At 32.9% G+C, this 72,089-nt stretch overlaps 5 protein-coding genes and 1 pseudogene across 25 annotated transcripts; 4 read left to right on the forward strand and 2 right to left on the reverse strand.

Annotated features, from left to right (window-relative positions):
• Positions 1 to 957: 957 nt before the first annotated feature.
• Positions 958 to 4,550, forward strand: LOC107606361 (WD repeat-containing protein ATCSA-1). Of its 2 annotated transcripts, none has more exons than XM_088493750.1 (9): positions 958 to 1,355; positions 1,438 to 1,858; positions 2,344 to 2,522; positions 2,699 to 2,942; positions 3,118 to 3,272; positions 3,371 to 3,460; positions 3,720 to 3,791; positions 3,894 to 4,113; positions 4,495 to 4,550. In XM_088493750.1, exons 1-8 carry the CDS (start codon positions 1,200 to 1,202, stop codon positions 3,933 to 3,935), a joined length of 1,359 nt encoding a protein of 452 aa, XP_088349876.1. In that variant the 5' UTR covers positions 958 to 1,199; the 3' UTR covers positions 3,936 to 4,113; positions 4,495 to 4,550. The 2 variants fall into 2 exon arrangements, with proteins under 2 accessions (XP_088349876.1, XP_088349877.1); XM_088493751.1 differs by having other exon boundaries at positions 962 to 1,355; positions 2,699 to 2,921.
• A 2,317-nt stretch (positions 4,551 to 6,867) lies between these two features.
• On the forward strand, positions 6,868 to 8,974 carry LOC107608518 (increased DNA methylation 1). Its single transcript, XM_016310287.3, has one exon. The coding sequence runs from the start codon at positions 6,937 to 6,939 to the stop codon at positions 8,812 to 8,814; it is 1,878 nt and encodes a 625-aa protein (XP_016165773.1). The 5' UTR covers positions 6,868 to 6,936; the 3' UTR covers positions 8,815 to 8,974.
• A 413-nt stretch (positions 8,975 to 9,387) lies between these two features.
• LOC148554377 (uncharacterized) lies at positions 9,388 to 21,739 on the forward strand. Of its 6 annotated transcripts, XM_088493696.1 has the most exons (19): positions 9,388 to 9,505; positions 10,358 to 10,440; positions 12,284 to 12,368; positions 12,447 to 12,543; positions 12,947 to 13,037; positions 13,222 to 13,368; positions 13,605 to 13,784; positions 13,884 to 13,946; positions 14,348 to 14,494; positions 14,589 to 14,663; positions 14,803 to 14,859; positions 14,935 to 15,063; positions 15,163 to 15,219; positions 15,374 to 15,433; positions 15,691 to 15,750; positions 15,854 to 16,292; positions 16,415 to 17,337; positions 17,467 to 18,684; positions 19,907 to 21,739. In XM_088493696.1, the coding sequence occupies exons 7-19, from the start codon at positions 13,607 to 13,609 to the stop codon at positions 21,580 to 21,582; spliced, it is 5,082 nt and encodes a 1,693-aa protein (XP_088349822.1). In that variant the 5' UTR covers positions 9,388 to 9,505; positions 10,358 to 10,440; positions 12,284 to 12,368; positions 12,447 to 12,543; positions 12,947 to 13,037; positions 13,222 to 13,368; positions 13,605 to 13,606; the 3' UTR covers positions 21,583 to 21,739. The 6 variants fall into 6 exon arrangements, with proteins under 6 accessions (XP_088349822.1, XP_088349825.1, XP_088349823.1 ...); XM_088493699.1 differs by lacking the exon at positions 15,374 to 15,433; XM_088493697.1 differs by lacking the exon at positions 12,947 to 13,037.
• A 6,648-nt stretch (positions 21,740 to 28,387) lies between these two features.
• Positions 28,388 to 35,816, reverse strand: LOC148554378 (pentatricopeptide repeat-containing protein At5g57250, mitochondrial-like). 15 transcript variants are annotated; one of them, XM_088494164.1, is made up of 5 exons: positions 32,364 to 35,816; positions 31,974 to 32,114; positions 31,476 to 31,564; positions 30,892 to 30,978; positions 28,388 to 30,327 (listed from the first exon to the last, which is right to left on the reverse strand). In XM_088494164.1, the coding sequence occupies exon 1, from the start codon at positions 35,682 to 35,684 to the stop codon at positions 32,460 to 32,462; it is 3,225 nt and encodes a 1,074-aa protein (XP_088350290.1). In that variant the 5' UTR covers positions 35,685 to 35,816; the 3' UTR covers positions 28,388 to 30,327; positions 30,892 to 30,978; positions 31,476 to 31,564; positions 31,974 to 32,114; positions 32,364 to 32,459. The 15 variants fall into 15 exon arrangements, with proteins under 15 accessions (XP_088350290.1, XP_088350287.1, XP_088350288.1 ...); XM_088494161.1 differs by having other exon boundaries at positions 28,388 to 30,431; XM_088494162.1 differs by having other exon boundaries at positions 30,892 to 30,984.
• On the forward strand, positions 28,907 to 30,288 carry LOC148554379 (aspartic proteinase CDR1-like; annotated as a pseudogene).
• Positions 35,817 to 39,863: 4,047 nt separating the features above from the next.
• Positions 39,864 to 43,794, reverse strand: SAT32 (interferon-related developmental regulator family protein / IFRD protein family). Its single transcript, XM_088494215.1, has 13 exons — positions 43,376 to 43,794; positions 43,087 to 43,255; positions 42,910 to 42,990; positions 42,578 to 42,672; positions 42,392 to 42,507; positions 42,187 to 42,297; positions 41,474 to 41,583; positions 41,020 to 41,314; positions 40,834 to 40,911; positions 40,687 to 40,737; positions 40,489 to 40,575; positions 40,285 to 40,362; positions 39,864 to 40,151 (listed from the first exon to the last, which is right to left on the reverse strand). The coding sequence occupies exons 1-13, from the start codon at positions 43,383 to 43,385 to the stop codon at positions 40,101 to 40,103; spliced, it is 1,332 nt and encodes a 443-aa protein (XP_088350341.1). The 5' UTR covers positions 43,386 to 43,794; the 3' UTR covers positions 39,864 to 40,100.
• Between the last annotated feature and the right edge of the window lie 28,295 nt (positions 43,795 to 72,089).

Here is a 72,089-nt window from a genome sequence, read left to right on the forward strand (position 1 = left end):
ATATCGGATATATCCGCATAATTAAACCTTCTCTTTTTAATCATATTTCTATGTTAAAAAATTCGATAAAAATATTTCTTTCATACTTTTAAACTTATTTATTCCTAAAATATTTTTAATCAAACTCTCTCTAAATAACAAAAATAAAATAATACAATATATGAATAAGAATTACTAACTAAAACATACAAATAAGTAAATATAATACCAAACATATATATATTTATTTATTTTTTAATTATTATAGTGTGGATCTGCGGATCCGCGGATCGGATACGCGGATGTAGAGCAGATATCCGCGATCCGATCCGCAAAGAGTGCGGATCGGATTGGATCCGATCCAATCAATTTGCGGATCGGATCGTATCCGCAATTTTCGGATCGGATGCGGATATTTACCGCGGATCTGCGGATACGATCCGATCCATGGACACCCTAGTTTTTTCTGTCTTGAAACTTTCCTAGAGTTTTAACTACAGGAAACAAAGCCGCATGTTTTTTTTGGGTAAAGTATATTTTTTGTCTTTGAAGTTTGGCAAAAGTTTTATAAATACTCTTAAGTTTTATTTTGTTTTAATTTTATTCCAAAAATTTTTTATTTGCATCAAATATACCCTTGGAGCCTAAATTTTCAAAAAATTTAAGACCAATATAACAACAATACATGAAAATTATACTTGATTTGATTGTGTTGAGGGGTTGTTCTTATGAAATTTTTGTTAAATCGATCTTAAATTTTTTGAAAAATTAGCCGTTAGGGATATATTTGATGCAAATCGAAAATTTTTGGGACAAAATTGAAACAAAATAAAACTTAGAGATATTTTTAAAACTTTTATCAAACTTCAAAGACAAAAAATATACTTTACCCCTTTTTTTTTAAAACAAAGAAACCACATAATGCTGGGCGGAAAATGATAATTTGGGCCATATTTAGGAGCGATGAGCCCAATAATATGGTAGAATGTGGAAATGGGATAAGGCCAGTGATAAGTGATAAGTAAGCTCGATATTTTAACGTTTGAGGACAGAAGAGGATTCCGTTGGGGAGATTCCGGAAGACAGAAAGGGAGGCACAAAAGTGGAAACTGAAGAAGCAGTAGCAGCAACAGAAAGTGGAAATTGTTGTTCTTCGGAAGAGAGGGTAAGGGGGAACAGAGAGAGAGGGGGAGGGTTATGCGTTCAAAGATGCTTAGGAAATGCATACGTGGAAGCAGATCAGAGACAGGGAATTTGGTAATTTGCGCCCACATCGTTTCTCCAATCGGATCAAGTCCCGCCGCGTCTCCGACCTCCAATTGTCAAACCACAAAGACTTTCTCTCTCCTCACAAGGGCGCCCTGAACTCCCTTCAGGTTTGTCACTATCATCCTCTGCTTCGCGCCTCTTATTCTAATCCTGCATCCGCATCCGCTTCCTCTTTGACCGTGAAATCAGGTTGATTTGACAGAGGGAAGATACTTGCTATCCGCTGCCGCAGATGCCTCCGTCGCCGTCTTCGACGTGCAGCGCCCCACCGAGTACGAAGCCGGTGGCCTCATATCCAAGCACCGGTGTCTGTTTCTCGTGGACAAGCAGCACCAGCTGGCGCACAAGTATGCTGTTTCCTCCGCCGTCTGGTACCCTGTGGACACTGGATTGTTCATCACTGGCTCCTTCGATCACCACATCAATGTCTGGGACACCAACACCACTCAGGTTGTGGTGAATTTCAAGATGCCTGGCAAGGTTTATCGGACTGCCATGTCCCCCTTGGCCACCTCTCACATGCTCGTCGCCGCCGCCACCGAGGATGTCCAAGTCCGCCTCTGTGACGTTGCTTCTGGTGCTTTTGCTCACACCTTGTCCGGCCACCGTGGTATGCATCTCAATCCCAATCATACTTTGTAATTTACATGTCTTTGGATGGCCCTGTTGTTTTTAATGGATATGGAAACTATTAAAATTGCCATGGGCTGGTGAAGTAGCTGAATCATGCATAATCTGTGTCTTCTCAATTTAATATGATTTTTACTTACAAACCGCACTGGCTTTTTTGTTTTTCTTATGGTAAATAATTATGGAAAAGTATAGGGGGCAGCAATTTTGTTAAATTCTGGCCAGCATGTAACCAGCAAAGAAAAGTGAGCCATTGGATGAAATCTCACACCCATCTCACACCATTAAAACCATCATTGATGGCTATTTGATGGCTACAAATCACAAAGTTGCTGGCCCCCTAGCATTAATATATAAGTGCTGCCGGAGCCGAATTATTTAACATAAATTCATGATGCATTCATTTGGTATGGTGCGTTTTGCGGGAAATTATATTGGGCTGAGACATGTTTTCCGTGGTAGCAGATGGAGTAATGAGTGTTGAATGGTCTACTTCAAGTGAATGGGTGTTGATGACTGGGGGATGCGATGGTGCGATACGTTTTTGGGATATTAGACGAGCCGGCTGTTTCCTTGTTTTAGATCAATCTCGGACTCAGCTTGGAAGACGCCCATCCGTACTTAAACGCTCCATGACGCACAAGGTGGTTCAATTTTCATTTGGTTTATTCCATAACTGCTAATAGCAAGTCTCAATGATTGTTCTTACAAGTCATGGCTATCTTAATTATGTAAACAAGATTGGTTCAAGTGATTTTTTGTGACACTCGATATCAATGATTGTTAATACTTAATAATCCCAAAGCCTTATTTCTAACAGGAGTCGACTTTTAAGTCTTCCTCGGCTGGCCAAACAACAAGTGCAAAAGTTCGCGTTTCACAAAAAAAGCTTCCTAATGGGAATGGGAGCAGACAGGTTGTGATTGGTAGAGTTCCATCCAAGGGATCAATAAAGCAGAGATTACATCCAGGAATGCTGTCCACTCAGGATCGCGCAACAGCTCATTATGGTGCTGTGACAGGGTTAAAAGTAACAGATGATGGCATGTATCTACTAAGCTCAGGTCTTTTCATTAGTTATTGTATTCCATAATTATAAGAAATCCCTATGCATTGCAATAATGGTTTTGTATGGGACTTTATGTTAAACTTGTCTTTTCTTCTTATTCTTCAAAATTTTGTTCGTATCTAAAATTCTAAATGTTGTCTTCCCTTTATTCCTATGCTATTGGAACACAGGGTCTGATTCAAGACTAAGGTTGTGGGATATTGAATCTGGCTGTGACACGCTAGTGAACTTTGAAACCGTACGCCTGCAAACAAATAAACCAATTCAATTAGCCACCTCTCAGGATTCAACCCGCGTTTTTGTTCCATGCATGAGAACTGTGAAGGTGCACTATTCCTTCATTTTATTATATACTATATTTTAACCATACATTAGATATACAAATAGAATGTGGATTACTGATCTCTTGTTTGTGCTATTCAGGCATTTGACATGTGGTCTGGGAGCACGTCTGCAACATTTCGTGGCCACTATGAATGCGTGAACTCTTGCTGGTTTAATGAACAAGATCAGGTATGTTGATGAGGTGGTTGTCCATTCTCTGTCGTTGAATATGATCCATATAAAAATTATACTAGTTATTCAGGAAATATCCAACCTTTGAAACCGGAATGACACAAGTTATAGATCTCAAGCTACTTGCACTTATAAGCAACTGCCAAAATGCATTATACTGTCTCAAAATCTATGGCATTGTAATTTATATGAATTATAATACTATTATCATAGTACCAAGCTCTATGTACTTTCTAACAGTTTATGGTTGTCGCAGGAATTATACACTGGTGGGAATGATAGACAAATTCTTGTGTGGTCACCTGCTAGGTTAATTTCAGATGAAATGGTAAGCACTCTGTACCGTTGTTGTTTAAGATTATCATACATGTATGCCAGGTCAAAGCATCTTTCGTTATGTCATGGTTTAACACCTTGTGTTGAACTGCAGGAAGAAGGAATTGCTGAAGATCAGGACAGCTGGAGTAACTGAGTTTTGACTCGATATATGTTCCATCCTTCCGGTGTTCTTCGTCTATGCATATGTTTGACACTAGATGTTTGTATGATTCGTAAATAAAGGCTTGTTCTGGTATTGAAGCTCATTTGAATCACTGCATTACAAGATGGCAAAATTGTATACTAGTAACCGCTTCTTGTGTATAGATATTGTGCATGTTTGGGCGCCATTATTTTGTTAAAAAAAGATCTTTTTTCAATGAAAAAAGATCTTTTTTTATTTTTTAACGTGTTTGGCAAATTTCTAGTAGTAAAAGTAAAAGCACTAGTAAAATAAAAAAAAGATCTTTTTTGAGAAGCTGTAATTTACATCTTTTTTTAAAAGATCTTTTTTCCTTAAAAAAAAGATGTTTTTCATGTAATAAATAAATAAAAAAGTACTTTTATATTGTTATACCCAAACATAATTGATTGATAAAAAGACCTTTTTACATGAGATATCCAAACATAAAATTACTTTTACTTCTCTATAAGATCTTTTAAAAAAAGATAACTCGAAAAAAGATCTTTTTTAAAAAGCTCACCCAAACAAGCCCATTGTATTTCTGTTTATTTTCTTTTAGATTTTAAGTAATTAGTTCGGAACTGATTCCTTTCCTTTTTTTTTTTTGACTTAAATAAGTTAAACAAAAATTACTTAAATAAGTTAAACAAAAAAAAAAAAAAAATAAAGAAACTGCTTAAATAAAGGGATAGTTTTGTTTAAGATTATTTTTAAACTTCTTCCAAGAAAATGAAGCTCCTTTTGATGAAGTTGTAACTTCACCATTATCTTTTACTTTCAAATTTTGAGATAGAGAGTATCCAAATTTATGTCTGTATATTTATGTGTGAAGACTCGAATCTGCGACCTCTTAGATGAGTATGAAAAGACTATGTCATTTGAGTTATAATTCATTGGCAATTAATTTTCCATGATTAACAAAAAAAAATATTTGAATTCCTCAGATGATAAAATATTTGAATTCTTTTCTGAATAACAGATTTTTAAAATCTTTCAAATTGCACAATAAAAATAAATAAATAAATGTGATATAAAAAAATTAAAATATTAGACTTATTTTAATAAATACTTATATATATAGTTTATCTATTTTATAATTTAGTTAAAAATAATTTTGTTTTATAAAATATTAAAATTAATAAAATAGTATGAAATCATTTGTTATTTGTATTATTTATTATTTCATAGTTAAATTTTATATAGAGAGGAGAATGTGTTTGTACTTTGTAGTAAGTTTTGAACTAGGATTTAAGAGTTTGTGAAAAATTTGCAACAAAAATAAAAATCAATTGAACAATTTGTACCAAATAAAATAAGTGGTCACAATTTGGTCTAATCCCGGCCAACTTTACCCAAATTTTCGGATATTCAAATTTGTAAGTCATTATCATCGTCTCCAAAGAGGATATAAGTCTCCAAACAGTATATAAAAATACACAAAACACAAAAAACAAGTATGGCTTCTTCAATATCGTTGCGTCAATGACAACTATTATCTCCAAAAATACACAGGTACACAAGAATAAACCATATTTAACAAATATTTTTTAATTATAAATTAAAAAAATCACTATTTCCCAAAAAAAAAATACAACTTATTCCTGTCTATTCGTGTGTACTCTCGTATACTTTGGAGACGATGATAATGATTGTCATTATTAACCTTATAGCTATTTTTTCCTCATCTATATCGAAGTTCGCTGGAGATAAGGGGAACCGGGGTGCGATAAACTTGTCCTAAATACAAAAAAAAAAAATCGTATTTAAAAAATTAAAATTAAAAAATTAGATTTGAAAAAATAATAATTTTTTAAATTTTATTTCAATAAAAAAATTCCCTCTCTTTCTTTCTCTTTCTCTAAGAAAAATAAAATAAAATCATCAGTAGAATCTTTTAAAAATCCATACCATTAAGAACCTGTAAACAATTTAAATTTAGGAATAATGTATATATTTTGGGTGAATATATACTCTAAAACATTGACAATAAATGTATATTTTAGTTATTGGTATATTAAAAATCACAATTAATGAGGATTTTGTTAACAAGTATTTAAGAGTATTATTAAAAGTGTAAAAAGTATAAGTTAAAAAAAATGTAGTTGCTCAAATTCTAAATTCTAAATTTGTTTATCTAGTATTTCTAAAAATAGAAAAAATTGATGAGTATAATATATTCAATGTATTTTTTTTAGATAGATACTCCCATAATAACATCTTTACATGAAAATAACATCGTGAACCATTAAATGAATTGATTTATTTAACTAAATATGTTTGATTAACTATCTAAAAGTTTACAATGTCATCTTTATATAAAGATGTTATCATATAAATATTCTCTTTTTTTTTATACCTACACATTTTTATTCATAAAAATTTAAATACTAACTTTAAGGCCTTCGTCATAAAAGATTTGCAAAAATCATTAGAATTACCCTATTCATGCTTGATTAGTTTCTTTATATATATATATAAAAAATTAATTGGAATAATATGTAACTATAGATGCATCCAATCAAATTATTGAATTAGAAAGATTTGGTAGAATGGAAAAAAATATATCAAGCTTTAATTTCTAAATTCCAAGTAGTCTTCATAAATATAATCTAAATCTGGAAGATTGGCTGATATTTTCAACTCATTTAAATGATTGATTTTTTTAGAGAATATATACGAAACTAATTTTCCATGATTAACAAAAAAAAAATATTTGAATTACTCAAACGATAAAATTTGAATTCTTTTGAGAATAACAGATTTTTAAAATCTTTCAAATTGCACAATAAAAATAAAAAAATAAATAAATGTGAAAATAAAGAAAACAGTCAAAACAAAACACTATTCAAAATTAGGAATTAGAAAGATTGTTTAAAAAAAAGTCTCCCCCAATTAAGAAGATTCTTGCTCTCTGTCAGTTACTCCGCCATGCTGATGATTCTTCTGATTTCGAATTGAAAAGCTTGGAACAATGTCACTGAGTGGTAAACCCTGTCCTGAGATCAGAATTGAAGGAGAGAATTGCCCTCGTGCCGTGGTGGAATGGTACCAATGTTCTGCGTCAAAGGATCAAAGACACGATTTTGACCTGAGCTTGAAGGCGAAGAAACACCTCGTTTCGTTGGGTTGGATCTTTTCTTATTGCGACAAGAAAACTCGCTGGGAACTTCGTTACAAATCCCCTTCTGGTAAGACCTACATTTCTCTCAGAACTGCATGCAAAGCCTGCATTGAAGAGGAAAAGAAAGATTCTTCTTCATCTAGTTCCAATTCATTGCAAGGATCACAGCAATCTCAATCCCAATCTCTACCTGCTGCATCACCGTCTTCTGATCAACAACCAACGAGTTCCAAGGTTACCGGTGGTAGGCCTCGGAGACGCAAGAAACCGAGTGACGATGAAGATTGGACTCTTTCGTCTCATCAAGTATCCAATTTAGTAAGTCCTCGTTCTAGTTCTCGTGGCGGTGGCGGTGGCGGTGGCGGTCGTCGTCGTGATTCTGGTGAAATTCCTAATGCCGCAAGAAAAGTAAGAAGGGAACGGAGTTCTTCTGATAATGGTAATTTGCCGGCGTTTCGGAATCCAAGAACGATTCTTTCTTGGCTGATTGACAACAATGTGGTGGCGCAGGAGGCGTGGGTTTTCTGCTGTGGAGGGAAAGATAATGAATTCGTGAAGAGAGGGAAGCTGCTTCGTTCTGGTATTGTCTGCCATTGTTGTGAATCTTTGCTTACACTCTCTCAATTCGAGGTTCATGCCGGTTGCAATGGTCAACCTCCCTCTGCTAGTATCTTCTTGGAACAAGATAAAAGGTCTTTGTTGGATTGCCAGAAACAAGCATTGATGATGATCGAGGCTAACAACAATGGGGATAATGATCATCATCATGAAAATGATTCCATTTGTTCAATTTGTCTCAAGGGGGGTTTCATTCTTCTCTGTGATCGCTGTCCGGCTTCATTCCATGCCGAATGTATTGGCCTTGATCATGTTCCCCCTGGTGATTGGTTCTGCCCTTCATGCTCTTGCAGAATTTGCAACCGTCCCAAATGCAGAGAAGATTCTTCTAGAGAGGAAAGTCATTTGGCTAACAATTTTATAGCTTGTTTTCAGTGTCAACGCAGATTCCACCTTGGATGTTTAGCTTCTAGAGGCTTTGCTTTTCTGAACATGGAAACTGATTGTAATAAGCTTTGGTTTTGCAATGAAGCTTGTCAGAAGATATTTTTTACACTGAATAACATGTTGGGAAAACCAATTCTTGTGGGTGATGGTAATCTAACTTGGACCTTGTTGACCAGCATCAAGAAAAGCACTAATGACAATGATGACAATGGAAGCATTACTGAAATGGAGAGCAAGCTAAATGTTGCACTTGGAGTAATTCATGAGTGTTTTGAGCCCATCATAGATCCTGTATTTGGAAGAGACATTGCTGCAGATATTATGTTCAGCAGATATTCATGGCTGCCACGTATGAACTTTACAGGGTTCTACACTGTGATTCTAGAGAGGAATGATGAGGTGATCTCTGTTGCAAACACAAGGATTTATGGCCAAAAGGTTGCAGAAGTGCCGCTTGTCGCCACGAGGGACCAGTATCGAAATCAGGGAATGTGTCGAATTCTGATGGGTCAGCTTCAGAAGCTGTTGGTTAAGTTGGGTGTTGAGAGGTTGCTATTGCCTGCTGCTCCTTATTTAATAGAAACTTGGACAAACTCATTTGGATTTGCAAAAATGACACACTCAGATCAGTATTACTATGTAGGTTATCCTCTTGCAAATTTTCCAGACACAACATTGTGCCACAAATCATTGAAGCAACCTTTGATGCTGTATGAGGTCTAAAACAATTGCATGGAGTTGGAAGTAGTGAACATGGTGTATGTTTAGTTTTGCTTGCTGCATTACTGAGATGTGTCTGTTATGCAATGTAAGTTAAAACAGTTTGTCACATACTTGCTGAAGGTTGTAGCAAGGTTATGTTAATTGCCAACTTTTTATATGTGATTTGCACTGTGTTTTGTCATTTCCATGTGCTATTATATATGCTAATTTTGCTTATTAGTAAACAAGTTACAACCTTAGGTTGATCGCATATTTGGGGTCTCTTTTTATCTTCTTTTTTCCTTTACTCTATCCAACACACATTAAGGGTTCATATTTTTTTTTGGACTAATTAAGGGTTCATATTTGGATTGACAATGCCCGAACTTTTTTTTTAATATTGGGCTTTAGTATGTGAACTCCAAAAAAAATGGCCCAACACACGTGCATTCCGTATTGTCAGTTTGGCAGTGCCGAATGTCTAGGGGCTCAACACGTGGCGTGCTCCTCTTTCCCCGACCCGTGACAAGCTTCCCTTTCCCTTTTCACTTCTCATGCATCACTTTATAGTTTTTATCTCCCATTTTCACACTTCTTCAAAGCACCAAACCCCACACCCCCCTCAGTATTACCTTCCAGGCTTCCACAGTCACGAGCTCATCACAAACTTCACTCTGAAAAAGAAGAATACAACCAGTATTTTACAATACAAGTAAGTAATTTAGTTAATATTATTATTAGTTAATTATTCAAATAATTTTGTATGCTGAAAGTATATAATTTATTGATATTGTTTTCTAGTTGATCAGTCTTAATAAGAGCAGTTGCTAGTTGTTAGTAACAGTTGTTTAGAGAAAAAGTTGTTTAGAGAAAAAGACAAATAGGTCCCTAACCTTTTGCTCTGCGGATATTTTTGTCTCTGACCATTAAAAAATACTTTTAAGTCCCTAACCTTCACAAAATTTGGACGGATCAGTTCCTCAGTCCAAATGTTTCCGTCAGAAACTGATCCATCCAAATTTTGTGAAGGTTAGGGATTTAAAAGTACTTTTCAATGGTCAGGAACAAAAGATCAGAGACCTATTTATCCTTTTCTCAAATAGTCTTGTTAGTTAGTGTTAGTGTTAATGTTAGTTGATTAGTATTAATTAATGAATTAACATGTAATTAATTATTTTAAATCCTATTTTAAAATAGAATTATTATTATTAGCTGTTGGTATAGTGGTACTATATATTTTTTAGTAGTAAAATTGTTAGCATATTTTGTTAGTAATTTTAATTTTACTTTAATTATTTTTAAAAACAGATTTATTATTTTCAGTAATTCTAGCTTTATTTAATTAATTTAATTATTTATTAAAAAAACAGGTTTAATTATTAATTGTTCGAATATAGTTTTAGTAATTTTTGTTTTATTTAAAAAATGTGTTGAGAAAACAAAATTAGTATTGATTATGGTTAGTATACAATTTTAGTAACTGTTAGTATATTTTTTTAGTTATTAATCTTTGCGATAAATATTTATCAAAAAAATTATTATTAATTGTTAGATTTTTTTGCAGTGTTAAAAAAAACAAAAATAGGAGATCCTAACATCACACGTTCTGAAGACTACATTATAGAGTATCTTGACAATCTTTTATATGTAAGTAATTTAGTAATTACCAATTAAGTAATTATGTTAGTTATTCAAATGAGTGATTAATTTTTTTAATTGTTAATTGTGTTTATTCAAATTTAGTAATTATTGTTAATCATATTTATAATTATTATTGTTGTTGACGTTGTCGTTGTTATTCTTAATTATTGGCTGTTATCATTATTATTTTCCTTTTTTTTTTTTTTGGCTTCTAAAAATTAGAACTTGCACACGAGATACTTAACTTAAATTTACTCTGAAGGGTGGAATAATAGTTAAAAAAGAGTAGCTTTTACCATATATCTCAGATTAATAGGATTATAGCTCATTGCTCCACCATAGATGCACTGGTTAAAATGTGGTGGCGTCTTAAAACGTACACTTTCTATCGTCCACATATTGAGTGCAGATTACATTAGAGGATGTCGTGATGATCCTTTTATATATAGGAATAATATATGTTTTTTTTTTTTTTTTTTTTTTTACCAAAGATATGAAGACTCGAACCCGCAACTTCTTAGATGAATATGGGGAGTTTATGCCATTTGAGCTATTACTCATTGGCTAGAAATAATATGTGTTATTAGCAAATATTAATGTTAAGTATATCAATAATTACTAAGTTATTGATAGGGTTCTACAAGTAATCAAGTTAATGAATTAATTATTAGTATTACTATTTAAGCTAGAAATTAAAGACATAATTTATCGTTTTAAGTAGTTATTTCCAAGTAAGAGTGACCGCAACTGGATATAAACTAAATTAAATAAATAAATTTTTGATTTCTTAATTATTTCCAAAATAATCTATATAATTCTTAAAACCAAAAATTATATCGTAGTAAATTTTGTGGTATAATATAATGATATAATGTGGTATAGTAAAAACTAATTCTGACAATATATTATATATATTAATTATAGTATTTACTTAAGTATAAATTTTTGATAAGGTATAGAAAGCAAATACTTTTTCTACATGATTTTGATATATTAAATAAAAAATGTAAATACAAAAATAATATATCGCCATTCAAACAAAGAATGACTCATATAAATTCTAATTCGCAAAATAATTATTTTCATCCAATAAATTTCTACAATTATTTATGTAAACTAAAGAGAATGAAATTATAAAAAAAGTAAAATAAATTCAAATATTTTTTGTAACAATTCTTTTTAGTAGCATTAAATATCATTTGACTTCAAAATTTATAATTTAATTTCTAAAGTTAAATAATCTAAAAAAGATATAATATATATGTTATTTGTTTCGTAACATGAAATATTTTATAATAGAATAATTATTTAATGAACAGGGTTAATGACAAAAAAAATAGGATAGTTTTTCGTATAAAATAATTTATAAATAAAATTAAATTCATTAATGAAAAAAATTCTACTAGAGGTTATTGATCAAGTTTATTATTAATATTAATTATAAGGTAATGTTAGTCAAGACTATTAAATGAATAGAGACATGTAAAAAAAATTTGAAAAATTAGAAATTTGATAAATTGAAGGAACATGGTTTATGAAAATAGAGTAATAGATGAGATGTTAATTTCTAATTGTCGAAAAACTTGTGCATCAATCTTTAAAATATATAAAATAAATGTGACTGGCAATAAAATAAACTGCCGTTAGCATAGGACATACAATTATATATTAACGGTGACTAATGAATTTTATTTAAGATCTTTATGAGGTTATGCACATTACGTCTAGCAAAATGAAAAAGAGCCTGTGCGGTCAACTAATCTAACTAAACTAATGGCTATTTAGGATTATCTGAACAATACACTTTTTGGGATTGTGGGTGAGAGATATTATTTTCCATATGCATCAGCTTAGGCTTTGAAGAGAATTAGTGAAAATGCAACCCGCACAATGGCAATACTGAGCTCACTCTTCTAAGACAAACGACGTATTAGGTATGTCATCTAAACACCACTACATCAATATTCAATATGCCACTAACAACATGTTAAGCAACAACCTGGGACATGTAGCTGTGCAAAGTTCACACAAATCAACACGAGATAAATTGCATACCTGTTTTCTCCGAACTTAGGATTGGATAGTCAGACAAATCAGGCCGATAAGAAGGTCAGGTCTTCCTTCTTCCAACCAGAAAGTTTCATAAACCATAGGTGGTAGAACACCTCTTATAGGTAGCGTTTATTTTGAGGTACTGGGATAGAGACTGAGAGACTGAGACTCAGTATTATGTTTGTTGGCTCAGAGACTGGTACTAAAATTTCTGTCTCCGTCCCTAAAATTTCAGTATTTCAGTACCTCCAAAAAGTGAGGACACAGGGGACTGAAATTTTTAGAGACAGAGACTGAAACTTTAATAACATTTTATACCTAAAATACGCTCATTTCAATTAATTAATTCCAATTTTACCTTTTGTAAAAATTAAATTAGAGTTTCATTCTTGTTTTAGTTTCTGTCTCCCACTTTACACCAAACAGAATACTGAGATTTGTTTCTGTCTCTGTCTCTTAGTCTCTGTCTCTCAGTCTCAGTCTTTCAGTCTCTGTCTCTCCACCAAACACTACTATAGAGATCCAAATCAACTCAAGCAGCAATCTTGAAGGTAAATATCCTGAGCAGTATGTAAAACTAAATGAATTTACTACTCACATTCATTAGTAGCACAAATTATTTACCCGCATTGAACATGAATTACATTTTCGAGTTAATACTAAGTGGATATAGCTCTTTAGTAATGCTAAATGTTATTAATAGAGATTGTTTCTTCACATTTGTAAAATTTGCAGTTCATAAAAGGGGAGGCTACTCTAAGAATAAGAGGAAGGTGGATGAAGACTGGACCGACAGATACACAAGTCTATCAAACAGAGAAGTGAGAAGTTCTGCATATGCTGGAACCAGCCTACATAATGTAGACGTTGACACTACATCAGGTGAAGAACGCTAAATAGTATATAATTGATGTATGTAGTTTTAGTAACTTACTACATTATGCTACCATGGAAGTCTAATTCAACAATATCATAAGTTGAATGGATGTATAGGCGAGATGGTCTTTGATTAGATATATTATTAGACAAATGAGCTGCCATTGTAGATTGATATTGAAAGCAGGTCATCAAGACTTTAGTTTTTCTCAACGTTAAGGTTCATATGATGACTAACACAGGTATGGAAGCAGCTGCTCGAAATATTTCATTGGAACAGCCACATAAGACTATGGAGAACAGCAAAAGTCTTGCTTTTAGACCAAGGGTTAACAATGCAGAGTCCATACACGAAAAGGGAAAGACCAAATTACAAACACAGGATGACCGTCCACTTTTGCTGAACAAAGAAATTTACAAGGGTAGTAGATCAAGCGATATTTATTTTGCTTTGGTTAATTATCAGTAAACAAATGTGAGTTTAGTCAATAACTAACTGTGAAACTTATTTGTTTTAATAGAGGACAAAAGGCATGCTAGGATGGAACGATCGTTGAAGATAGCTAAGAAGAGGAAGTCCTCAGGTGTTGTTTACCAACAATCAATACATCTTAGAATTTTAGAGGTTCCCATTTATTCTACTAAACTCGAATTGAAAAGTGAATAATTTTTTTAATGATAAATTCTACCATACATTATACATTTATCAAAGTCATTTATGACATTAACTAACTAAATTTCTTACATTTTTAACCATGGTGGAGAAGCTTATAAACATGCCATCCTATGCACAACAATTCACTCAACTCTTATGGTTGTTATCAATTTGTATAAGATTAATAGTACCTAATACAAGTGCTCTAACCGGTAGATTGAGTTATGAAATGGGATCCATACCATTTGGGAATTAATTTAACAATATATTGTGTTGATATGAGTGTTAATATATGCATAACTAATTTGAGAATAACTTGATTTTTGCCAGGTAATGCAAATTGTGCGGAAAAGTATCATAGAACATTGATATCAGATGATAAGGGAACGTTAATCAACCGAGAAAAATGTGATGGAAGATGTCAGAAATATGCAATGGCAGCAGGAAGCCAACAACCACTAATCCCACAAGCAAAAGGTAATTCAACAGTATTTTCAACTAATAATCAAAATATATATATAGCAAGCCATGTAGTTTGTGTAATCAAATTAATGACTTCCACCCGTGATAGCAAGACATGCTAGGATGGAAAGAGCACTCAAATTAGCTAACAAGAAGCTAAACAAAGTATCTCAGACTCAAATAGGTAAAGCCGAATTATTGATAGTAATCCCCATTATTACTTGATTCAATATTTGATTCACAAAATTAATATGATGTGTAGTTTATTATTACATCTAAGTGTATGCCCATTTCTAATGATAACTTAACCTATTTGGTAAAAGGAACAAATTATACAATTACATCCAGCAAATCTACCATGGATTGGACTCCAATGAAAGGTAAAACAGTCTATCCGAATATGAGTGATAAATTATTAGGACAAAAGTTGTTACAGTAGATACGGATAAATGCAGATTCAAGGGATGGTGCAAAACATGTCCTTATATGTGAACCAATCACAGATGCCAAAAATAATGTTCCAGCCACAATGGAAGGGAGAACTATTTCATATAATTCCGTGGACACCAATATGCCAATACAAGGTGAGCAACGGAAAACACTACACATTATGTTTTAGTGCTTGATTAAACAAGTTAAGTGAAGCATTCTTAATAGGTGTTTATTTATTAACATTATCACAGGTGCTGGTGATCACAGTATATTTAGTAGTGGTAGAGCATCACAGAGAACAAAATCAGGTACCATTTAAAGCTTAAGTTATGAAATTTTAATTACCAATCATTAGTTTAAAACATTTTGCATCGATTTAATTACTAGGAACAATTTTGTTAGCACATTGTTAATAAAATTGCTATAAATACTAAAATATGAACAATCTATCTATTCATGTAGGTAGAAAGGCAAACCAAAGGCGAAACAAAGACGTTAAAAACAATGAACCTACAAACAACAGTATGAGGCAATTTAAAGTCATTATTTTTATTTTTAAATTCAAATCATTATAGCACAAGGTCCAATGCACATGAAGGCATATGAAATAGACTTTGGTTGTTCGGTACTTTAAGGTTCATGGAGTTTAGGGTTATCATAAGGTTTACTTAAAAGGTTTTATTTAATCTAAGTACTTAATTTAGTAATTGAGTTTGTTATCATTGTTTAAATCAGACTGAATTATATAATTGATCCCTAAAAACTCTCGAATCATGCAGGTAAGAAGACATCCCAAAGGGCTAATAGACACGTAAATTCTGGTGAACAAACAAATATGGGTATATGCACATGGCAATTTATTTTCTTAAAAGGATGTTTGATCGAGGGTTAAAAAGCAGATAACATAATGATTTCTAACCTGTGATTTACTAGATTTTGCAGAGTATTTGCACATGGGATATGCAATGTATGAATGTGAACATTGTGCTGCTCTCTTTTGGTACGATGAGAGGTCAAATAAAAATTACAACACAGCGGATCCTAAGTTCAATTTATGTTGTAAAGGAGGGCAGGTGCAACTTCCACACCTACCAGAAGCCCCTAACGTGTTGTATGAGTTGTTGTTCAATAATACTCCCAAGAGCAAGCATTTTCGAGATAACATCAGATCATATAATAGCATGTTCCAGTTCACATCGATGGGTGCAAAGATAGATCGTGGTTTAAATACTTCCAGAGGTCCTCCTACATTTACACTTTTTGGGGAGAACTATCATTTAATGGGAAGTCTCATACCGCCAGAAGGAAACGTGGCAAAGTTTGCCCAATTGTATGTTTTTGATACACTAAATGAGATCAAAAACCGCTTGGCTGCTATCCGGTAAGTAGTAGGTGTATGATTTTATGTTGTACCATAAAACGCTTTCAAAATGTAGTACAAGTTTTGTTAGAGTATATTGCTATATTTAAATTATTATATATGTTGCTTTCATTGCTTTATAGGGGTGAAGATAAAAAAGAAATACATGAAGACATTGTGAGAGACTTAAAGAAGATGCTAGATGAGAGAAATGTATTGGTGAAGGCGTTTCGCATGGTTAAGGATTCGGTCGCTAAAGATTCAAATACCACAGTCAAGCTCAGATTAATCGGCAAAAGAGAAAAAGATGGTAGAAGATACAACTTGCCTTCAACAGATGAGGTCGCCGCATTAATTGTGGGTGACTTTGATATAGATAAGACTGATAGGGATATTGTCGTCGAGACTCAAAGTGGAAGATTACAAAGGATCAACCAACTCAACCCAGCTTACCTGGGATTACAATATCCTTTGTTATTTCCTTTTGGAGAGGATGGATACAAAGAAGATATACCTCTCAATAAACGTTATCAAAATGGTGGGAAAGGGCGCCAGGAGGTGTCAATGAGAGAATTCTTTGCATTTAGAATACAAGAAAGGTTATTTGATGGTTCCCCGTTGTTATATTCAAGGCGACTCTTCCAGCAATTTTTGGTTGATGGGTATTCGATGATTGAATCCTCTAGGTTAAACTATATAAGGCTTGAACAGGAGAAATTCAGATGTGAGATGTACAAAGGAATAAAAGAAGCAGTTTTGAGTGGGGAAACAACACCGTCATCGCGCGGCAAACGTATTGTATTGCCTTCATCATTTACAGGAGGGCCAAGGTACATGATTCAAAACTATCAGGATGCAATGGCAATTTGTAAGGCGGTGGGTTATCCAGACCTCTTTATTACATTCACATGCAATCCTAAGTGGCCTGAGGTGGAAGACTTCCTTAAGAATAGAGAATTAAATGCAGAAGATAGACCTGACATAGTTTGCAGAGCATTCAAGGCTAAACTGGATATATTGATTAAAGACATCCGAGCAAACAAAATTTTTGGCAAAGTTTGTGCAGGTAATGTTGATATTCGAAATTATAAGGTATTTAATTATACAAGTTGTGAAACAAATAATTACATGTTTTTTTGTTCGAGCCCCGAGATGTAATTGTGTGTATCTGATGGATAAATTATTATTCGCGCAGTTGTATACACCATCGAATTTCAAAAAAGAGGACTACCACATGCACATATACTATTGTTCTTACATAAGGATGACAAGTATCCAACTGCTGAGGACATTGATAAAATCATCTCAGCTGAGATACCGGATAAGGAGTTAGATCCTGAATACTATGAAGCTGTGGAGAAGCACATGATGCACGGTCCATGTGGGATGGCTAGGAAAGATTCACCATGTATGGAGAATGGTAAGTGTATACGTCGCTTCCCCAAGAGATTCGTTGAGTACTCAACTGTCGATGATGATGGGTATCCAGTCTACAGACGCAGGGAAGATGGAAGGACTATAAACAAGTCTGGAGTTGATCTTGATAATCGATATGTGGTTCCACATAACAGGCTACTATTGATGAGATATGGGGCTCACATAAATGTTGAGTGGTGTAACCAATCAAGATCAATTAAGTATTTGTTCAAGTACGTTAATAATGGCCATGATCGTGTAACAGCTTCGTTCTACAAGAGTGCCACAGAGAATGCTGACCTGGACGAACACGACGAAGTCAGCATGTACTATGATTGCAGGTACATATCTCCCTGTGAGGCCGCCTGGAGAATCTTTGGTTATAACATACATTATAGAGATCCATCAGTGGTAAGACTAGGGTTTCATTTACCCAATGAACAAAACGTGGTATTTAAAGACCATGAAAACCTTGATGATGTGCTGAGAGAAACATCCGTGAAGGAATCCATGTTCCTAGGATGGTTTCAAGCAAACAAGGATTATACAGAAGCAAGAACACTGACGTATGCAGAGCTCCCCACTAAGTTTGTATGGAAGGCAAAAGAAAGAGTATGGTTGCCCCGAAAAACACATTTTGTGATTGGAAGAATTTTCTATGTGCCTCTAGGATCAGGTGAAAGATATTATTTAAGGCTTCTACTCAATTTCGTCAAGGGACCAACTTCTTTTGAGGATATCAGGACTATAGATGATGTGGTCTATGCTACTTTCAAAGACGCCTGTTATGCACGTGGCCTTTTAGAAAATGAAAAGGAATATATTGAGGCGATCGAGGAAGCCAGCCATTGGGGTTCAGGAACATATTTGAGAAAACTCTTTGCGACACTTTTGTTTTCAAATTCGATGGATACACCAGAACATGTTTGGCAAAAGACATGGACTCTATTATGTGATGACATACTTCATAGGCAGCGAACACTTCTGGACAATTCAGGTAGCATGAAATTTATTTTACTCCAATTATGCATATTATACTCACTATGGGACTATTTTTTTAATACGTGAATATTTTTGTTACCTTGGCTATGTCACATTGGCATAATAAGTTATAACAAGTAGACCATTGATGTTAATATATTTACAGGGAGAAAAAAATTAACAATTTGTATAATAGGCTAGAACGAAGCATCGCATGACGTCCATATGTTGGGATAATTAGATGACGAAGATGTTAACTAAAGCCATATATGTAGTATTTTTTGCATGAGAAAAGTCATTTCGTTACATTATCATTAGAAAGATTTTTATGGTTTAAATTCACCAATGAAGTTTCTTTTATAATATTACAATTGTCAGTAGTGCCATTATATTAGTTAATTCAAATATCTAAATTGAAATGGTGCTTCATATTATTAAATATGTCAGCTAGGCATGATCTATGATTTGGCTTTTTTAAATAACTCGCATTTTTGACAAGTATATGTTGATTTTATGTCTTCTCTTAAGTGGTTAAACATCATAATAAACTAAAACACATGAATTTGTGTCAATATTTTATATAGGCAGTGGCGGAACTAGAATTTTATAATTAGAGATGACAAGTTCTTAAAACTCATGCTAAATCTACAATTTTTTTAGTTTTGGTTTTTTTTTTATAATTAACTTATTCTAAAAGCAATTTCTAAAATTATAATAATAAAAATTATAGATATTGTATTATGTTTTTAAAGCATTGAACAGACAAAAAATATGTATCTCTGCTAATTTATAATAAAATAAATTATTTAGTCAAATTCTAACTTAAAAAATATTATTGTGGACATAAAATGAAGAGAAGTACTTAATCTTATTATAACAGTTAACAAAACTAAAATAATATATTTTTAGTAATAAATATTCAATCATTATTAAAAAAATTAGTATACTCTATATAATTATTATACAAATAACAAAAATATGTTTAACAAACTCAAAAACCTAAAAATAAATAATTAATAACTGAATATTTTGATGTAATTAAAAAATCTAAAGGGGGACTACGGCCTACACTGGCCCTAGTTGGTTCCGCCACTGTATGTAGGGAAAGAATGCGTGTTTGATTTTAATATAACAAGAAAACAAATTGTCGATATACTGTTGAGTTATGACAAATTAGGATATTTCTAATGTGATCAACCACTTATTCGATCATGTTAATTTTTTCTGGCTTACCACAGATTTAGTCCTTACTGAAGATGAGTTGAAGGAGTTGACACTAATAGAAATTGAAAAAATTCTGAACAGCTATAACAAGAGTCTTAGGGATTTTCCACCGATGTCAATTCTGGATATGAGTCAACTTAATAATCAAGTGTATGTTGATGGGATGAATAGGCTAATTTGTGATGAGCTCCGATATGATAGAAGACAACTAGCTTTAGATCATGCTTCTTACATGCAACAACTAACTGACGAGCAAAGAGTTGTGTATGAGCAAGTCATACAAGCAGTTCAAAGCGGCAAAGGGGGCGTATTCTTTTTGTATGGTTACGGTGGAACAGGAAAAACTTTTGTTTGGAAGACATTAGCATCTGCACTGAGATCAAGATCACAAGTTGTACTAACTGTTGCATCAAGTGGGATTGCATCTCTTTTACTACCCGGTGGACGGACAGCACACTCACGATTTGCAATCCCACTCAATTTAGATGAATGCTCAACATGCAATATAAAACAGGGCAGCGCATTAGCTGATTTGTTAATAAAGACTAAGCTAATTATTTGGGATGAGGCTCCTATGGTGAATAGATTTTGTATTGAGGCACTTGACAGGACAATGCGTGATATATTAAGATTCAGCAATCCAAACAGCCTTGATCAGCCTTTTGGAGGGAAGACAGTGGTCTTCGGTGGTGACTTTCGACAAATTCTCCCAGTAATTCCTAAAGGGACTAGACAAGAAATTGTTAACGCCACTATAAACTCATCGTACATATGGGATAGTTGCAAGCTGTTGTCATTGACCAAAAACATGCGATTGAAAGCAGGTGACTCCCACACAAACTCATCCGAGTTAAAAGAGTTTGGTGACTGGATACTAGGTATTGGTGATGGTAGCCACGGAACACCAAGAGATTGTGGTGAGAGGATTGAAATCCCAGAAGACATCCTGGTTAAGGATTGGGATGACCCAATAGAGACGATCTGTAAGGTAACATATCCAGAACTATTTTGCGGGAAAAATATTGATGAACATATTGAAGATAGAGCGATACTAGCACCAACATTGCAAATAGTTGATGAGATAAACAACTACATGATGAGCTTAAATTCTACTGAAGCACAAACATATTACAGCTCAGACAAGGCATGCCCAACAGAATCCAACAATGACTTATTGGCATCCATACACACACCAGAATTCCTAAACACAATCAGATGTTCAGGAATTCCAAATCATGAGTTGACATTAAAGGTTGGAACCCCTATAATGTTACTGAGGAATATAGACCATTTTGCAGGATTGTGCAATGGTACCCGCCTGGTTGTCACTAGGCTTGGGAAACACATCATTGAAGCATGTAGCAAGGTTGGAAAGAACAAAGGTCAGAAGGTGTTTATTCCTAGGATGACTCTAAGCCCATCGGATCATCGAATTCCATTCAAGTTCCAACGGAGACAGTTTCCTATAATGGTGTCTTACGCAATGACTATAAATAAGAGCCAAGGACAATCATTGTCAAAGGTTGGTTTATTACTCAAAAAGCCTGTTTTTACTCACGGCCAGCTTTATGTCGCAGCATCTAGAGTAACAAATAGGCAAGGACTGAAGATACTATTGTGCCATGATGCTAATAACCGAACAGAGACAGACAATGTCGTATTCAAAGAAGTTTTTAGGAATGTTTGTTGAAGAGGGCATCTTACAACAAGAAAGTTGCTTAACTCCGTGTTAATTTTGCATTAAACTGAGGCGAAATCATCGCATCAAATAGGTACTCCTTTTGCTCTAGTGTAGACTATTTAATTATGCAACCTTTAGACACATTTATGATATTTAAGTAACTAACTCAGGCATGTATCACTTAAATCTTAATTTGATATGACAGAATTTACCTGGTAGAATGATTTCCCTTAAAATTTGGAATCTTTTAACATCCTATCCCAACTGACCTGAAAAAACTAATAATCATTAGCCAAAACCTAGCCATGAATTGTCTTAAAAAAATTTATTAGTTTACAACCATAGTCTTATTAATTAATAATCAATCTGAAGCAACAACATATCCTTTTATTAATCTTCTATCAGCAGGCGTGAAATTCAATAGTAGAATTTTGGATACAGAGGATTTTGCATTTCATCACAAAAAATGGCAAAGGAAAATGGAATAACATTATGCAGAATATAAACAAAGTTTGGACTATATTCAAAAATATATAAGTAAATAAATTGATACTCACCTTCAAAGGCCTCCTTATAGCGTAGTAGTGATTCTCTAGCAGCTCCACGTCTTAGATACGCCTTCACATTCTGCAGAAAACATAAAATGAGCTACACTTGACAAAACGGATACTTTTTATAGATGTATAAATATTAAGATTGTTAACACACAGCCCAACAGACGTGCATTAACAAGAAAAAGAATACAAGCAATTTCATAATCTCAAAGATCCCAGGAAACTATCGGAATATGGAAATGAACATTATGATCATTATGAAGAAAAACAATTAAGCAATGAAATTAGGTCCATTTGAACTTCTCTGGTAATTGCAAAAGACAGATGTGCATTAGGTAACAGGATGTTACCGGTAGTTCTGAACATGTTAGAGGGTACTGTAACACTTTAAATAGGTTATCAAAGTTTAGAAAACAAGATTTGTAAAAAATGCTACTGTAACATGGTTATCTTCTCACATTCTTATCAATCAAAATTGCATTATTGCACTATTCTTCTCCCAGCTGAAAACTGCATAATTTCATGTGAAACCGTTTAAATAAAGAAATGGACAAAATACCAATTGGCAAATAGGAGAAACCTCATACTAGGCTAACTTTAAGTAAGCAGCCGCTCGGTTACAGTAGTAAGTCGCATTCATGCCATTCAGTTTGATAGCCTCAGTGTAGTAATTAAGTGCCTTATTCCACTGGCTTCCTTTAAACGCTGCATTTCCCTGAAGAATACGCCTTTTATCAGCTTATATCATATTATCCACCTTGCACATATAATGCAAGCTGCTGCTCTTAAAGTAGCAAGATAGAACAAACCTTCTCCTTTAGAAGCTCAGAAGTTTCAATGTTGCCATCGGTATCTGGTAATGGCAAAGAATAGGAGGCAACACTAAATTGCTCTTGAAGAGTTCAATACATATCCAACACTGTATCAAGCAGAAATTTATCAGCCCCATGGAATGAGATGAATGAAACATAAACACAACCACCATTATGAGAACCTAATGGAACTGTAACCTGCAACAAAAAGTATAAAAGTTAGCAAGCAGCTCAAGCAACGTTTCAGAACAAATGAAACTGAGAAAAGGAACAAGATCACCTCTAGCACCTAAAGATAGTAAATTACTTGACAACATCCAGACACGCTAGCAATGCTCGACAATGCAAAAGTTCTGACATGAAACTCAGAAGACAGCCCTTACTTTGTATTAAGCTTTAATGGACAGTTTGCTACAGAAGGAATAACAAGTATTCCATCATCTTGAGGGACAACTAACCAAAATCAGGATGTGTTTAATTGGATGGGATGGAAAGTAGACTTGCCAAAATTTTTTGGTCATTTCGTTGTAAAAATCAGAGATCTAAGTAATTTTGGCATAAATAATGAAATCCATGACAAGTCATCCCACTTATTCGAAAAATTAAATAACAACAGCTTACGGCATTTTATTTTCTGTCTCCAATGATAGAATTAAGATTAACATCACTAAAACATTCAATATTGATAACACTAACTATAGAGCACAATGGATATAAATAAAGAATAAATACACATTTTATAGTACCTTTAGTAGACTTTGAAATGCAGCTCGCATCTCAGTCCGAACTTTATACAAGGTTTTTATATTATTATGAGTAGCATTAAACTATTAATAGCAGCAAAAACACGCTCAAGAACATCACGACCTAATTTGGCTTTGATGGATTTGACCCAATCTTCATGATTGGTTTTAAATTTATATCTGAAATCAGATGAAGAAACACATTTCTAGAATAAATACATGCCATAATATTCTTTGTTTCTTATAGACAGAATATAAAACAATATAAGCATGTAAATACATCACACATCATTTACACACCACAAAGCATTCTGCAGTTACGAAAGAAGTAACCATTCATTGCAAAGTACGGTTCTTTTGAAACTAAAGTTCAAAATTGTTTGAGAGAAATATCCCAGGCAAAGGCATCAATTAACAAACAAAAAAGTTTTTCTAATATCAAAATGAAGAATAGATAACCATATGGTACAACATTGTCTACTACAATAAACTAAATCACAAAGCATATAATAGAATACCCTTGGGTTGAAAGCATAACTGTAGAAAGAGCTTTCAATATAGATGCTGCATCTTCTTGGTCTGTTCATGCTGGATGAAGCTTTAGGCTGGGCACTTTAGAAGTAATGTCCAAAGGATGAAAATTTTTCAGCGCCAACAAGGTGTTAATCAGCACTTTAATACTCACCTTATCACACAACAAATACATTGTCATTTAAACAAGCGTTGGTTAAGGGAATAAGGAGAGCACATTGCAAATTACAATTAAATTTAGCCAAGATCTGAGATTTTTTATATGTGAAATACTTACTATGATAATTAATTAATACTTCAACCCCCGTCTTTTCATTGTTGAACTGGATACCAAACAGTAATTGCAGCACACCAAGTTCAGATAAATCGGGTTTAGCTTATTTTGGGGCAAAAATGGTTGTTGGCGCTGAGAATTTGAATTACTGATACTCTTTTTTGGGAAAGAAACATACTTTTTTTTTATTGCACCTAAATGCCTTCTCATTGGTTGGTATGGTTTAAATATCTTTCTCTCTCATTGGTTGGTGCACCTTAAAAGTCTTTCTCTTAAATTTTATGTTAATTACTAATGGAGAGGATATTTTTTTTTTAATTTAATTTGGTCTCCAATTATATAATTTGTTATATTGTAATGTTTTAGTATATTTTTTGTGTGCTTACGTAATCCAATCAATTTTATTTTGTAAGATTTAAAAACAAATAACAAAATAAAATATTAAATTATTCCATGTTAATTAATTAATTGTTAAATATCACGTAACAGCCATATGATTTTTCGTTAACAAAACAATCAACTTGTGCATTTTGTGGATTTAAAATAAAAAACACAAACTTTAAACAAAACAAATCTTAGAATTTAATATATTGACTTAAATTAGTTTAAAATTTTATTATGTCATCTTTACTTCATATTTTTTTTGTGATGATTTCATCCAATAATTATATGTCTCCTGATCGAATAAAGAAATTTTTGGTATATCCGTTGCTTACACTAAATTATTTTATCAGTTTGAAATAAGACAAATGATTATTATGAAAAGAGTAATTATCAGATTTTATGTTTGAATCATCAAATGGCCCGCGCGTAGTGCGAGTTATACACTAGTCTCAGATTAATAGGATTATAGCTCATTGCCCCATGATAGATGCACTGGTTGAAATGTGGCGTCGTAAGACGTACACTTTCCATCATCCACGTATTGAGTGCAGATTACATTAGAGGATGTCATGATGATCCTAGGACTCCAGTATCATGGCCAACCGGTGATTAGATCACCTGATAATAGTACAAGTGGACTAGAAAATAAGTGTCTAATGCAATTTAGCACATAATGTTACCATAAAGGGAGTGACATCAACTTGACATGGTTTCGCAGCCTAACGTGATAATTACCTTTGACTAATGGGGTTAGTAAGAAAATATATGTAAAATGTCACATAATGTTACTATTTGAAACAGCATTATTCTATGGAAAATCAAGAGTCATCGTGCACTGGAAATTTTTGTCATTGCTTCGATAGTTTTCTGGCATTAAAAAGTTCAATTGAGGTTTCGCATATTTTGTATATATGTACAGATTATTGTGTCGAGTATCATGATATGATTGCAAGGGCATAGATGATTTTCTAGTGCTGCTCCATATGTGGGCATGAGTATAAATGTCGTCAATAGGGTCTTTACTGTTAGATATTAATTTTCTGCTTGTATGTAGGTAAAATTTTAATTTGACGTGATTTTTAAATATTTTTTCTTTTTAATTACCTTCTGAAATTACAATTATGTGTTAGGTAGAATGATTATCAACCGAACAAAATTCAATACAGACATTGAACAATCCCTTATGTGAGGAGAAGGTTGGATGATCTTTCCTCGAATGAACTATGTGTTTTGTCATTTGTGTTTTTTACTCATACTGCAGTTGATTACTATTTATAACATTGTACTTTGATATATATTTTTTTTCTATGGGATGCATACAACTCACGCCCCTTCCACAATATATGATTCTTTACTAATTCTTTTAATTTGTGTATATCCTATTTTATTGTATAAATATTCTTAAATAATTATTTCATATATGTTTTTAAATAATTTTTGAACATGAATTATAGTTTTTGTATAAATATTTTTAATAATTATTAAAAATATAAATATATATAATTAATAAAAAAAGACCATGTTATTATAATATAATAGTATAATTATAAATAGACTAACTAAAATAGGAGTGTTATGCATTGAATAAAACAAATACCTATATTGTTATTATGTCATAATTAGGATACATTAATGGAATAATAGAAAGAGATAAATATTGAAGAAGCCATGTATATGCTCGTTTATCAACAAATATGTATGGCTATATTAATAAAAAAATATAAAGAAAATTTAACAAATTTAAAATATAAAAAAAAAACACAAAGTAAGATAATAAGAGAACATAGTTAAAATACGAATTAAAAAAATGGAGCTCCTGATTACATAGTATCATTTAAAATAACAAAATAATAGTAGAATGATAAAAACAAATTAACATATATAAAGGAAAAATAAGTACCAAAAAAATAATTTTGAGAAATTTAAAATAAAATATAAAATATAATAATAATGCAATAATTTTTTTAAAAAAATAATGCAATAGTTAGCTTCCTATTAGCGGTAATAAATAAAGTAGTAGATTATAGATTTTAATTTTTTGTTTTTACTTTTGTAAATATATATAATCCATTTGAAAATTAAAAAAAATGATTAACTTGACAGGTTAAAATAGAATTATGGTTTGTCAAATTTAAAAAAGAAAAAAGTATAGTACTCCTCAATAAAAGGTATTTAAAAGATGAATTGTACTTTTACAATCTTGCTCTTAAATAATTGTCCATTTATGATTAAAATTGTTTTATTTTAAATAAATTTAATTGAGCTTAAAATTTTGTTATTATTAATTTTTACCAAAAAGAATTTATTTTATTAACATTGAAAATCAACCCCAATATATTTGTATATATTTATATGTATATTACATATGTTTTCAATAAAGTAATCAATCATGCACCAAAATAATCGAAATCATAACACAAAAACATCAATCATTAATCAACTAATTTACTTTTGTGCCTTTATTTATATTTGATTATAAATGTGAGGGTAATAAAAAATCAGATGATCGGACAATAAATATTTGATATCCATATAAGATAATTAAATGTTCTATATTTTATAGGGTATTAGTTAAAAAGGAAAAAAATAGTTAATATTGTCTAATTCTTTTAAATAGTCAATTATTTAAGACTAATTAAATTTTAGAGAAAAGGACAAATAGGTCCCTGACCTTTTGTCCCGCAGACATTTCCGTCCCTGATCATTGAAAAATACTTTTAAGTCCCTGACCTTCACAAAATTTGGACGGATCAGTCCCTGACGGAGACATTTGGACGGATCAATCCCTGATGGAGGCATTTGGACGGAGGGACTGATCCGTCCAAGTTTTGTGAATGTCAGGAACTTAAAAGTATTTTTCAATGGTCAGGGACGAAAATGTCCGCGAGATAAAAGGTCAGAGACCTATTTGTTCTTTTCTCTAAATTTTATAAATGCAAAATATTTATAGCCTGTAGAAAGCTTCGTTTTAAATCCCCAATCCCCCCCCCCCCCCCAAAAAAAACAAAAAAAATGTCACCTTTTAATTTATTTGTCATATATCAACTGCTCTAAACAAATGTGTACATTTTGTTTCAGATACAATCACACTCAATGCATGTTCAACTTAAATCCATACGAGTAAAGTATCGTTTTTGTCCCCAACGTTTGGGGTAAGTCTTATTTGTGTCCCTAACGTTTAAATCGTTCTATTTGTATCCTTAACGTTTATAAAAGTGATTCAATGTTATCCTACTATCAATTATACTAACAAATCAAATTATATTTTTCATTTATTCTTACTTGGATGTATTCATTCTCAATTAAGTCTCACTTGGATGTGTTCGATTTTAATATTATACCCACTATTTGTGTTTAGATTTAATTATGTCCCTAGAAAAGTAAATTATGTAAATGTTGTAGGAATTAGTTTCAACATTTGATGAGGTATTTTTCGGAGTAGATCATCGATTCTATCCCAGACATTTGTATTCTAACTTCAAGAAGAGATTTTTAGAACTCAAACTAAAACGCTCATGATGTCTAATTGACGGCAAGATAACATTGAATCACTTTTATAAACGTTAGGGATACAAATAGGACGATTTAAACGTTAGGGACACAAATAGAATTTACCCCAAACATTGGGAACAAAAACGATACTTTACTCGATCCATATTTATTTAGAATGCAATAATCAAATGTCAATTGAAGTCACTATATACAAACATTTCCCTTCTTAAAAATATCATCAAACCATAACACATGCTCCTTGTTCTCCAGAATTGTTTGGCAGAGGATGTATTAAACAAAATGTCACAACAATCATGCATTTCCACTTTTGAAACCTCTCTTAGTTTACAAACCTGCCATCAATTTTCTTTTGTTCAAATCATACCTGCAATGCAACCATTTCAATTGGTAATAGAGTAATGACTTCAAGCTTATACATATACATATTAGACAAAATCCTTGTTTACTATATATATTGTTAACATGTCTTAGAAAGTTGTATCTACAACTTGCCAAAAGCCATTTCAATTAACTGAAGGTGGAATGACACTTGTCATTGAAACTTCGATTCTTTTGTTACTAACCTTCTCAACCTGGTGTTTCTCAATATCTATCAGCACCAATTCTTCAACAACCACATCCTTGGCTAAATTACCAAATGCTACAACTGCAAAACCTAAAAGATTGGTCACCAAACTCATTCATCAAAGATCTGTTCACCATCCACACTACAACCAAAGTGAAACAGCCAAAGAAAGGATCGAACTCGACATCCAGCATTCCATTGCACGTGTCATGTATTTGCATGCGAGGATTGAAGGAACTATGGCCACCAGCGACCATAGGACTCAACTTTCTCCCTCCTCGTCTGGTAGAACGATAATGGCAAATATCTCGGTAGGCCAACCTCCCACCCCACAGCTAGTTGTGATGGACACTGCCAGCGAAATCTTCTGGATTATGTGCAACCCTTGCACGAATTGTGATCAACATTTGGGTCAACTTTTTGGCCCTTCAAAGTCTTCCACCTACACCCAATTATGCAGGACACCTTGCGGCTTTCGAGGCTGCAATTGCCACCCCTTGGATAGGTCACCGTTCAGTATCACTTATGCAGACAATTCGTCTGCATCAGGAACCCTTGACTATGAAACGCTAGTCTTTGAGACATCTGACGAAGGTTCCATTCAAATACCAAACATAGAAATTCGGGTGTGGCCGCGCCACTGTGTACAATAATGATCCAGGGTATAATGGAATACTAGGACTAAACGATGCACCTATGTCTTTGGCATCACAAATAGGCCATAAATTCTCTTACTGCATAGGAAGCCTAGCTGACAAAAGTAGTAATTACAACCAACTGATCCTAGGCGAAGGAGCAGATCTTGAAGGCTATCCAACCCATTTTCAAGCTCTTCGTGGCATGTATTACATCACCATGGAAGGCATAAGTGTAGGAGAAAGGAGGCTCGACATTCCTCCTGCAACTTTTGAGATGAAAGAGAATGGCGCGGGTGGTGTCATCATTGACACAGGGTCTACGCTCACCTACCTACCTGATGATGTGCAAAATTTACTATACAAGGAATATCCTTGGCGGGTCCTTTAGGAAAGTTATAATCGAAACTTATCCCTGGCTATATTGCTATTTGGGGGTTGTGAGTAGAGATTTAGTTGGATTTCCAGTGGTTACCTTCCATTTTGCTCAAGGTGCAGATTTGGCTTTGGACACTGGAAGCTTCTTTGAACAGCTCACAGACAGCGTATTCTGCATGGCTATAGGTCCAGTCAGTGCGACTGGCGTCGACAACCGATCTTCTGTTATCGGCTTATTGGCTCAGCAGGGTTACAATGTTGGATATGACCTTGTTAACCAGATTGTTTACTTTCAAAGAATTGATTGTCAACTGCTTAGTGGCTGATGGAAGTCTATGCATTCCAAAACGAAGCGACCAAATTTCCTGTTAAGCATTGAATGAGAGCTCAGAACCAAATACTTCTACACTGATGTCAACAGCAACTGAGCAAGGCCATGCTATTTCTCAAAAGTGCATCATAAAATTAACTGTTGAAAAATACAATGGGCATTAGAACAATTGATTACTAAGCGACTATTGGCATCACAAAGAACAAAGTGTTACATGCTGTGCGTGTGCATGTGGCCATGTGAAAAGTAACAAGGACTTATACTTACAGGCTTACAGCAACAAAAACACGGTTAAAGAAAAACTGCCATGTCCCTAAAAGTATATTGCATACATACTTTCTGAAATCAATTGAATAAAAGATAATATGGCAGTGGAGACTCAGAAAACTAAAGAACCAAATCACATACTTCTGATATCAACATGTTAACAGATAAAATAAGAAGTGCAAACCATAATCTGTCTCACCAAAAGCTCAAACTCACAATGTGACAACATATTATAACAACCTGAGTATAAACTAGTAACTGTGGCAACATAATGTGGAATGCTGTGCACCGGGCTCCCTTTCCCTTAGATTTATGATCTGAGGCAACATACCTGTTTGACAAAGTAATAAAAGAAATTCTCTATGGCCTCACGAGCTTAAGGCAGAAAGCCAATGCTTCACACCGACCCAATCAGAAGCTAAATCTTGCATATAAAATAGAGGGTTTCAACTTCGGAACAAGGGGAATTCCCTCCAATCAAAGAATGGGCTAAAAATGGAACCAAAATTAAGAAGGGTATAAAAGTCTTTTCAAACATTTAGATACCAAATGATTTCCAATCAAATACATAGGAAAATGACAAGATCTGGCGGAAAAAATAAAGTAATACCCAATTTGATCTGATCTATAAATGAAATCACTTCATTCTTTTCTTTAAATACCCAAAAAAGAAAAAGAGATCTGATTTAAGAATGAAATCATTTCTGGTTCTTTGTCATTCAAAACTCCTCCATGAAGGGCAAAAGGCATTAGGATTAAGGTAGATTTCATTTGTTTGAAGACAACCATTCTCTGGTTAAAAAGGAAGTTCAGGCAGGGAGGGAAGAAGTGTAAGGAAATGAAAGAACAAACTGAAAATACAACTCAATCCACTTTAAAATACTAAAAAAAATTGTCTCCAGAAAAAGTACTTACATTTGATCTCCACAAATGCAGAGCATGACTTTTTTAATTTCAAGCTTAAAGCAGCAATTAGCATGTAATCAGGTGCCTGCTCCTATTATCTGTTGTCATAAGAAAACATTAAGCATTCTTAAGTGCAAATCCTTTACTACATAAACATATGGTGCCTGTAAGTTATCGAAAGACATGAATGCACCCATGTCATACTGATAATGACCACACTTCCTAATCCACAAAAATGCTACGAAAGAGCTGTGTCTCTATATGTTCATTTAGAACCCAAAAGAATTTGCCTCTTGTTTTTGTATAGAAGTACTATCTTAGCCCACCAATATGTATATGCATTGCCTAATATTAATTAAAAACCAATAGAATAAAAATTAAATTTCATCATCCTCCTGGCCTACGTATCTAAAACTAAAAAAGAAAAGTTCAATTGTAATAGTGAAGCTCTTAATTACGTGCAAAGGTTTATAACTCAAGTTAAATCAAAGTTGAGCATGTATTTACCATTTATATATCTTACAGGTCAGATACGGATCCCTTGCACTCCAATTGGCACCCTATTGTCCTTTTCAGACTGGTTGTGCGGTCAAAGAAACTGGAATGACAGAGGGCTAGGACATCATTTTCTCGTTTATCTGGTTGATGCTGCAATGAAAATTTGAGAACTTTTTTACTGTAGCGAGGACTATAAAGCTAATCCGAGATAATCAAATAAAAAAGGGCAATTGTGAACATAACAGTTGAGCAAGGCAAGCTTAAGTTGTCTAAGAAGTTATGAACTTGTAAAAAGGTCAAATCAGTCTATCATATGCTAATGTTCTGTAATACTTTGACCTGAAACGAATGTGATTATAAATATATACTGAAAACTTAATTATGAGGAAAAATATATACCTGCAGATGTCAACTGTGTGATCTCTCCTGGCATTAAAAATAGAGAATTTCCCACATTGAAAGAATTCATTTTCTCTCTTCTTTCTTATGTTCAGCTCATCGACTTAGGTGGGAAAGCATTCCCTTAGCTACTTGATTAGCTTTCTGTAGCTCCCCTTTGGCACAATGTGTGGCAATCATGGAATAATAGAAGTCAAAGTTGAGTGGCCGGGACCTTGTCACATGACTATCATTATTTATTGTAAGATCACTTTCAACGCTAGCATCACAAGATCCAAAATCCAAACCGGTTCTACAAGAGGAGGATAGAGGCCTTGAAGATTGTAAACCAGCGTTTAGCTCAGAAATGTTCCTCTGTGCGTGAGCTCCTTGATTATATGTAGATAACCTTAGAACAGGATAAAGTGTGCTTGCAATTTCATTAAGAACTGTAAGGGCTTCTTGAATACTTCCTTGCTCACACAAAATGGCAAGAAAGCCACCTATTGACTCATTATCAACCTCATTGTTAACTATGTTAATTATCTCTTCAATATTCTTCGATTTGAGCATTTCTCTCAAGACGCTCCTAGCTTCTTCCATCCGTCCCTTTGAACATAAGCCTCTTATCAAGTACAAGAACCCAAAAAAATCAGGTGATACATCCTTCCTCTTGAACTCGTAATAGAATTGAAGTGCTCCTTCCATGTTGCCCTTTTGGCAATGGCAATTTATGACAGCACTAACCGTCAAGCTGTCAGGCTCAATATATTTTGTCTCCATATCGTTTAGAAGCTCGAGCGCATTCTCTAATTGACCAAACTTTGAAATACCCTCAAGTAGTGAATTGTAAACTTGTGTTTTTGGTTGAAAGCCCTTCAGGACCATTTTACTGAAAACATGCTCAGCATCTACCAGATATCCCTCCCTACTCAGTGCATAAATTAATGTGGCATAAGTTATTTCAGAGGGTATCAAATTAAGTTTCTCCAATGAATCAAATAGCCGAAATGCTTCAATAAGACGTCCCTCATGGCACAATCCATTTATTATAGAATTATATACAACTATGTCTAACGTGATCCCTTTCTTTTCAACAAAGGCACAAAGATCCAATGCTTTATTGAGATATCCTCCCTTGCATAAGGCATCAATCAGATTGGCATAATCAGCATACATGACTTGTAAACTATCTTGAGTCTTTACCACAAGCTTATATGCATCTAAAGCTCTACCTTCCTTTATCAGAATCCTGAGGATGGAGACCGGAAGGGTGATTGGGTTTTCCATAAATTGAAGGGCACTATGAATATCTTTTAAACATAGGTAGCATGCTAGTATCCTTCGCATCATTGGATCAACTAGGCCATATTCTTTTAGAAAGATATTCAATAGGGGCAGCATGTGCTCCCTATTCCTGTTACTAAGATAGCTTCTCAAAATAGAATAATAAGAGTTTCTTGTAACGTATAAACCTGTCTTTCTCATCATCAAGCACAAGCGATATGCATCCTCAAGAAATCCTCTTCTGCACAATAAAAAGATCGCATCATTACATACTGACTCATATGAGTCTTGGCCCAATCCTTCCATTGTGTAAACTAAATCTAAAACCTCTTTTGCACCCTTTTCAGTGAGAATTGTCCTCATTAGCATCCTAAATGTATATCTACTTAACTCCAGTCCTTTATCATTGAGTTCGACTAATGCCTCAATGGCCATTTCTACCATACCCTTCTTGCAGAGGCCATGAATAATACTAGTGTAGCATACAGGTGAAGAGAATGATGTTTTTCTGAAGTCGTCAAACATCACAAGTGCCTCGTCAATTCTACCTACCTTGCAATACTGATCAATCATTGTGCAATAAGTAACAGAATTCGGAACCAGGCCCATTTCTGGCATTCCTTTGTAAAGAGCATAAACATCTTCAAAAGCCCCCATCATAAACAATGCTTTGATCAACACATTGCACATTATGATATCCATGGCGATTCCAGCTTCTTCTAGTCGCCTCTTTGTCTGCAAAATCCCCGGAGTGTTCTCTTCTTCGGTATAACCGTGCAACAATGTGCTGTACGTAATCACGTCTGCAGCCACATCTTTCGATAACTCATCTGCCTCAGATGTCCTCCCGAACTTGCACAAACCATTTATTATGGTATTATACGTAACAACACTAGGACTAACCCCTCTTTTCTCCATTTCAACAAATAGCTTAAAGACACTACCAAAATCTCCAATCCGACAATACCCATCAATCAAAACTGCATACACAAACTCATCCAACTCAATTCCCAACTCACCTATCCTCTCGAAAACACCACGTGCTTCCTCAAATTTACCCTTCTTACAATAAGCAGATATTATTGCAGTGTAAGTGACCTTATTGGGTCTCTTCCCTTCCTTTATCATCTTAGCCAAGATCCCGAATGACTTCTCCACATCGCCTAACTTCGAAAACCCATCAATGAGTATAGTATAACTCACATAATCATGATCGATACCCTTCACCACCACCATTTCCCTCATCTTTCGAAAAACCTCCACCAAGTCATTTCCTTTAACATACCCACAAACCCAAACACTATACAAAACAACATCCAAACCGATCCCATCCTCCTCCATCCTCCTAACCATACCACAAACCTCATCAAGCCTCCCCAACCTAACAAGTGCACCAACAATTGCAGTTAAAGTAACCAAGCCGGGCCTCAACAGTGCCCCAGAACCCACAGCATTGTCATAAAACCCTAACGCAAGTTCAGGCTTCCCAATCCTACAAAACCCAGAAATCACAGAGCTACAAACAAAATCATCAAAAGGGTACCTTACCCTATGATCTGTCATGATCTCCAGCACCTCCATTGTCATGCCTAGGTCCCCCTGAGAAGAGAGCCTGTGAATAAGAGAAGAGAAAGTGAGAGGAGAGGGCAAAACGCCACCGTTTTGGAGGCAATAGCGTAGAAGAAAGAGTGCCCTATGAGGGTCATGGTGGGTACGGATGAGTGTGTCCCAGATGCGAGGATGGGAATGGGTGAAGTGAGTTAAGATGAGATTCTCGGCATCTTGGAAGCTTCTAGAATGGAGGAGTGCCCACGTGAGGATGGAGTGGGTGGTAGGGTTAGTGGGGATGAGTGTGGCAGTGGTGAAGAGGTGGATGATGAGGTTGAACTTGCGGTGGCGGAGGAGGGAGAGGAGGAATATGTTGATGGATTTCAGGGTTGGGGTGAATCCACGCTTCAATAATGTTTGGAGTGAATGGTTCTTTGAGGAGCACGAAGAAGAAGAAAAAGAAGAAGAAGAGGAGGAGAATGGTCTTCTTGTGTAGAACATGTTCATGGGAGGGAATAACGGTATTCAGTCAGAATCGAAGATGGTGAAGTGCAACTGAACTCAACATGAAACTCTCTCAGCCTAGCCCAGTTTTGGTCGGACTCTCCAAATAGGCAATGCCATAGTTGGACACAAATGATAGTTGCTTCCTGACCAAAAAAGGAAAAAAAATAAATGATAGTTGCTTGAATTGTTAGAAAATGGATCCTCTTAATTTTTTTTAACAATTGAGAGAGTAAAGTGTAATCTCTCACTATTAATTGTTATAAGTGAGACCAAGAGAAAACATAAAAGAAAGTATATTGAAGGGTTATACATCACACTTTACTTTTTGTTATGTGTCATGTCGAGGATGTAACTTTGACAAACCAAAAAAACACATAAATTCTTTGATAGAGAGCTTTTAGGATAGAAACTCAGGGAAGTTAATTTCATGTAAAATTGATAGCTAAGAGTCGTTAAATGATTTAACAGGTTTGACTAAATTATCATCTAACAGATCTCATTTATCAACTTCACATGAAGTTAACTACACCCTTAGTTATCAGAACTGAACCGGTAATCAATTTGATCATATGACTGGGTCACCAGGTTACTGGTTCAACCGGTGGGTCACTGATTTACCTGATTAACTCGGTCATAATTTAAAAAATATAAAATTATATAAATAAAATTAAAATCATGTGTTAAAACCAAAGTTTTAAAAACCGGATCGGTCATCGAACCGTTCTGATCACTGGTTCATTAATTTACTGGTTCAACCGTGATCTAACCGAAAAATCTGTTTTATAATAAAATAATAAATAAATATAAATAAACACCTAAATACATACTTGTAGTCTAATACAAACTTACTCATTCCATAAGAAAATCATCCCCATCTAAAGCAAAATGCAATTCCAAACACGGAATACTATTCAATAAGTCAATACTGTTCAAACAAAATGCAATTCTAATCATTTAATAAGTTAATACTGTACAATCCTTACAACTGAGTAGCAAGACCTCTTCTGCAATTAAGCTCAACCTAATCACTGAACCAAACCTTCTCAAAACATAACAATTATCAAAATTTATCACAATCTAAACTTATATCTAACAAATATATTATCTAAACTTTTATAATTTTGATAATTGTTAGATATAAGTTTAAATTATGATAAATTTTGATAATTATGTTTTGAGAAGGTTTGGTTCAGTGATTAGGTTGAGCTTAATTGCAGAAGAGGTCTTGCTACTCAGTTGTACGGATTGTACAGTATTAATAAGGTTCTGAGAACTGGATCGGTCATTAAACCGCTCTAGTTACTGGTTCAATTGGTCTAACAGTGGTTCAACCAAAAAAACTGTTTTAGAATAAAATAATAAATAAATTATAAATATCCTAAAATATAGAAACAACTTGTGAGTGACTATTGAAAGAAATGCCAATTCAAATAGTACAAAGTGTGAAGATATCAGATAATACCATGATATATTGAAAGAAACCCAATAAACAACACTATAATCTCTGTTGCAAGAAGTCCTGAGAGAATGCTAAATTAAAACAGTAAATACAGAAAGTAACATTTCAAAGAGAGATAACAAGTAGATCAATTCTCAAAACTCTTAATTGTTATTATCCTATTCCGCAACATATGCAAGCTATAATGTACAAATACTTCGTTTCTACTCAAATATCTATACCATAGGCGGATCTGCATCATATACTATTAAATTAAACTTTCTAATTGTGACTATAGTTTTGATAAAATTGCCGTATTTACATATTCCTATTTGTACAAAACGGAAGGCAAGACTAGCTAGCTTTAATTCTCTTACAAAAAACTAGTATAACTTGAAAAACAACAATGATAAAGCCATGAAGAGATTCTATTAGTTCCTACTAAACAAAATTAGATCAAAACTAAGGGTGAATTTTCAGTATTAAGAAATCAACTGTGTCTCTTGAATCTCCAATTAAATTATGCCAGTAATCCAAAGAGTTGACTTACTATACAATGAACGAGTGCAGAAATAGAAGGAAAGATGAAGAGGTACCATAGAGCAGGAAAATAGTTAGTTTTCTTGTTCCTGCGAGTGTGAGCACGCGCTGACGCTGCGAAAATCCTTTTGCTGGTTCATATTGCCATTTTCCTTCTCAGTTCTGATAAAGAACATTGATAATTGAGAAAGATGATCAACACAACGTAAGTGAAGAGTGAAGAGCGAACATTGACAATTGAGAAAGATAATCAACACAGCAGAGACACAAAACACACAACAGCACACCAGAACCCAGAATCCACAGCAGCAGCACAGCCAGAAAATTAATAGCAGCACAAAATTAATACTACCAACAACATTCAGCATTCAGCATTCAGCATTCAAAAAAGATATATTTGCGTGTAATTATCCTTTTTGCTCTCCATCCAAAATAAGAACGATTAGACGAGGCGTTTCATTTCTTTCTATTTATTAAGGGTAAAGATTTTAAATGGTCTAAAAAAAAGATTGAATCTATAATACTTTTTAAATTGTTGTTTCGACTGGGAAAAGAAAAATCATAAGAATTTTTAGTTATATGTCCTGATTTAGTTATTTAGTGCAATATAATTAATTAACATTCAGTTTTCACTACAATAATGATAAAATTTTACTATAATTTTAAAACAATTATAAGCACATGCAATTTCAAAGAATTTCGCCTAATCCACCTAAGATGGTGATTTTGAACTTTGCTTAAGAGTTCAGACTTAAGAGGATAGTGATTCACAAATGGGGGGTTGTGTCGGGGAAGGGGGGTGAGTGACTGAACGTTGGGTTTTTTTTTTTTAAAAATCAAAACCGCGCCGTTTATCAGAAACCGGTCCAGTCCAATCGGCATTCAGTAGTTTTCGAGCAATTTCCAAATGGACGGTTATTAACAATGGATTAGATCGTTTTCATCGCTGGTTCTCAATTGAACATGTTTGACCGGTCGGTCCAATCTGATTTTTAGAACTATGAGTATTAACTTATTAAATGATTAAATTGACTTATTGAATAGTACTATGTATTTGGAATTGCATTTTACTTTAGATGATGATGATTTTCTTATGGAATGACTAAGTTTATATTAGACTACAAATATATATTTGAGTGTTTATTTATATTTATTTATTATTTTATTATAAAACATTTTTTTTAGTTAGACCATAATTAAATTGGTTGAACCAATAAATTAATGAATCAGTGACCAAAATAGTTTGATGACCGATCCAATTTTTAGAACCTTAGTATATATATTATAAACATATAATGCACATTAATATTTTTGTTTTCCATATTAAAAAAATTAGCGAATCAACCATAACTTATGTTCATATTTTCAATCATGTTCAAACTTCAAAGTAATATGTTTGTTACGAGTCTTTCAGGTAGTGTTTGTTTTGAGGTACTGGAACAGAAACAGAAATATTAACACTCAATATCATGCTTGTTAGTTTAGAGACTGGTACTAAAATTTTAGTCTCTGTCTCCAAAATTTTAGTATTTTAGTACTTCCAAAAAGTGAGACACAGGAGATTAAAATTTTTTAAGATGGAAACTGAAACTTTAATTACATTTTATACCTAAAATACCCCTATTTTAATTAATTAATTCTAACTTTATCCTTTATACAAATTAAATTAGAACTTCATTCTTATTTCGGTCTCTATCTCTCACATTACACTAAACACAATACTAAGACTTATTTCAATCTGTGTCTCCATCATTGTCTCTCATCTAGACACTACCTTAGAATTTGAAGTTTTTCGAAATACTCAAACCAAACTCAAAGTCAATTAGCGAAATTTGCTATTATCTTTTCGTAAACAAAGCCTAATTTATTATTATATCTAAACATAATTAATGTATAAAAAAAATTTACATAAAATATTCAAACAACAAATTACTTTTACTTTAAAAAAACTTAAAAATCACTTCAAAAAAAACCTTTTTTAAAACTCATTCAAACAAACACAATACATAGTCAATATAAAATATACATTAAAAATATATAATGCACATTAATATTTTTGTTTTCCATACTAAACAAAACAAATTAAACATAAGCGAATCAACCTTATGTTTTGTATTTTCAATCATGTTCAAAGCAATTTTATTTGAAGCCTTTCCAAATCATCAACCAAACTAAAGTCAACTAGCTAAATTCGCTATTGATTTTTCTTAAACAAATTGGCCTACCTATATTATTGCTTGAAAAAGAGACCATTACACATAAAGCCGTATTGTCAGCTGCAGATATGCCCTGGTGACTTAATATAGGTATACATTTTTCTTTATCATCAATGTCAAAGCAATATCAATCTAAAGTCACAAAGCTGAAGAATAAAATTAAATGAAATGAATTGTCAAATCCCCTCCATATGACACAATTATTGTTGTTCCCACTGCAGCTCAAGCCTCCTCCTCAGGGACACTGACAGCATAGTGGCCGAAGTTCCTTCCCTGTTAATATCACCAAATAAATGAAGAATATAAGAATTGTTTCTTGCATCAAAAGTTATGTTTGTTGTCCAATTTTCAGATGATATAATGTATTTCAACAGGATTATAGAAGTGAATGAATAAGTATACCAACCTCAGCTTGCAAACGCTGCTTATTAAGATATTGGGTTCTAGCCTTGTTCAGTACTGAATTTGGAGACTTAAACAATCTCTGCAAGTACAATGTGCAGTCAATAACTCTCTAGTCAAGGCACCTACTAGATGCAGTCAATAACTCAACAGATAAATGGCAACAATAATGCAAAAGAAATGAGCATTATCACTCGCACAAACTTACCTTCTCACCACCAGACATTCTCTGTTCGCTATTATTGAACTTTCTCTTCGGCGTGAAATCAAAGACATCATGAAGGAACTCATTTTCCTATTTTGACAAGCGAGAACAGTACCAAGAGAAAAGGGGGAAACAACCATCAATATCAGCATTTTAGCAGATCAGAAATTCATTCAGAAATTAAATCAAAGAGCAACCAACCTGCATATGCTTAATAAACCCACCCCCAAGAAAGTGCTTGAGAAAATTTAACTGCACAAGATCTGCATGTTAGAATGCTTAAGTGCAGAATATCACCGCAAATTTTTTAATTTGGAAAAAAACAAAGATGAAAGAATGCAAGAAAACCTGAATCATTTGGGACCACGATGATGTCTGCAAGGAATCACCACCAATCTTTGTTGAAGTTTCGGGGGAGTAACCATACTAACATAACAAAGTAAGATCAGAACATAAATACTAGATTCACAAGACGATGAATGACTTCTGTTATCATAGTAATATTAACTAATGAATAAAATGAAATTAAAATACCTCAAAAAATTCTAAAATATCTCGGAACAAGTTCCTCTGGCTATTAAGATCCTTTTTGGCAGAACCCTTGCCACCGGCCTCCACAGAAAGGTCTCTGCATTGATTTATGACCTTCCCTTTCAATCCTTGTAAACATATGTAACTTTCTTGTGTTTTACTCTCTTCTGCACTCCTAGAATCAGTATAAAATTTCTCTGTAGTTCCAATCTCAAAAATAAGAGCCAGAGCTTCACCAGCAGCAATTCGTACAGTCCGATCTTCCTTGTCCAGAAGACCCGATAAATAAGATATTTGACTACATCAAGAATAAAAATAATAAGATTGATCCAAGGAAGTGATGCATAAAATAAGATTGGAAGCAAAGTCTTTTCCTCTATGAGAGGAGTACATTGGCCCATTACTCGTTCAGCAATGAAATAAAAATAAATGTGGTAGTCAAGAATATTGAGCTTACTTTTGCCAATTTTTTGAATTTAGGTTCATATCGTCCATGGTAGAGAGGAGAAAAGACCACGAAGACACCACAGAAGTTATTAATTGGGCAGATGGTTTGACTGCAACCACCTAAACCATGAAACAAATGAGGCAGTAAATAGAATGAACAATTCCATACACCAAGGTGGAAGTGGAAAAAATGCTGTCATCATACTTAGGCTTGGCAAAGCTTTTCAAATAGGTGCTTGTGCTTTTTAAAAGCTCAAGCTCCTCATTTTGTGTTTGGTAAATCAAAAAGACCATGTGCTTGTGCTTGCAGCTTTTAAAAGATAAAAGATCGGGATACTTTTGAAAGCACCTAAGATAGAGCTTTTCAAAGTTGACTTGTGCTTTTCAAAATTTAAAAGTCTAATATAACCTCATATGTTAACTATTGTAGTATTTTCAAATTTAATGCTTGCATTTATGTCTATTATAGTATTTTTAAATTTTAAAAACTATTTTACCAAACGCAATTGTTGTTGCTTGTGTTTATTAAAAGCTATTTTTAATTTGATTTACCAAACATAAATGCTACAACTTTTAAAAAACTTTACCAAACTAAGCCTTAGCATACAAACACTGAACATGGGAGAATTACTATTGGGAACATATTAGACCGGCAAGACAATCCTACTAGCAGATGTTGATAAGTGGATAAAACAAATTAGTATGGTAGAAAAAGTTGCTTACATTGGAACCTAATTTGGGATGGATCACTCGCCACATGATATCCATTGACTGTTCGGTTTCTTCTTGATCGATCCCTCCAACAAAGGTTATTATAGCCAAGCATTCAAGCAACTACAAAAACAATTGGCATCAACCAAATAAGATCCAACTAAATAACAGAGACTCTCCATGAAAAACTTTCACACAGGATTTCGCAATTACTCACCGAGGGTATCTTTGAAACATCTGACTTGGACGCAAGAGATTCATCTAGAGGACGAACTGATTCTTCAAATATTTCACGTGCATTATTGCCGCATCCAACAGTCAAGGCCAAACAACCTGAAAAAGAATTAAGTATTTAATGATATGAACGTAACATGAAACATAAGCAAGTTACTTAAAATCTTACCAATGGCGTGCGATGCCAAAGATATCTCCTTAGCAGATGCTTTTTTAGATCCTTTTTTTAATGAAGCAAGACAATGGTGTAGTAAGGTAGCAAATCTGATCAAGAAAAGCACGGCATGTTATGATAACCAATTTTTTTTTTTGGGAAAGACATCAATACGTATAGCATCAAGGCCTAAATACGGAATAGGAAACCAAAAACTAAAGGGAAACATCTACTCACCCCCAACCCCCGCACCCTTATTGCTATGGGAAAACTCATAACCACAAAAGACCACAAAAACAATTGCTAAATAAATAAAAGATTTTATAAGCCAGTTGATAAATTCTTACTTCTTCTCCACAAAGTCATGCTGAATATTGCTATTGAATGCATCAATGATCGATGACAAAGCATTCTCCCTTGTGGAACCCCTTTCATTCAAACAACACATATCAATCATCGATTCAGAATATCAAAGTCTAGCTCCATGTGCATTCAATTTTCTTTTGACGGGCAAGTAAAGTTACCTTTTCTCATCTAAGGCATCCAGAGCTTGGTCGAGAACAGAATCTTGATAAAATTGCACATCTTCACCCCCATACACCGACATCATATCAGAACGCGAAGTTGATGACGAAGTCACGCTACTATCATCATCGGTATCGAACATTGCAGCACTTTTCCGTTGAGAATTACCTGAACCATCAAGAAACCAGTAATAATTAGACATTTAAATAGGTATATTCAATTGAATTAAATCAAATCATTTTGGTTAATGAGATATGGAAGAAAAAAAACCCTAGAATCGCGGCTTACGTTTTCCCATGGTTTTAGGGCTCTGTATGTATGCTTTGATTTGTTGAAGGGTTTTATGTATTATTTGTAAGGTGTTACAAGAAAGAATCGGAATTTGAAATGGCGAAGGGTGAACAAGTACGAGGATTGGAAGAAGCAGAACTAAAAGGAATTAGAATCGGGATGAAGAAGCGTATAAACAACAACAACACTGGGTTTGACTCTGATGGTGAATAAGCCATTAAAATACTGCGGTGAAATAGGAATCTGAAAACTTCTCTCTGAGAGAGGGATTAGAATCAGGATTAGGATTATTATATAGATGTGGATGTAGATATAATTGGACGGAACCCTAAAAAAGACAGGTTTCGATCAAACCAGGAGGCTCGACTGCGATAGAGAGAAAAATGGTGAAATACAACTTAAGTTTCTTCAAATTTTAACCCCCGTTTTTTTGGATTTTCATTTTGAATAACATTTTTGTTTTAAGATTAATAAATATATCTAAAAAATTTATATTTTTAAAAATATGATGCTTGAAAATTTATATTTAGATATCACAAAAAGTTATTTATTTAGTGTTATAAATGGTTAGGAATTTTTTTTAATAGATTTTTAGATATTATTTTTAACAAGTCTCAAGATTAAATTAAGATAAGTTTATTTTAGCTTATATATTTTTGAAAATAAATTCTTAATTTCTAAAATAGTGCTAATATTTAAAAAGAGTATCTTGTTAATAAAAGTAAAGATTTTACTAGCATGTGCTTTAAAAATAATTTTTCAAATTACTATAAAAAAAGTTTTTCTAAAATTTATTAAAATGATTTTCTTTTATATTCTTAATGTATTAAATACGTCAAGAATTTAAAAATTTATGTTACTAGACTATTAAAATATGTATTTAAAACACAAAATAGTTAAACAAAAAAATTTAAATAAAATAAATAAATAAATATTTTTCCAAACTCAGCTTTATTTTTTAAAATGGGATTTTTTTTTTTTTTTATAATACGAGGAAGTTTGTCATACCCCTGAACTCCATATAAATTATAGAGTTCGCCACTCTCCCCTCCTCCCGGGAACTATATGATAGGTTTCCAAGATAATGCTGGAGAGTAGATCAAAGAAGCACAATATTTTTATTTATTTTTTTTTTTACCGTTGACATTTTCTCTACGATGTCAAGGAATCCATTGTTATCCATTCATCACGATGGTGAAATAGTATATCACGAAGAAGGTTCTATCGTTTTTAAATCGGGTCAACTGATAATTACCTATATGACACTGGAAGTCGACAGTTTAATAGCTTTAAAGAATTTGATATTGTACTCTGTCGGGCAGCAAGAGACAAAAAGAGTGAAGAAAATTTACTACAGTCGACCGGAGTAGATGGCAGTTTGTTTTATAAAAGGTATATTATAGTTGTATTGTCTCTATTATTATTATATTTATCAGACCACAGTTGTGAGAAATATTATTGTCTTGAATTAGGTACTGTTTGCGCGATGAAGAGGACGTACGGCTTATAAGGTTGTGGTACAACCGATGGACAAATGTTCATCTATGTTGGAATTATTTGTGTATCTCGTTGAGGTGGGTGGCCGAGAATCATCTGCAGATACTGTCGAGGATAGTCCGTTGAGTGGAGCTATTAGACGAACTATCAGAAGGACTATGGTGGATCTAAATATGCCACCTGAGGGCAATCAGGAGGGGTCTAATGTTAAAGTTCGTAATGTTAACTTAATGGACGACGGTGTTAAAAGTCATGATGGTTCTGCTATCAGAGATTTGATGATGGATGCGTATGAAGTTAACCCCAATGACAGAGACGATGCTGATGAAGAACCACCTGAAATTCCTGATGATAGTGACGAGGAAGAAGAGATTAACTTCTATGGTGACACACAGATCGCTCTGACACAGCCTACCATTTCTCGACCATATGACCGGCCGGATCATTTCACGAGGTTGAATCTCGATGCAATAACTTCGAATTGGTCGTTTACCCAGGGAGGCCCTGAAGAGGATCCAAGCAACGAATTTGAGGTTGGACAACAATTTAAGAAGAAGGAAGAAATCATGTTGGCTATTAAGCAATACTGCATCAGAAGGATTACGGATTACAAAATAGTAGAGAGTGACCAGTTGAGGTACAATGCACAATATATCGCGTTCGGACCCAGTTGTAATTGAGCATACTCATATCATATCACCGAAAGTAAAAAAAAATTGAGAAAATAAATGCTCACTAATACCCTGAAAACTATCATGTGTTAGAAGAAAATAACAATATTTTGTCAAGATTAAATAAAAAAAAATTGAGAAACACTTTTGATATTCGTTAATATAATTTATTAAAAAAATAAACTAAAAAACTCAAATGAATATTGCAACTTTAACTAATAATATAGAGAGTAAAATATTATTCTAGTCATCAATATTTGGGTCAATTTTTAATTTAGTTTCTAACGTTTTAAATATCCTATTTTGGTCCCAATAAAATTCAAATAGGTTTAATATTGTCCTATCGTTAAATTTGATATGAATAGTTAACGGAATAATAGATGTGGATGTTAACAACGTTATGTTAAGTCATATCTTCTTTCATGTGTTAGAAAAATATACCTAAAATCTTCTTGTAACACTTTTTCTATATCTCCTTCTTATAAAAAAAATCCAAAATGTAGCAATCATTCATTAAATGCTGCAAAATTAAAGGAAAAGCTTTTAATGCTAGTGATCGTTGGTGAGTCGATTTTACTTGCATATTGAAATTGAATATTATTGGCTTTATAATATGTTAATTGTTCATGTCAAATTTAATGGTGGGACAACATTAAATCCATTTGAAATTTTTTGAGACTGAAATAAGATATTTGAAACTTTTAGAACTAAAATAGGACGTTTAAAATATTAGGGACTAAATTAAGATTTGATCTAAATATTGAGGACTAAAATAATACTTTACCCTAGTATAAACGTTTCAAAGTTTTATTTGCTATAATACGTTAGGATTAGCATTGGATCTATAGCCCAATTAGAGAATTATTTTATAAATAGGAATATGATGTAATAATATGGGTATGTATGATGTAATTTAAAACTCTAATTTTCCTCTTAGCCCTAATTCTAGGGATCTCTATTATATTATCTCTAATTTCTATCTAGTTCTCTATATTCCTTGATACAATATCGTATCAAATGGTGCTTTCACTGAACACAATGCTGGCAGCGATCACAGCTTTTTATAGTTGTTCGAATTTAAGTCTCATTCCTTTGTTTGATGGTCATAATGATTATCGGTGGATCCTTTGTGCTTGGAAGCGATGGAATGCTAAAGGAACATCGGAGCCCAACGTTTTCGAGAGGTCGTCGGGGTACTAATCGAATGCGATCGGACGTAGTTCTGACTCTGGTAGCAGCGCAATCCGATGACAAATTGGCCAACCTTTAAGATAGCATTCCTGCATCGTTACCAACCAGTTTTTCAGTCGGTTTTACTATAAATTGCAGAAAATAACATTTCAGATCGAGAAATTGAGTTAGAAGAAGCAATGTCCAAATTCAGATATCAACCACAGCTAGAATCATCAATAGACAATCCAAATCCAAAAATTCAAGCCAATTCAGAGTTAGAATTTCACCTAATCAACAAACATTCCACAAATCTCCAAGCAAAAAGTTCAACACTTACAGACCTACAATTCCATAATTCAGATTTAGATTATGCAGAATTAGAGAATATAGCAACAAAAATTTCAAAATTAGCAATGAATCCAGAACACACAAAAGAAAAAGCAACAGATTTAGCCGAGGAAGAAGAATCATATTTCAATTTTAAATTCCAACCACAACAGCGACAACAAAAATCAACAAAAATTGCAGATCAAGTAGAATTTCAAATCTCAGATCCAGACATTCAATCAAAATTTCAAGGTCCAGTTCCAGTATCATCAATCACAAATTCAAGATAGGACAACACAAGCAATTCACAAGTAGAAGATTCAGAAGCATATATGGAATTATTTTACCGCGATCATGATTGACAGTGATGATGTTGATGGATGAGCAGTAGATTGCACCACTCTGGGCAATGGTGACGAAAAACTTACAGCCAGAAGCAACGCCGAGGACGACATCGTCGCGAAGGATAAGTGGAGGACGCAAAACAAGAATCGGCAGCGGAGAGAGTGACGCGACCACCACCAAAGCCACTGCATCTGAACTCGCACGCGGTGGTCTTGGTCGGCGCCGATGACGCTACAAAGCTGAACAGAGGAAGTGGTGCCGAGGAGGAAGAAGCAACAGATCTGACCATAAGTAGCGAGAGGGTGGCGCCTCCGCGAAAAGAGAGCAGATACGCGTGAAGCCCTAGGTTAACAGTGTAGCGACGGTGGAAGACAAAGCGGTGACGGTGAAAGGTGGTGTTGTGTCATCGTGCTCTCTCGATTGCGACCAAGCCACCACCACTCACAGCTGCTATCTTTCTATGGGATCGTGGCAGAGGACGAAATGACGATAGCTTGTAGTGGCGAGCGGCAGTTTCGACAAGAGGCGGAGATAACGCCACAGCGGACAACAAAGAAGGAATACGGAGGAGGGACAAGAGCTGGACGACGATGCTGAGTGCGCTAGAGGGGGACCAAACGCGACGCAGGTCATTGGTTCCTCCATGCAAGCCCGCGATGGCAGGCAGCATGCAGGTTGGAGCTGCGGCAGCTAGTTCCTCCCTACTTTTCACCAGCATCAGGGACGAAAGGAAGGGGAGGGTATTGCTCCCTCCTCACAGGTTGGACCTCCAATAAGGGTGCTTAACGCAAATTCAAATTTTGCAGAGTGGGTTAACTATTTGGCCAACTTTCACAAAATATTATTTTGATCAGTTAATTAACTTCCGTTTTTTTAAACAATAGAATCTTGGTAATACATTTTTTATTTTGAATAGTAGTATAAACAAATATTATTTTAGAATTAATTATTTCTTTTATTAATTGTAATTCGCTTTTACAATTTTAATTAATATTTTTTTTTTTACAACATTGAAGGCAAGGTTCTTTTTTAAAGGGACGGTAATGTTAGAATTAGTATTGGACCTATATAGCCTAATTAGAGAAGTATAATATAAATAAAAATATGATGTAATAATATGAGTATGCATGGTATAATTTGAAATTATAATTTTTCTCTTAATCCTAATTCTAAAGATCTCTCTTAAATTCTCTCTAATTTTTATCTAATTCTCTCTATTCTTTGATAGAATATCGTATCATAATACAACTTATAACTTTTAATAATCTAAATCTAACTTCTATTATTTTAGATTCATTTAAATAAGATTTTGAAAAGACAAAATTAAGAGGATACAGTGGTATTTGCTATTATGAACAATATATGTATCTATTAAAGTTTTAAAAGATAATTTTGTATGAAAAGAGTAAAGTTATGAAAAGATTTTAATTTTGCTAAGAGTTTAATTTTAATAAATTAAAAATATAAAATATTTTATACAGTTATTTAATTATATTTATTTTTTATAATTATTTACATAGTCAACATAAATAATAGTTAGTTTTATGAACATAACATTATGTAATCAAATACACATATAAATTAATAGTGTATTAAAATTTAATTGTTATATCAAAAAAAATGTTAAAAAATTATCAAAATTTATTATTTTTGTTATCAATTAGACATTAATATTTAAAATGTAAAATAAAATGTATTGTTGAATTATTAAATTAAAGAAATTAAGTTAATGACTAAAAATAATAAATTTTGATAGTTTTTTAGTATTTTTTATACTAAATGCATTAAATTTTAAAATAAAAAATTATATAAATTAACAACATTGTACTCACTTTAAGACTCTAGTTTTAAAAAAATACTTTAATAATTTAAGAATATTTTTAAACTTAAACAAGTAGTAAGTTTAGGATGATATTGATACTACTATTACCTCCACAATTATCCAAGTTAGGTGTTTGGTTTGCGTGGCTATTATGTGACTTTGGAGTAGTGGTGTTTGCGTTGGAATAAATCTTCCCAATTTCTTTTTTAATTGAAAAAATGAAATATAATTTTTAATTTTTTAATATTTTTTATTAATTTTATTTATAAAATTAATAATAAAAGATCCTATTGGAAAAAAAATATTGAGAGATTCATTTCGGCATTTGCACCGCGTGCATGGGGACATGTTGCTTAGATCTGTCATCGGCCATATAATTCTCCTATGCGGCAGCTGGAAACACGTGACAAAGAAGCTTGTCTTTGCCCTTTCAACCTTGATTATGAATTTATAATTATTATGATTATGATTATGATTATGATTATAATTATGATGCACTTCCCTAACTTTCTGGTGGGGAACGAAATTTTGTATAGCCTTGCGTTCAACATGTGTCAATCAGAAGAAGCTTCGAGGAACTATTGCTTTCTTATTAGAACATGCTGGAAGAATCAATACACTCCAAGTACTTTGTTAATTAAGGCTTAAATTAAATTAACGGCGATAAAATCAATTAAATATTTAATTTTTAATGCTGATGTGCGTGTATCTTAGTTACAAAATATGAAAACATTGCTAATATAATTGTCTAGTATAGGATCAATAAGATAATTGTCTAGTATATTTATATTGAGAACGAATTACACCAGATTGAAATGGAGAAGTGGAAAACCTCCATAATAAATGTCTCCATCACTTTGAATTGTCCTCTTTCCCCAAAGTAAACGAGTTAAAGAAAAAGAGAAGGACATTTCCAGAAGCCCATACATCCGCATTTAAAAGAAAGATTGAAATTAAATTGTGTTTGGTGTAAAATATTTTAAATTTAATTATGTATAAGTATAATGTTTTGTTTAAAATAAATATAAAAATTAAATCATAAATTTAAAATTTAAAAAATTAAATAAAAATATTTAAGGAAATATTAAAGTTTCAGTTTCTAATTTCAAGAATTTCAGTCTTTTTTATCTTTATTTTTTGAAAGAATTAAAAAGACTAAACTTTTATATTTTAAGATTAAATGTCTAACTACTAAATACAATAGGAAGAGTTTTAAGTGTATCAAAAATATCGGTGTTCTAGTTGTTTTAACCGTTGATCTGAATTATAAAAAATATATATAATATATATTAAATAAAATCAACGGTTAAAACAACTGAAACACCGGTGTTTCCCAGTACACTTGAAATTTTTCCAATCTATGATGCACAGACACTGACACGGACACGACACGACACGGAACACTCCGACACGTAAATTTTAAAATCTTACATGACAGGGGGACACGCATATATATAAAATATAAAGTATTTTTTAGATAAATTGTAATGATATTTTAATATTAAAATATAAATTAAAATTTTAATTATTTTAATTATATCAAATATTTAAAATATTTTTTGTTTTAATAAATAATAATATATACTATATCTAAATTTATTTTAAGAATATATGCTAAGAATAAGACTGGACACGCGGATACGTGATAGTATTTAGGTGTGTCCAGACGTGTCTAGAGAAAAATTTTTTATTTTTTATTAAGACACGGTTGGATACAGCAGATACGCGTGTCGGACGAGTGACGGTGAATGTTGTGTCCGAAATATGTCCGATACACGGACATAATAACTCAACGAAGTGTCCATGCTTCATAGTTTCCAATACAATATTAAATTTTCTTCCTATTGTTAGTATCTAAAAACAAACATCGGTCAAAGTAGCGAATCCCATGTACCAAAAAGGAAAAAGAATACGTTTATTGTGGGCTTGATGATGGGTCAATCCTCTTATTTATTGGACTTAACTAAGTGAGAGGCTGCGTTTGACCCAACACAAAGTTAAGGGCTTCTTTTATTTCGTGGATAGCAAAGTTAGGATTGTTATTGGACTCGCCAGCTAACATTTCCAACTCTTCACTTCCAACCTTTAGCCGCATTGAAAATGTTGCCAAAGAAGTGTTCCAAGGTGACAACTTTCATCTCATAATGTAAAATCTTAATGGAACCAATTTGAGTTGTTCGAGTGGTCAACTCACTCGTCCGCTTAAATAAGTGTTGGGAGTTCGGGTTGGGATACCGTTTGAGTAAACCAAAAAAAATGTAAAATCTTAATGCTATCATTATTTTGCTTTATCTCCGGGATCATTCAAATCAAAGCTAAGTCCACATACATGGAAAACCATTGAAACCACATTTTCTTTCTATGCATTGAAATTATATTTTTGTCATTATTACTACTACTAAGGTTCTATATTTTTTTTTGTTTGCACCAGGGTATCCATCAGGCTGGAAGCCTAATGACTAATCTCTCGGATACTGTAGAAAGTGGGCGACTCTCCCAAGTAAGCAAGCTCCATTCCCATCTTCCAGTAAATATCGAACTCGGGAGAGATAGTTAAGAGACACAGACCCTCGTCCATCTGTGCCAACTTGCGTTGGTAGGTTCTATATTTTACTTCTTGAGCTTAACCCAGGGTTTGTGAGGCATCTAAAAGAGAGTGATATATATGGGCCCATGAAATAGAACAAGAGCATATGGGTGGTGGGTTTCTCTATATCCCTGCTCTACAAGCTAAGCTAGCCCCAAGCGTTTGGAAATGATGCCCTTGTCACAAAGTACTTGTTTGGTGGTGTTACTACAAGACCTGCAAACACGCAGGTTCAAATACAAAGGGCCTCATGAATGATGAACCCTATTTGGTTCCACCACGAATAATACGAATAGGAAGGTTTTTTATCTTTTAAGAGCAAGTGGTGTGTGGTCAGTGTGTGGATACTCACTCTCTCATCTAAATTGGGCATGTGAGCACACTGCCCGGTGAGTTTTGGGAATTCAAAGTGGGATTAGTAGTCATATATATTTTATAATTAGAAGAGAATTTTTGGAAGGGGGAACGGTCAAAGCATTGGGATATGGGAAAATACCAAACTCCCAACCCTCCAAAAACATAACAAGGTACTTTTGTTCAATGAAATGGCATGGGAGTTAGTGGCTGTGGGCCATAACAACCCCCTTCCTTTTCTTTGTCAGAAAAATATTTATATGGCACCAACCATAATCATGCAAGACCGCTATTATCCGAATTTAGATATTTTAAAGTTTGAATTTTACTTTAAAAAATAAAGTGTAATTTTTTTATCAAAGATAAAAAATTTGAACTCGCAACTTCTTAGTTGAGTATAAGGAGACTATGTCATTTGAGTTATTATTTTAAAAAATAAAATGTAATTTTTTTTACTAAAGATATGAGATTCAAACCCGCAACCTCTTAATTGAATATAGAGAGACTATATCATTTGAGCTATTACTCATTGGCTTAAAGTGTAATCTTTTATTTTTGAATATTTTTCTTTTATATATTTTTAGTTCCACCTATAAAATTAATGATAAAAAATTACACTTTACTCTCTAAAATAAAATTCAAACTTTAAAAAATCCAAATCCCTAATATCCTCCCTTTCCCCTTCCCTTTTTTTTTTTCTCCTCCTTAAAAAGTAAAAACATACGCTAATATGCTTTATATATTTTCGGCCAATTTTAACCACTGCATCACACCCTTAGTTTTTCTTACAAACTAAAATTAGGTCTTAGGTTTGTATGTTCATAAGTGTCAAAGATTTTTTAATTTACATAACCAACTTTATTTGGTCAAGTAATATCACTTGTTTCTAAAGTAAACGTTGTTGAGAGTTTAAATTCTATTTTGTTTATACAATAACATATTAATCAATAATAAAATTTAATTCTGTGATGGATTCTTAGCTTAGTCTATTAGATTCATAGATAATATTTAAAATAAAAAATTCTAATTAAGTTACACACAAAAAAATTTTAAATAAATATTTTAAATTTTTTATTTATAAATATGAATATTTTGGATATAATTTATATTTTTGTGTTATATTTTTTATATCGTATTATAAATGAATTAATTATACATATATCTCAAAAATGAAGTTAACATAAAATTTGGAGAAATGTAAAATATAATTTTTTAATATAAAGATATTAAAATAAAAATTTTAGAAACTAAAATTTATACCTAATTTTCATATATATATATATATATATATATATATATATATATATATATATATATATATATAAAACGTATAATAGATGTATACATATTGTATGACAAAATTTATCTTATTTATAATATAAATAAAATATATGTATAATTATTTTGTTTACACTGTAAATAAGATATTATGTTAAACCCATAATATAAGTTAGATTAGATGCTATTTTATTTTCTTAGTTGTTGGTATGTACATTTAGTAACCTTAATTTAGCGAATATTAGTTGAAATAATTGTTTAATAAAATTTTATTCCAATTTGTATGCTAGAAATCAAATTTAGTAATTTTACAAAAAAAAAAGGGTAAATTATGACCTTTAAAATAATTTTATTATTTCTAATTTTATTTTTAAACATGTCGTTTTAGTTTACTTTTTATTTGTAGGAAATAATATTATATTTTTAATTTTATTTTTAAATATGTCATTTTAATTAATTTTTTATTTTAATAGAGGCCTTGTCTCTTGTTTTTTGACAACTTAACTACACTCTTACACTACGTCATTTTTCTTTATCTTATGGAAGCTAGCTTTGGTGATATAGTGCAATTCAAAAATTTTGCGTTTGACATCTTAATTGTTAGTATTTGGAGATTCAAACTTTTCGCTTATCTTGGGTGAGTGCATTATCACCCTATAGAGTATTCCGTATCACTTTGGATTACACACTAATAAAAAATTAGTGAGTGGCTGTTTGAAGTAGTGAATTGTTTGTGAAAAATGATAATACCTGCAAATCCTTTTATATATGGTTTAAATTTTTTTTAATATATCTTGTTTATAATGTAAATAAAATATTAGGCATATAACTCATTTACACCGTATCCGAATTGAACACATATTTCGTTAATAGTAGTTTATACTGTAAATAAGATATGTGAAATGACTCGAACCCGCAACCTCTTAATTGAGTATGGGGAGACTATGCCATTTGAGCTATTACTCATTGGCTTTAAATTTGGAAAAATAGGAGACTCGAACCCGCAACTTCTTAATTGAGTATGGAGAGTCTATGCCATTTGAACTATTACTCATTGGCTATGTCTTATTTCAATTACAATGTAAACAAAATATATATATAATTAATTTATTTATACAGTAAACAAAATAAATAATAAGACACAAAAACATAAATTATGTTCAAATTATTCATATCTGGAAATAAAATATTTAAAATATTTATTTTAAAAAAAATTCATTACACAAATCATGTGATAATATACTAAAAGACAATATATTTAGCCACTCAACAAAAATTTAAGTTATGATTTTCTCAGGCTATTTGTGCACGAAAGATTGATGACGTTATGTAAAATCTTCAAGTACTATTTTCATGAATGTGAGTATATGACTTCAGCATTCAGGCGCGTAAAATCAGTCGTAAGGTCCATGTATATAAAGTGATTCATATGATTTGCAAATAAACTATTGCACGCTTTCTGCAGAAAATGGATCTTCTTTCATAACTTTCTCAATCTTTATGGTAGATGAATAATAATGTACCTTATCGATCATATCTTTCTCCTGCTGATGATGAAATGGTACCCTCAATATGGTTGATCAGATAATAATAATGGCAGTTTATTAATGTGTATTTTATGTAATGACAGATTTATACATGCTGCCGCTTTCTTCGTGAAAACGATTCAAAAGTGGTTTGTTTTTTTTCAGCTTCTGATCAAATTTATAAATTAAAAACAGAGTTGAATATAAATAAGACTTTTAGATCAAAAAGTAACTTTCTGTATCAAAAACCAATTTCAAATCAACCAAAAATGGAACAACTTAATTAATTATAAATATAATAATTAATTTTATTTATTTATGATTTAAAATATTAGTTATTAAATGTTTCACCACATTCAAATTAGGAGGAGATACGTTCAGTATCATTGCAACGTGAATCACGAAAACTGATTCAATTAGCTTCCATCTCTTCACCCTCCTTTCCTTTCCAAATGCCTAAAACATGATAAATCAGAAAATAGATTCAGAACCATCAATTTTACAAAGAAAAGAAACATCCTAATACCTAGCATAAGCACCATCCACATAGAAGTTTTCGATTCACCCAGAAATATTTAACTGGTTTTTTACTGGTACCCTCTTGGTTCCTTAGCATTGTTGTATTCAAAAAGATTTAGATTGTATGCATTCATTTTCTTTTCCATATAATTTGTTATCAACTAGTTATGTATATGATTTATAATGTGCCTGGCATCTTTCAACAAAAAAATTGCACCCATCGTAACAATTGAAAGAGGAGCTAACATTTTCCAAAGGGTCATATCACATATTGAGATCAATTATTATTCTGCATATATAACAGGCCACCAACAAAAGATCATTATGTTAGTCTCTAAACATTCACATGTGATGGAAAAATAGGTCAAAGCAATGGGCCTGGAAAACAAAGATATTTTTCAATAGAAAATAAATATGAATACATGATGAAGATTAATTAATAAGAGAGAAAACTGATAAGAGAAGATGATATAATAGTGGGTGTCAGGGACTCAGGGGGCCAGGGCCACTGGCAAGGGAAGGGAGAGTGTGTGAGTCATTGATATGCTCTCCGAGTATTGCGCCACACTTTCCTTTTCAAGCCTCACGCAATCAAATCATTTTTTTTGCAATCAAAGAGTGATGGTATTTATTCGAGTTAATTATTTTTTTATACGATGGATGAAATAGTATATTACGTTGGTATGAGTTGAAATGGGTGTATTTCACAAGTGTGATGCATAATACAAATCATTATTTACGATTTACAAAACAAAAGAAATTGTTATTCACGATTTCATAAATTACATTTTTTTTAAATTAAAAAATTAAAATCGTAACTCACGATTTTCTATTTTTTTTGTCTTATTTGAAATCGTAATTCACGATTTTTGTTAACTTTTTTAAATTTTTTGTCTTATTTGAAATCGTTACTCATGATTTCTTTTTCTCTCATATCATTGCATTACACCAAAACATCATAATATTAACGAAAAACACCAATAATAACCCAATATAGAAAAAAAAAATTAGCCTATTTATTCCTATCGTTATTTGATATATACTGTATATCTATAACTCCTAGATCTCAAAATCATAGTTATTAGAATAGGATTGATAATTGATTCAGTCATACAATCATACGATTGAGTTATTAGATTACTGATTCAACTGGTAAATTACTGATTTATCCGGTTGATTTGATCATAATTAAATAAAAATGATATTCAATGATATTTGAGTGGTATTGTATTTTATTCTGCTATGGGCCTGCTTTAATTTTTTGAAAAGAACAAAACGTCATCAACGTTTTGTGGGTGGGTGAGTTTTTTTTAATAATAAAAAAAAAGCAAAATGACGTTGACGGATTGCATAATTTTTTTTTAATTTAGCATGGACAAAACGTCACTGACGTATTGTATAATTTTTTTTAAAATTTTACTATGGGTAAAACGTCAGCAACGTATTGTATATTTAGTTTTTTTTTTTAATTGACGAAAAGGGAAAACGTTAGTGACATTTTGCTTGAAGACATGTTTTTAAATTATTTTTTTGTCAAAATGTCGTTGACGTATTGCAGAAAAAGTAAAAAAGTGAATGAGGTTTTGTGAAAACATCAGCGACGTTTTGTGCTAGGAAGAATAAAAAAAGATAAAATTAACTATAAAAGAAGTTCTGAATTGTGCTAAAACGCAAAAATGGATTATGAGAGTAAAGTTCTACATAGAAATGGAGTAATAAGAGCTTTGTTCTACAAAATATTCTCAATTTGAGATAGTGAAAAAAGTTCATGAGTGAGTGTGATGAGTGTATAAAATGGAGGGTTATATTAGTTTAAAAATATACTATAATGGTCAAATTTTATCTCATATACATGAAGGCGTGAGCTTTTTATATGAGAATCCATGTGTTATTGTTGTTCCTCTTTCAATAACATATGAAGGACTTAAGAGTATACTTTCTCAAAGTGTAAATCATCAAGTGTAAAAGAGAGTAATAAATATTCTGTACAGGCAAAGGCAGCCTGTGCTAGTATTTGGTGATTTCAGCCAATTTCAAATAATGCATGTGACTGATGAAGCTAGTATGGAAAGAATAATTTTTTACCTATCACCAAATTAGAGCACAGGCCTCACTTATCGAGTTGTATATTGAGTTCGAAGAAATCGATGATGTTGATTTTTCAGAACCCAACATAGACTGGGTGGGTTATAATATCGAAAGCGATGAAGAGTTTGAAGGTAATTATGAAGTTGTTGGTCCAACTGAAGATATAGAGGAAGATGAGATAATGGTTGAAGGAGATGTGGCTGATGTTGCAAATGCACTAACTGGACAACATCCATCTGGAGAGCCATATTTTATGCATACTTTGAATCTTGATGACATGTATGCATCAAAATTTTTTGAATACGTCAATACAGGTAATTTTGTTGTTGTTGCTGTTCACTTTTTTAATATTAGTAATATTATTATTTGTTTTGTTTTTATATTAGTATTTTTTTATTTTTATATTGTTATTATTATTTATTGTTGTCATTATTATTAATAATAATAGAATATTATTTATATTTATTTTTGTTTTATTATTGGTGTAGCCCCAGCTGTTGTAGCTGATGGTGAATTTGCCGTTGGAATGGAGTATAACTCTAAAGAGGTTGTTATTGCATCAGTTAAAGAATATACCATTCGAAGAGGAGTTGATTACAGGGTATATGAATCAGAACCAACAACATTCTATGCTAAATGCATACAGTACGGAACAAGCTATGATTGGCTTATCAAAGTTAGTCTTATGAAAAGACAGTATTGTTGGGTGATAAGAAGGTACAATAGCAGTCACACGTGCACCAGAAATACCATATCTCAAGATCATGCTAAACTGGACTCTAATACAATTGTGGAAGCGATAAAGCCATTAGTTGAAGCTGACCCGTCCATAAAGGTGAAATCTGTCAATGCTGAAGTGCAATCGAAGTTCAACTACACGATAAGTTATCGCAAAGCATGGTTGGCTAAGCAAAAGGCAATTGAAAAAATATTTGGTGGGTGGAAATCTTCATATGAAGCTTTGCCCACATGGTTTGAAGCAATGGTTGCAAAAGAACCATTAACAGCTGTTGAGTACGAAACTGCATATGGCTATCGAGGGGATGAGTTAGTTGAAGTTCTCTGGATTCTGACACGAGTCTTCTAGACTTTCTACCCGTGCATTAAAGCATTCAGAAGTTGCAAGCCAGTGGTCCAGATGGACGGCACACATTTGTATGGAAAGTATAAAGGAGCTTTTTTAGTTGCAGTATCACAAGATGATAATGGAAATATCGTGCCTCCTGCATTTGCCCTAGTCGAAGGTGAGACTGCCGATGCCTGGCACTTTTCGGGGTGGTGTTGCCATTATCTCTGATCGACACGAGTCAATTATCTCAGCTGTAGGTCGTAGTAATGGAGCATGGGAATATCCGAGAGATATTCACATGTTTGGTATCCGACACATAGCATCCAACTTTTTGAGGAGTTTCAAGGCACCGCTCCTGTAGAAGCTAATTGTCAACATTGGCTATTCTAGAACAATGCGTGAATTCAATATGTGTTACCAAAGATTATGTGAGCGGGGGGAGGCTTACAAGCAGTGGCTAGACCAGATCCCTCGACAGCAGTATACCTTGGCACATGATGGTGGACATCGTTGGGGCCATATGACAACTAACCTAGTGGAGTGCATCGAGTGTTGAAAGGGGCACGCAATCTTCCGGTCACAGCCCTTGTTAAGACAATTTTTTACAGGCTAAATGCGTTGTTCACAAGGAAGAGAGCTGAGGCTGAGGCTCGTATAAGTGCAGGACAAGTATTCTCTGAAGTGCGCGAGATGCCTAGTGGTTTAGAGTTTGCAGTAAACATGCACCTTCAGCATTGTGATTTTGGTGAGTTTCAGGTGGATCAAATTCCGTGTCGCCATGTATTTGCCTGCAGTGCAAACCAGCACCTGGATTGGAAACAGTATGTGCACGAAGCTTACACGATGGGAGAGATCTTAAAGGTATACAAAACCCGATTCAAGCCAGTAAGAAACCCAACAACATGGCCTGTGCATCAAGGGCCAAGACTAGTACCCAATCCCTACCTCAAGCGAGTGGCCAAAGGTCGTCTTAAGAAAACTCGTTTCTTGAATGAGATGGATATTCGTGATCTACGTGGTCCTAGGCGTTGTAGGCTTTATGGCGGTGAGGGTCATAGCCGAAGCAGATGCCCGCGCCGTGGTGATGCCAGTGCTAGTGGATCGTCTCCAAATTCATAGTCTATGACCTTAGTTGTTTTCAATATTTTATTTAGTATGATATTTAATTGTAGTTTGTGATCTCAGTCATTTCTGTCTTTTTATATAGTATTATGTTCAATTGTAGTTTATCATGTTAGGTGTATCCAACACTTTATCTAGCCTTATATTTGTATTGAGTCATGTGACGGTTACTTTGCTTAAGTTAATTTTCAAGTTTACTTTGACTAGAGAATTAAATAAAACAACACAATGGGTAGAGAATTAAAACAATAACATAAAATTACATTCCTTAACCCTAAACTATAAATAACCGGGCTAACTCATTTAAATATACTTTTCTTCACGGTTTCGGCCACCTTAGAGCATCCTTTTTTGACCCTCTTCTTGATCAATGACGGGCTCCATTTAGATCAACTCTCGCGGGCTAGATCAACCCTAAGGTTGTAACCTTTACCTTGGACATCTGTAGGATAACACAAATATAGTCATGATCAATACACACCAACACAAATATAGTCATGATCAATGATAAATACAATTCTAGTAAACAATAACAATTAAATTACCTGAACCAGACTCGTCACCCACAACATCATCACCTGTACCAGGTTGATCAACCTCATCCTCATTTGTAAGAGTCTCATCAACCACATCCTCACGTCTAGGAGTCTCATCAACTGCATCCTTATTCTCCTCATCACCCTCAGGCATAGAAATTCGTGTTAGACTTTGGCGACCTCCAATCCCTCTGTGGACACTCCTAACTAAATCAATAGAAGTTCTGGCCATAGAATGCTCAGAATAGGCTCGCGGTGGATGCCTCACATCCAAGACAATCGTCCGGGAACAACGTCAGCCACTGGCACCTGTAAAGGGTCATGGATAAAGTATAAATTATTAACCCACTGAGATAACTCGGGACCCTGGACCCAATCAATAATGTATCTATATTGATCCTCATCCTGTGCCACTGTGCCTAGTAACTGTGTCAATGAACCTTGTGGTGCCTGTGTCGGCCTGTATGCCTCACACATGGTATATGGCTGACCATATGGCTATAGGGAAGGGTGGGTGAAAGGTTGTGTATATTCCTGTGTGTATAGTGGGGGTGGATAATGTGGATATGGTTGTGAGTATGGTGGCTGTATGAAAGGTTGGGTGGAAAATTATGCATATTCCTGTAAGTACTGTGGGTGTGGATATTGTGGTGGGTATGGATATGGGCATGACTATTGATATGGTATGTATGGATATGGTGCGTATGCATACGACTGTGAAACCAATGGTTGTTCTTGCCGAGGTGGTCCTTGTTATTGAGGTGGTTGTTCTTGTTGATGTGGTTGCTCTTATTGACCTTTTTCCTCTTGCTTAGCAAGCTCAGAGAGCCGCAGGTGATCACCGAATTTACCAATATACCAGTCCATGTACTGGTCGGATGGTTGATAGTTGTCGACATGTTCACCTGTCAAGACACACACAGAACTATTTAACCATTGTGAGATCTATACTGCATGTTCTATGCCCCACTTCTTATTCTTTGGACCTGTCAGCACTATGTTATGGGACGCTCCAAGTTTCATAGCTTCGACTGAGGGTATTGATGAAAGCCAAATTGTCTTCTAATCCTATCAGTTGGATGCCACTCCATAGCCTCAAAACATATTAAAGGTACAGTTGCACTCCAAAGATTTGCACCGTTGTTAATGTCAAATGGAATAACATGATGCGCAACCCGATTGGGACTGTATGCGTCCCACACAAACTGAAAAACATATCAAACGTCAAAGGTATAAGTGCACCCGTCATCAATTTAATTCAATATAACAAAAGGTCTTAGCAACAAAAAACGTACCCCATCAAGAGGAAGATCGTCCAAGCTTCTCCAGACATCAGAGGTTGTCCAATTTTTATAGTGCTCAGTGGTGGGTTGATAATCATTCCACCTACCGTATCATGTTCATATTAGCAAGTAATTAATACATCAAAAATAACAAAATTGACAACTTAGTTAAACATTACTTGCGAGCGAGTGGAAAGCTGGTATCCACCGGCTGAGGCCTTATTGTCGGCATTCGTATCTAGGCCCACACAAGGAGGTATACCAGAGGACCATCCATGCCCTTACAATCATATATCGATGCCTGACATAATGATCGATACATGTGCACCAGGCATGCAGAACCCCAACTAAACTTATGAATTTGAGGAAAGTCACGAAGCAACGGAAAATACTTCCAATGCACAGAGATTCTAGACTTGTCACTAAATAACGTCATACCAAATAAAAAAATTATGTGACATTCACATAAATTTCCTTACTTACTTGATTAGTCAAATGTTGGCGCCACTTTAGGGTGCAGAACCATGCCAGCTTGATTCTGCTTCCTTTGTGGTCGTTTGGCCCAAGAGCAACACCAAATTGGGCCAATCACTCATTTTCTAACCCACTTGTACTGTGACCGGTTGATCCAGTCACCGGCAAACCGTGAGTTCGGAGTCCAAGAATCACTGCGACATCCTCCAAAGTGATCGTGCACTCACCGTGTGGAAGATGAAACATGTGCGTTTCCGGACGCCACCTTTCAACCAGTGCATCTACAATTGGCCTATGCGACACGATCCTCCCAATTTGAGAAACATAGTAGAACCCGCTCGCTCTCAATTGTTCTTCCACTCTATTATCATATGAGTCTATCTGGTGTAAGTGTCTCATGTGCAAATTTCTTGAACCCTGAAAACAAAAAATAATAATTAACAGTAAATCACTATAACCAGTTCATGACTACTATTATATTCAACACTTACTAAATCACTACATATTCTAATAATTGATGATTATTAAATAAACTACTAATTATTAGCTACTACAGTAAACACAAAAACTACTTACATATACAAGATGTCAAAGATATTTTACAATACAGTCCTCAGCACGTATGATATCACGTTTTCCCATCTTTCTCTTTTTTAAACTCTACATTAAAAAGAACATATGAATAATTAAAATATTTTTCTAAAAATATTTGAAATGAATGAAAAATTATTATAAACATATTTGATGGTTATCAGTGGCTAAGAGATGGGGAGGTTGAATCTTAGCTTCTTTTTCTGCTGGATAGTACTTTTACTTTCTCATAGAAACTTAGGAGATATTTTTACTTTGGGTAAAGTATACTTTTTGTCCCTGAAGTTTGGCAAAAGTTTCAAAAATTTCCTTAAGTTTTATTTTGTTTTAATTTTGTCCCAAAAGTTTTCGATTTGCATCAAATATATCCCCGACGTCTAAATTTTCAAAAAATTTAAGACCAATCTAACAATAATGCATGAAAATGATGCTTGATTTTCTTGTGTTGAGGGTTGTTCTTATGAGATTGTTATTGAATTGATCTTACATTTTTTGAAAAATTACCCGTCAAGGGTATATTTGATGCAAATCGAAAACTTCTGGGACAAAATTGAAACAAAATAAAACTTAGGGGTATTTTTAAAACTTTTATCAAACTTTAGGGACAAAAAATATATTTTACCCTTTTACTTTTGTCTTATACCGAGTTGAGAGACATGTTCATTTTGTCTCCTAAATAATAGAAACATAATTAAAGTAGTGAAGAAGAAGTAACACCAGATGTATCCTGGTTCAGCTACTTGGTGTAATGTAGCTTACATCCAGTCTCCATCACAACTATGATAGAATTTCGCTATCTCTTTTTCAAGATTACAGACACCAATGCTTCTCTAGGATCTACCCAATCTGAATTTGACTAGGACTCAAATCTAGTTTTCAACAGCAACGTGCTAACCCAACTTGCAAGAGAATTCCCACCGGATCATGACATAAAACAGAAAGATGTTCAAAGAAACTTTGAAACATCTTATGGCTTTTTCTCATTGTTTAACTCACTGCCTTTTACCTCTCATTGACTTTTTTTTTACAAACCTCACCATGTTTGCCTTTTACAATGAGACTCAAACAGATCAAAACTGAAAAAAAGAAAATACAAAATGAACTACATGAAGGAGAAGAACTCTAACAGCTTGGGTAACTATGAGAGTGAACTCTGTGCTTTTTACTTACTCTCCTTGCCTTCAACCCTTGGCTGTTCACCCTTAATATAGAAGAGTGAAGCTTCCAAGGTTGAAACAAGTTCAACCCTCATAGTGTCTTCTTCTCTAACATCAGAGTAGCAGCGGCTACACCAGAGAGGAGAGAGAGAACCGAGTCTGTCGCATGCATGCTCATCTTTTCTCTGTCATCCTTTTTCTTCAAGTTTCTTCAATCTTGACCATTGAGCTTGACTTTGGCTCCAAGTTTTGATTCTGATCGTTGATGAGCTTCTGACCCAAGATGGCTTCACGTTCTCCATTGTTGCTTCTTCCATACATGAGAACTTGTGACTTTCTTCTTGACTCCTCGGTGAAGCACAAATGAGGAAATAAACTTTTGATGTGCTTTGACCAAGTGAGATTTACTTCTTGACCGAAGCCCTCCTTTTTTCTTTGATATGGCAACAATCTTTTTGCCTTTCAAAATTCCATAGCCTATGTACTTTCCCTTTTCTTTTTTTCTTTCTTGGAAGATGAAGTGATGTGACCAAAGCAAGAGAGGGAAAAGAGAAGCTTTCGGTGGAAGCCATAAGGAAATTAAATTGAATCGAATTTCAAGTTCCAGTTACCAAGAGTGTGAGTAACATTTGAAGCTTGTGGTCTCTTGGTTTTCTTTAATTCATCATACTTGGTTCTTTGGCTACTTTACCGCTTGGGTTTGGTTTCTTTTATTTGGCCCTTTTTGTTTTTCTTTCTTCAGCCACTTGTTTTCAATCAATTTGGTATGGGCTGAACTTGTTTATTGATGAGCTTGTTAAATTGGGCCAATATGAAACTTAATTTTCTTTTCTGCACACTAAACCAAATTCATCAAATAAACAATTGGTAATATTTTAATAAATATTTAACTACTATTTTAATAATGTATAATCATTATTTTTAATATTTGTTTCCAAACTCAACAATATCTATCCTAATTGTTAACGTTAATAATTCTGTTTTTTTATTAAAAAAACATTCCAAAATAAAACCAAAATTAATATATCCTAAATAATAATAATAATAATAATAATAATAATAATAATAATAATAAAAGTAATGTAACTATAATTAATTCTATTTTCTAATAATAGTTCATATTTAATTAGAAGATATTTCAACCAAAACTAACATCATTAAAAACATAAATTAATAATAATTGAAACTAATGTTTTATGTAAAATAAAAAATTAAAATAATTATTAAATCATTCTAATTTTAATATTTTTTTATAATAATTCAGATTTAATTAAATATTTCAAGCAAAACTAAAATATAAATTAATAATTATTGAAACTAATGTTTTACGTAAATTAAAAAAAATTCTAAAAATTATTAACTAATTCTTTTTTAATTCTGTTTTTTAATTAATAAAATTATAAATGAATTATAAAGTAAAAAAATTTCTTAAAAAAAGACAAAACATTAATAATAATCAATTATTAATACATAAATAATCTTGTTTTTGAAAACAGTTATTTTAAATAACACTAACCTAACACTAACACTAAGTCACTAACAATAATTAATTTACTAAAAGTAACCCTAACACTAACTAACACCTATACTAACACCGGTACTACTACTAACAATTAATTAACTTACTATCAATTAATAACAAAATAACCTAAAAAAATTATAAAACCTTACCCTATTTTTTAAAAATTCTTGTTCACACTTTCAGTTCAAAAAAAAAAAAAAAAAAAAAACTAAGGCATACAAGTATTTTTATCTGAATGACTTTGATTTATTTGTAGTGACTGGTATGTATGGGTGTTGCTATTTTGTTTGTTTTTGGTGGATTTGGTTGTTTTTGGTGGAGTAAGAATAATAATGATGGAAGAGAGCCGTTTTGTGGAACTGAGAAGAGAAGAAGACATGGGAAAGAGAAGATGGTTACTAAGGTGAAAAACCTTCATGCTGGAAAGAGAGAGCCCATCAGCCACGTGTTAACCATACACAGGAAATGTCATTTGACATTTTGTGCAAAATGTCGCCGATGTTTTGTTAAAGAAGATAGTGACGTGGATGAAAAAACGGCGGTAACGTTTTTCTATTGTCATCAGAGATCCCATAACGGCGTCAAACACAGTTTTTTGGGCATTTTGATGAATTACACCAATTTAGGCCCAATATTAAAAATAAAAAGCTCCTAATCTAACTGTTAACTAAAAACAAAATTTCTCCAATAATGTATATGGATTTGAGAAAATATAAGTATCAGAGTCAATTTTTTTAGTAACTAATATTAAGTAAATAGTTAGTTTTTAGTTGTACCTCTTTCATCCAATATTATTGGAGCAATTAGCCAAATCATTCTAAATTTTTAAAAACAAATACTGTAATCCTAAAGAAATTTTATACTAAATACAAATTTTAATGTTTATTTCGGTCACACAACTGTAGTCTTAGGTTAAATTTTTCGTTGTTCATTAACATCAACTAACTTGCATACATAGCTGTTAACGTGTAGCGAGATAGATAGATCAGTCTTAGATTCAAAAACAAGATAGACAGAGCAATCTTTTTAGTTGTTTCAAAAACGAGATGCACATATTAGTTCCTTTAACTCATTACAAGAAAAATGTTGAATACCGTCGGATTTACCGTTGAAAGTTAGCGGCGGATTTACCGACAGATTTGACAACAAATTTATCGGGTAAAAAAGTTACCGTTGGATTCGGTTTTCTGACAATAAATTACTGCGATCATTACCGTCGGATTTAGGGGGGAATTCGACGTTAAGATAATTAAATGAAACGTGCCGTTTTGGTCACAGGCTGTGCGTTACCGGCGAATTTTTCAACGGTAAATCCGCCAGTAAAATTGACCATAAATTCAAATTTGCAAACCCTTTCCTTCCATTTCTATAACATCATTAACCTCACTTCTCTCCCCTTTTTCTTTCTCTCTCACCGTCACTCCCATCGCCACCATTCGCTATCGTTTCGCCGTCGTCGACCGTTTCCCACGACTCCATCCATCATCGCCGTCAAGGAGCGTCCGCCTGGAGCTTGTTTCTGCCATAGAGGAGCTTGTTTCTCCCTTGCGAGTTGTTGCCTCCATTGTCCGCCGCCTCCACCGCTTGTCTCTGTCAGCTGTGATGCTACTCTTCCTCCTTCATCCAGGTATATCTTCTTCCCTTCCTTCTTTTATTTTTTTGACATTGTTGGCATTTGCTAAATCCTAACCCTACACTTCTCTGTCCCCATTTTTATCATGTTAATTAGTTACTTAGTTTCTTTAAATTTTATTATGATTCTGGATTTGTGGATTGATGATAAAATTAAGATAGGCATTTTGCTTAAAGATGCAGATAATTAAATTGTTTGTAGAAGTATAGCTTTGTGATTATTTCATGAAAATGACCAAAACCATTTGAGAACATTATTTTTTGAAATACCATGCTCAGAGAGAAAATAACTAAAGACTGAAAATGTACAAAACTTAATATAAGTTATTGTAGAAAATTTAAGTACTCAAAATGGAGTAACTTCTAAACTTGTTGCTTTGATTTGAAAAATATAATGATGAATAAAATAATTTAACAATAGAACTGCTGTAAATTTAAGATTATGTAGTAAACAATCAAAATCTATTTTTTAGTAATCTTCAGTGGTTTACTCAGTTTATCTGTGACTTCCTGTGTATGTATATGGCGAAAGTCATCTTTTTGTTGCAATACTTACTGCCTACTCATTATTCTACTTGCTATCTCAAGTGTGAATAATTTCTTCATTTGGAAATCTTGCTCCATGTAAGGTGACTATTGTTAACCCTATGTATGTAGTGTATATTGTATACAATGTGATAGCTTTCATTGACTGCTATAAATAATTATTATCAGTAACTTTAAAGCACTTGCAAAATTTGTATTTTGCTAGTAGTCATCCATTATAATGGAATAAAGTTGTGCCCAAGTTTAGATAACATGGTATTCAGTTGAATTTTAATCTGAAACCAATCAACCTTTGCTTGATTCTGAGTTTTATTTAACCTAGGTATAAGATGGATAATATAAATAAAGATATTCATTTGAATGACTATATTAAAGATTGTATCAGAATTCGCTTTAGTTTACGCGATTAAATTTAGTATCATAAGCACAAATTATATTCGATTGAATTCCATTACTGAATTAACTATGTCTTTTATGGTTTATTTTACTTACTTTAATCCTAATTTATTATCTTGATCTATGTCTATAATTCTAATTTGGATTGATTTTCAAAATATAAGCAACATCTTTCGTTTAACAGTCACCTATGCATTCTTTCATTGTTATAACTCATTAAATTTTTTTTCCTAATCTATTTTTTAAACTATATTACTAGATAGTATGCTACCAGAAATTACGTTCTGAAAAACAAATAAAGGATCTTTTGAGGAAGAAGAATTACAAAGGAGCAGTATCCTTAGTAGAGGAGCTTGAGGATGAAGATGAAATACCAAAAGATTTGCTCTCATTTGTTCATGCTCAAGCGGAGTTTTTGTTACTTTTTTACATGCATTTTGATATTTAAACTTGTTTGAGAATTTTTAACTAAAAATTATAAACAAATTATTATAAGAAATTGTTAAATTTTGTTGGTTTAGAAATTATTAAATTTAAATATTTAAAATTATATATTGAATTTTCAAAAATTTTTTTAAAAAAAATTAAAGTTTAAGTTTACCATTAGATTTATCGTCAGTTAAATTCGCTAGTAACTATCAATTTAATTATTAATAATAAATAATATATTAACGTCGAATTTACCGGGAGAAAAATCTGACAGTAACAATCTCTAAAATTTTTTCAATTAAAAGTTTATATCCGTCACTAAATCTTCCGGTAATTAGCGACGAACAAAAAATTTGACGATAAACAGTTACCGGTGAGGTTTATACCGTCGGATTTATTCTGTCACTAAATTCGACGGTAAACATGTTACTAGCCTGTCGAATTATTCTGTCACTAAATTCGACGATATTCATTGACTTTCTTGTATTGACTGTTTTAAAAATGAGATAGACAAATCAATCCTTATAGTTATTTTAAAAATGACGTCGTATATTTCTCTCTTTTGTAACTCTTTCTTGAAGTGAAGCTAGCTCCCTAGCCTTATTCAACAAACTCTCTACCTTATACGAGGATTGTTTTTGAAACAACTATAAAGACTGATCTGTCCATCTTATTTTTGAAACAACTACATAAATTGATATGTCTATTTCATTTTTTAAATAACTATAGAAGTTATTTTTGTCCATCTTATTTTCGAAATAGTTATATAAACTGATATACTCATTTCATTTTTTAAATAATCATAAAAACTGATATGTCCATCTCATTTTTAAATCAGGAATCAATTTATCTATTTCATTACATATGAATATTTAACGGTATAAATTAACATAATTATGTCAAGAACAGTTGACGTCAATAAATAATGGATTCTAATCAAAGATTATATTGTCTAACAGGGATAAGTATTGCAAATTATATTATGTCTACATTTAAAAACTTTAGCATTGATTTAAAAAAGGAGAGTGCTAGGTAAACAATGACTATCTTAAACAATATAAATAACTATCACTCAAATAAAAATACACTATATTCTAATTTAATGTTACTAATTAAATTTAAGATTAATTTAATGCTCTATTACTTTCTGATCAACCTCCTACCTCATCGTGATCTTGCTTCATCTCTTGGAATAACGTAAGAATAGCTCTCTTTCTTTTTGAATTTTTCCTAGGAAAAAAAAACATCATTCATCCAACAACTTCAAATTAGTTACCGACAGTACTACGTACTGTACGTACTTACACACTACAATATTCTGTGTTGAACTACTCGAAATACATTGCATTCACATATATCTAGATCTTGGCACAGTAAGAGAGATGGGCATCTAGATCTATTTAAATATTTGTGTATCGAACAAAAAAACTGATCACTTGATATATATGTTGATTATATTGATAGATAATCACCACGTTCATTATTCATCTCAACTTTCATGAATTGGTTAAACCCAATAATATAAGCAAATCTTTAAATCTAGGGGTGAGCATGGGTAGTAGGTACCTGATTACCCGTCCGAACTTGAACCGAATCAATTAAATTGGTTCTGAAATTAATGGGTAATCGAGTCCAACCCGAACCAAATCGATGGCTTTTGTTAGTGATTAGTTCGGATATCGATTTTGGGGGTGCGGAACCCGAACCAACCCGCGAATCCGATCATATATTAATTAAATAAAAAATAAAAAATATATATATAACTTTTCCATTAGACAATGATTATTCATTATTAATATATTTGGATTTTAATGAGTTTAGTTTTTAATGTATTTGGTGTTTAACATATTTGGATTATTTCTATTGATGTTATATGTTTATTGTACTTGTTGAATTTTTAAGATAAAAATTTGATTTTTTGTATGAATTTCAAAGTCATCGGGTATCCAATTACCCGAACCAAACCAATCCGTTCTTAATCGGTTTGGTTTAGTTCGGGTACATGTACAAAAAAACATAAATCCGAACTAAACCAAACCAATTACATTTTGATCGATTCGATTTTAATTTTATCATAAACCCAACCCAAACCAAACCGACCCGTGATCACCCCTATTTAAATCCGATAGCACCAATTCAAATTAAAGAGTGAATGAAGGATAGGGAATGAATCTTTCTTTCCCAATACCTTAAAAGTAAAATAATTGACTTTTGTCAACATTTATTCTTATATACATAACTAGTGAATTTAAAGTCACTAAAAAAAACTAGTGAAATTAATTAATTAAGGTCTATAAACAAGATATGAGTTGGTCAAAAAAGGTTTACTAAGAAAAGAATAAATGTTCTAGCTACCCATAAAACGCATATAGATACGATATAAATAACGCCATCGATCGATAGATCGTGATACATTTGAGATCACCATGCATGACCTGTATTTTAATATTCGCATTGTCATTTTCTTCCGCTCATTATTATTCTAGCTATTTTTCCTTTGATAAGCTTTACTTTTTAAAGGATATGCATTTCTTGTCTTAAATTAGTCTCCGTTTTAGCTCAGGTTTAATTTCTTATCTACTATCAATACATCACCTCCACCTATAATCTCGGTGGCTTTAGCAGCTTGTCATCTTTAGCTGTGAGCGACTTGAGTCCAAGCATGTTTCGTTTATATAAATAAAAAAAAGTATTATTTTTACGCTAAAATTAACCACTAAAATTAATTACTGTATTTATCTATAAATATATGTGTTGTTTAATTTATTTTTAATAAGTATTTATTTTATTCTAGTGATTTATTTGACTACATTTAAAAAACATACTTTAAAAATCGTAAGTATAAATTATGAATAAAATTAAATATTTAAAAAAATAATTATATTAATAATTTTAACTAATATTAATTCAAACGACGTTAAATTTCTTAAATCAATACGAAATAATTTTTTCAAAATCTGAGTTTTACAATAAATTTTATTCAAAGAATTCAAAAATAAATAAGAATTATTAGATTAAAAATTGAACAATTAGCAATAAAAATTGGTAGATTAAAATATAGATCTTCAAAAATTAGAGAAGAAAATTATAAAAACTATAAATAAAAATTCAACTCGTAAAAAATTATTAAATTAATAAAATAAGAAAAAGTATCAAAATGATAATGAAATAAAAGCAAAAAAATAATATTATAAAATTTATAAAAAATAATAAAATTCTCTCATTAAATGTTTGTTAAAAAATTAAATTTTAAACAAATTAAAATATTGGTATCCAAGTCTAGGGATATAGCAACATGATAGGGCTGATGCAGGGGATACCTCCTTGCTCTCAGTCTTCACCCTAGATTTACTCTCCATCCCTCTCTCTAATCCATAATGACGTGGGTAATATTTTTCCCATATACATTTTCAAGTGGGGTCCCATTTCTCATCTCTTCGATAGATATGACTGATTATTAATTTTTATAGGAGTAGAGCTGCAAGTATCTATCTTATAAAAATCAGCAAAATTTTATACAAAAACGTTAAACGGCAGATAACGACTTCTTTCGAAATGACGCGGTAGAGGAACACAACGGTGAGACAGAATATAGAGTAGTGGATGAGGTAGGGATGCGACAGCGGAAAAGAGAATAGACAAGACGGCGGAGTTGCGGAGAGGAGAACAGACACACTCCTCAAAAAGGAGAAAGAACGTTGCGGATAGAGTGAACGACGCGGTGAGAGTTGACGGTGCGGTGAGAAGTAATGGCACGGTGAGAGATG

Source organism: Arachis ipaensis, chromosome B7, assembly GCF_059453495.1.
Source record: "Arachis ipaensis isolate K30076 ecotype BB chromosome B7, ASM5945349v1, whole genome shotgun sequence".
NCBI lineage: Eukaryota > Viridiplantae > Streptophyta > Magnoliopsida > Fabales > Fabaceae > Arachis > Arachis ipaensis.

Bases quoted from the DNA above. Each gene is read 5' to 3' on its own strand.
- LOC148554378 (XM_088494165.1), bottom strand. From the start codon at position 35,684: ATGAACATGTTCTACACAAGAAGACCATTCTCCTCCTCTTCTTCTTCT.
- LOC107608518 (XM_016310287.3), top strand. From the start codon at position 6,937: ATGTCACTGAGTGGTAAACCCTGTCCTGAGATCAGAATTGAAGGAGAG.
- LOC107606361 (XM_088493750.1), top strand. From the start codon at position 1,200: ATGCATACGTGGAAGCAGATCAGAGACAGGGAATTTGGTAATTTGCGC. The intron at 1,356-1,437 runs GTTTGTCACTAT...CCGTGAAATCAG, and splicing joins GCGCCCTGAACTCCCTTCAG to GTTGATTTGACAGAGGGAAG. The intron at 3,273-3,370 runs GTGCACTATTCC...TGTGCTATTCAG, and splicing joins CATGCATGAGAACTGTGAAG to GCATTTGACATGTGGTCTGG.
- LOC148554377 (XM_088493696.1), top strand. From the start codon at position 13,607: ATGGAAGCAGCTGCTCGAAATATTTCATTGGAACAGCCACATAAGACT. The intron at 14,860-14,934 runs GTAAAACAGTCT...GGATAAATGCAG, and splicing joins GGATTGGACTCCAATGAAAG to ATTCAAGGGATGGTGCAAAA. The intron at 15,751-15,853 runs GTATATGCACAT...TAGATTTTGCAG, and splicing joins TGGTGAACAAACAAATATGG to AGTATTTGCACATGGGATAT.
- SAT32 (XM_088494215.1), bottom strand. The intron at 42,298-42,391 runs GTGAGTAATTGC...TTGTTTTTGTAG, and splicing joins ATGTTTCAAAGATACCCTCG to TTGCTTGAATGCTTGGCTAT. The intron at 40,738-40,833 runs GTTTTCTTGCAT...GATCTTGTGCAG, and splicing joins CGTGGTCCCAAATGATTCAG to TTAAATTTTCTCAAGCACTT.